The 68,269-nt window shown below is 57.5% G+C and overlaps 3 protein-coding genes across 5 annotated transcripts in view; 2 read left to right on the top strand and 1 right to left on the bottom strand.

Annotated features, from left to right (window-relative positions):
- SBF1 (SET binding factor 1) overlaps positions 1 to 9,561 on the top strand; it is a 71,148-nt gene extending 61,587 nt beyond the window's left edge. The window contains exons 27-42 of the mRNA XM_041405569.1: positions 297 to 493; positions 1,169 to 1,306; positions 2,228 to 2,323; positions 3,065 to 3,142; positions 3,684 to 3,868; positions 4,374 to 4,550; positions 5,027 to 5,128; positions 5,203 to 5,388; positions 5,691 to 5,817; positions 5,895 to 6,025; positions 6,513 to 6,746; positions 6,844 to 6,954; positions 7,135 to 7,346; positions 7,481 to 7,568; positions 7,685 to 7,816; positions 7,904 to 9,561. Of these exons, the coding sequence (XP_041261503.1) occupies positions 297 to 493; positions 1,169 to 1,306; positions 2,228 to 2,323; positions 3,065 to 3,142; positions 3,684 to 3,868; positions 4,374 to 4,550; positions 5,027 to 5,128; positions 5,203 to 5,388; positions 5,691 to 5,817; positions 5,895 to 6,025; positions 6,513 to 6,746; positions 6,844 to 6,954; positions 7,135 to 7,346; positions 7,481 to 7,568; positions 7,685 to 7,816; positions 7,904 to 8,002 (2,293 nt within the window). The 3' untranslated portion in view covers positions 8,003 to 9,561. The remainder of the gene's footprint in view (positions 1 to 296; positions 494 to 1,168; positions 1,307 to 2,227; positions 2,324 to 3,064; positions 3,143 to 3,683; positions 3,869 to 4,373; positions 4,551 to 5,026; positions 5,129 to 5,202; positions 5,389 to 5,690; positions 5,818 to 5,894; positions 6,026 to 6,512; positions 6,747 to 6,843; positions 6,955 to 7,134; positions 7,347 to 7,480; positions 7,569 to 7,684; positions 7,817 to 7,903) is intronic.
- Positions 8,384 to 9,561, top strand: LOC121336433 (formin-like protein 5). Its single transcript, XM_041405568.1, has 2 exons — positions 8,384 to 8,486; positions 8,521 to 9,561. The coding sequence occupies exons 1-2, from the start codon at positions 8,467 to 8,469 to the stop codon at positions 9,404 to 9,406; spliced, it is 906 nt and encodes a 301-aa protein (XP_041261502.1). The 5' UTR covers positions 8,384 to 8,466; the 3' UTR covers positions 9,407 to 9,561.
- Positions 9,562 to 17,303: 7,742 nt separating this feature from the next.
- On the bottom strand, positions 17,304 to 60,045 carry PPP6R2 (protein phosphatase 6 regulatory subunit 2). 3 transcript variants are annotated; one of them, XM_041405570.1, is made up of 23 exons: positions 59,913 to 60,045; positions 52,359 to 52,604; positions 49,347 to 49,533; positions 48,415 to 48,552; positions 46,851 to 46,916; positions 45,868 to 45,980; positions 42,890 to 43,003; positions 41,427 to 41,553; positions 40,702 to 40,854; positions 39,774 to 39,995; positions 37,870 to 37,934; positions 34,432 to 34,547; positions 33,545 to 33,630; positions 33,172 to 33,252; positions 32,720 to 32,817; positions 30,755 to 30,812; positions 29,769 to 29,896; positions 28,787 to 28,941; positions 26,109 to 26,262; positions 25,672 to 25,760; positions 25,044 to 25,224; positions 21,442 to 21,600; positions 17,304 to 21,061 (listed from the first exon to the last, which is right to left on the bottom strand). In XM_041405570.1, the coding sequence occupies exons 2-23, from the start codon at positions 52,583 to 52,585 to the stop codon at positions 21,010 to 21,012; spliced, it is 2,769 nt and encodes a 922-aa protein (XP_041261504.1). In that variant the 5' UTR covers positions 52,586 to 52,604; positions 59,913 to 60,045; the 3' UTR covers positions 17,304 to 21,009. The 3 variants fall into 3 exon arrangements, with proteins under 3 accessions (XP_041261504.1, XP_041261506.1, XP_041261505.1); XM_041405572.1 differs by having other exon boundaries at positions 52,359 to 52,600; XM_041405571.1 differs by lacking the exon at positions 59,913 to 60,045 and adding an exon at positions 53,165 to 53,284.
- Positions 60,046 to 68,269: the final 8,224 nt, after the last annotated feature.

Below are 68,269 nucleotides of genomic sequence, written 5' to 3'. Positions count from 1 at the left end.
TGGTCACTCCCTGGTGTCCTTGGATGGCCATGAGTCCTGGTCACTCCCTGGTGTCCTTGGAGAGCCATGAATTCCGGCTCCCAGGTGTCCAGCCTTTAACTCCCTCGGGCTTTGTTCACTGCTGCTTGTCAGGGCTGGTTTTACCCAACTTGGAGTTGTGATTTAATGATCCGAGGAGCAGTCAGGCGTGTGGAGCAGGGTGATCAGTGCTGGCTCCAAGTGTCGCCGCTCAGGATTGGTGAAAGCACCGACAAAGCCTCAGGAGAGCTGTGCCATGCCGGGCTTTGTGTCCGCAGCTACCCCGGGCTGCTGATCGTGCCGCAGAGCATCCAGGACAACACCATCCAGCGCATCTCGCGCTGCTACCGCCAGAGCCGCTTCCCCGTGGTGTGCTGGAGGAACTCGCGCACCAAGGCCGTGCTCCTGCGCTCCGGGGGCCTCCACGGCAAGGGCGTCGTCGGCCTCTTCAAGTCCCAGAACGCCCCGACCCCAGGTGACCATCCCAGCCTGGCTGGAACGCGGAGCTGGGGCCGTGGGATCGCCCCTGGCGCGGGGCGGTGACACTCAGGGGTCCCCTGGCTCAGGGTGGTGACACTCAGGGGTCCCCTGGCTCAGGGCGGTGACACTCAGGGGTCCCCTGGCTCAGGGTGGTGACACTCAGGGGTCCCCTGGCTCAGGGTGGTGATGCTCTGGGGTCCCCTGGCTCAGGGTGGTGACACTCAGGGGTCCCCTGGCTCTGGGGTGGTGATGCTCTGGGGTCCCCTGGCTCAGGGTGGTGATGCTCTGGGGTCTCTGGCACTGGGGTGACATTGACCTGTCCCCTGGCTCTGGGGTGGTGACACTCAGGGGTCTTCCTGGCTTGAGGCAGTGATATTACTTGGGGGTCTCCAGGATCCAGGCGGTGACACTTCGGGGTCTCCAGTTCTGTGTGGTGTGTTTGGGAGTCCCCTGGCTCTGGGAGGTGGCACTAAGGGGACTCCCCAGCTCTGGGAGGTGACACTCAGGTGTCACTCCCTGGCTTGGTGCAGTGACACCTGGGGGTCTCCCCAGCTCCAGGCGGTGGCACTCGGGGGTCTCTCAGCTGTGGGTGGTTACCTCAGAGGTCTCCTGGTTCTGGGTAGTGACAACCTGAGGGTGTCCAGGTGACACTCCGGGGTGTCCCCTGCAGGCCCCTCGCAGGCGGACTCCACGAGCCTGGAGCAGGAGAAGTACCTGCAGGCTGTCATCAATTCCATGCCCCACTACTCGGACGCCGGCGGGCGCAACACCCTCAGCGGCTTCACCTCGGCTCACATGAGCAGTGCAGGTGAGGGGGCACAGGGGCGGGGCACAGGTGGGCTCCTGCCAGCCCTGGCTCCTGCTCTGCATCCCGAGGGAGCTGCTCTCCGGGCTCCCATCCCAGGAGACAGCACAGCCTCTCCAGAGCTCCCAGCTCCAGCTGGGTCTCCCTGGCTGCGGGTGGGGATGGGCTTTGGGACATCTGGTGTCCCTGGAGCTGGGAGTGCTGGGAGCCAAAGCCTGTGCTGGGATCTGGGCACTTTCTGGGGGGACAGACCCTTCCCACCAGGATCTCAGCACGGCGTGTCCCCCATGCGTGGTGCCGGGGTCAGTGTGGGGACCCCTGGTAAGTCTGTGTCCAGCTGTCCCTTCCCAGACAGACCGTCCCAACTGTCCTGTCCCAACTGTCCCTTCCCAGCTGGCCCTCCCTGCAGGGCAGAGCTCCATCCCACCCATCCATGCTGTCCCAGTGCCATCTGTCCTGTCCGGTGCCATCCATCCTGTCCCAGTGCCATCCGTGCTGTCCCATCATCCCACCCATCATCACTGTGGGCACATCAGGGGCTGGGGGCTCTGGGGAGCCACGGGGGGCTCCCTGATCCTGAAGGCAGAGAACTTCCCAACAGCCCCTCCGAGGCCTTTCCCCGGTGTGAGGGGACGTGTCCGGAGCGCAGCCAGAGCAGGGGCCTCAGCCTGGCTCTGAGGGTGGCACAGGTGACCTGGCAGGGCTGGCACAGGGTGACCCCACCACGGGCTGGGGGCCGAGCCCCCTCCTCCAGGGCTGCCCAGGCACTGGTTTTCCATGGCTCCAGCTGGACGGTGCTTCCCGCGCTGGCTCCGCGTCCCCGGGGTTCCGCTTGCTGCCGCTTCCTCCCGGCCCCTGCCCTGGCTCCGGGAGGCCTCGGGAGCCCGGGAGGCCTCGGGAGCTGACCTTCTCTTGGTGCTGCAGATTTCTCCGACAAGAGGCAGCAGCCTAAGCTGGGATCGCTCATGAAGCAGGTGATGGGAGGGAAGGACGAAGGGCCTGGGACTTTGAGCCGCGGAGGTGAGGACGGGGCGGGGGCGCTGCCTGGGGGCCTCGCCGAGACCCCCAGCCCCGGGCAGCTCTCGTAGAGTAGATGCTTCTCTGGGGGGAGCAGGCGATCCCCTGGGGGGAGCAGGTGATTCCTTGGGAAGAGCAGGTGCTCCCATGGGAAGAGCAGGTGATTCCTTGGGAAGAGCAGGTGACCCTGCTGGGAAGAACAGGTAACCCTGCTGGGAAGAGCAGGTGATCCCTGGGAAGAGCAGCTGATCTCTGGGAAGAGCAGATGATCCCTGGGGAGAGCAGGTGATCCCCCTGGGAAGAGCAGATGATTCCTGGGGAGAGCAGGTGACCCCTTGGGAAGAGCAGGTGATCCCCTGGGAAGAGCAGATGACCCCCTGGGAAGAGCAGGTGATCCTGCTGGGAAGAGCAGAGCAGGTGACCCCTGGGAAGAGCAGGTGACCCCTTGGGAAGAGCAGGTGATCCCTGGGGAGAGCAGATGATCCCTGGGGAAAGCAGGTGACCCTGCTGGGAAGAGCAGGTGCTCCCTGGGAAGAGCAGGTGACCCCTGGGGAGAGCAGGTGACCCCTGGGAAGAGCAGGTTCTCCCCTGGGAAGAGCAGGTTCTCCCCTGAGCTGGAGCTGCAGCCGCAGCCTCAGGGAGGGAGGGAGGGCTCGGCCACAGCCCCGGTGCCATCGCCTCCATCCCATTCCCTGCCGTGGCTCCGTGTCCCTTGCTGAGGTCACTTTCGTCCTGTGCCCCCAGGGCTGGGTCACAGAGCCAGGGTCATCACCCTGTCCTCCCCCAAGTGCGCGTCGCCGAAGGGCCGCGAGACGCCCCGAGGTACGGAGCGCCCGAGCCGGCCGGGTGTGACTGAGCACTGACCCCCACTCACTCACTCACTCACTCCCTCCCTCCCTGCCCCTCACCACTAATGCCCAGTAACCCCAGTAACCCCCCGAGCCCCCCGCTGCTCCAGGTGTGCCACGGGCACGGTAAGTACCGGGCAGCCTCGCCAGGTTTGCTTTGGGCTCCTCGGCCTCTGCGGTGCCGGGTGGCGGTGCCGGGGCAGGGCAGAGCTGGTGGCAGGGCTGTGGCACAGCGGGCAGGGCTGTGGCGCAGGTGGCAGGTCCTGGTGACGCTGGAGTGGGGTGTGACAGTGCCAGTGACGAGACACGGAGCCAACGGGGTCGGAATCCAGCAGGCAGGAATTCCTGCATCACCCAGAGGGAGAAGGAGCCAAAGCAAACCCGGTGCCCAGCACCTCCCTGGCATGTGCCCCCCGGGCCGGGCTGCGGGGACAGCTCGGCCCCCCGGCTGGGGACGTGGGGCCAGCGCAGCCCCCGAGCCCCGGCCCCGCCCTGATCCGGCCCCGATCCCGCAGGGAAGTGGGGCAGCATCCGGGCCAGCGGCCGCATGAGCAGCTACGCCCTGAACGTGGAGATCGGGTCCCGCCTGGCGGGGAAGGACCTGCTGGGGGCGCAGCACAACGGGACCCCCGCCGAGCCCTCCTTCCTGCGGCAGCACCGCGCCTCGCTCTACATCATCGGGGACAAGTCCCAGCTGAAGGTGACACCACACGGCCAGCACCGCCACCTCTGGGGAGGGACGGGGCTGGGAAGGGAATGGAGCCCCAGGAGGGCTGAGGGAGCTGGGAAGGGGCTGAGCCTGGAGCAAAGGAGGCTCAGGGGGGCCCTTGTGGCTCTGCACAAGTCCCTGCCAGGAGGGGACAGCCGGGGGGGTCGGGCTGTGCTCCAGGGAACAGGGACAGGAGGAGAGGGAGCGGCCTCAGGCTGGGCCAGGGGAGCTCAGGGTGGAATCAGCAGGAATTTCCCCATGGAAAGGGGCTCAGGCCTTGGCAGGGGCTGCCCAGGGAGCTTTGCAGTGCCCATCCCTGGAGGGATTTCAAAGCTGTGTGGATGTGGCACTTGGGGACAGGGCTAGTGGTGGCCTCGGCAGTGCTGGGGAATGGTTGGACTCCACGGTCTCCAAGGGCTTTTCCAGTCCAAGGAATTCCCTGCTCCCGAGGGTGGCAGTGGCTCAGGGCAGCCCAGGCCATGCTGTCGCTCCGCAGGGCGTGAAGCCGGACCCGCTGCAGCACTGGGAGGTGGTGCCCATCGAGGTGTTCGACGTGCGCCAGGTCAAGGCCAGCTTCAAGAAGCTGATGAAGGCCTGCGTGCCCGGCTGCCCCTCCAGCGACCCCAGCGTGGCCTACCTGCGCTCCCTGGAGGAGTCGGAGTGGCTGTCCCAGGTCAGTCACCCTCAGCCAGGGCCTGGCCCTCCCCTCCCCTCCCCTGGGGGCTCTGAGCGAGGATGGGCTCCGGTGCCCTGTGCAGGGCAGCACTGGGACACCCTGGGGACGCGCAGGGGGGTGTGAGGGGCAGGGCTGGGACAACGCAGGGCTCAGCTCATGGTGCTGCACGGAGCTGCCAGCCAGGAATGCCGGGCAGGACCTGCGGGGTGCTCCAGAGGGGCTGGGACAGGGCAGTGCCAGGATGAGCCAGGGGCGGCGGGCCAGGGGGACTGGTCCAGTGTGGAGCTGTGGGAAGGGTCCCACTCTGGAGGGAGTGAGGGTCCCCTGTCCCTTCTGCTGCTGCTGTGTCCGAGCACAGGGTGATGGCCCCCGTGACCCCCGAGCGTGGCCTCGCTCCGGAGAAGGGGACACTGTCCCCTCACCCAGCCCAGGAACTCCCTGTGCCCTCCTCACTCCTGGCCTTGCCCTGGCAGATCCACAAGATCCTGCAGATCTCGGTGCTGGTGGTGGAGCTGCTGGACACGGGCTCGTCCGTGCTGGTCAGTCTGGAGGACGGCTGGGACATCACCACCCAGGTGAGAGCCCGGCGCTGGCCGGGGTGGCCCCGTGGCCGTCCCCCCACAGCCCCTTGAGCCCCCTGTCCCCGCAGGTGGTGTCCCTGGTGCAGCTCCTGTCCGACCCCTACTACCGGACGCTGGAGGGCTTCCGGCTGCTGGTGGAGAAGGAGTGGCTGTCCTTCGGCCACCGCTTCAGCCACCGCGGCGCCCAGACCCTGGCGGGGCAGAGCAGCGGCTTCGCCCCCATCTTCCTCCAGTTCCTGGACTGCGTGCACCAGGTGAGCCCTGGAACCTGGGCCAGGGTCCCCCCCAGGGACCAGGGGGGACCCCTGAGTGCCCCCCAAGCGCCCCCAGGTCCACGAGTGTCCGGTGGGAGCCCCAGCTCCCAGGGGGACTCCTCGGTGCCTGCTGGAACCCCCAAGTGTCCAGCGGGACCCCTGAGCACCCGGTGGGAGCCCCAGTGCCCAGTGGAGCCCCCGAGCCTGCAGCAGGACCCCTGAGCCCTGGGAGTGCCCCTGGGGCAGGCTGGAGGGCCCAGCCCGTGTGCCTGGATCCCAGCCATGCCGGGGCCCTCCTGCAGATCCACCTGCAGTTCCCCATGGAGTTCGAGTTCAGCCAGTACTACCTGAAGTTCCTCAGCTACCACTACATTTCCAACCGCTTCCGGACATTCCTGCTGGACTCGGACTACGAGCGCATCGAGCTGGGTGAGCGCGGCGTGCGGGGCCAGGGGTGGCACCTGCCCCTGCCCCTGTCACACCCGGTGTCCCCTGTGTCCCCCCAGGGCTCCTGTACGAGGAGAAGGGCGAGCGGAAGGGCCAGCAGGTCTCCAAATCCATCTGGGATTACATCGACCGCCTCAACAAGAAAGCTCCCATCTTCTTCAACTACCTGTACGCACCTGAGGACGGAGAGGTGAGAGCTGGGGGCACCTGGAGGGCTGGCATCCTCCCTGCAGGAGCAGCTGGAGCTGGGATTTGTCCACTGGGAAGGGACCCCAGAGCCCCTGCAGTGCCACCCTGCCATGGCAGGGACACTGCCACTGTGCCAGGCTGCTCCAGCCCCAGTGTCCAGCCTGGCACTGGGCACTGCCAGGGATGCAGGGGCAGCCCCAGCTGCTCTGGCAATTCCAGCCCAGCCAGGAATTCCTCATGGCCAAGATCCCATCCATGGCTGCCCTCTGGCACTGGGAGCCATTCCCTGTGTCCTGTCCATCCCTTGTCCCCAGTCCCTCTGCAGCTCTCCTGGAGCCCCTTCAGTCCCTGCCAGGGCTCTGAGCTCTCCCTGGAGCCTTTCCCTCTCCAGGTTGGACACTCCCAGTGCTCCATGTGGACACGCTGTCCCCAGGAATGTCCAGCCTGGCCCCGCTGCCCTTCCTGAGCTGCCCCCGCCTCTCCCGCAGGTGCTGAGGCCGTACAGCAACATCTCCAACCTGAAGGTGTGGGACTATTACACGGAGGAGACGCTGTCCGAGGGCCCCCCGTACGACTGGGAGCTGGCGCAGGGGCAGCCGGAGCTGGCGGAGGAGCCGGATCGCCAGGACACGGCGGCCCCGCAGAGCAAGCGCCGCATCATCTGGCCCTGCTACGACAACCGCAGCCGCGTGGAGCCCGACGCCATCTCCAAACTGCTCGAGGTGGGCCGGGGATGGCACCCCGCGGAGCCCCGGCACAGGGACAGCGGCCCCAGGGGGTTTGTCCCCTCCGGGGCTGATGCTGGAATCCCCCCCACAGGAGTTGCACAACCTGGAGATGGAGCTGGGGCAGGTCCCGGAGCGCTGGAAGGACACGTGGGACAAGGTGAAGGCGTCCCAGCGCACGGAGGGGCGGCAGGAGGGCAACAGGGTAGGTGACAGGGCTGTGACAGGGTGTGACAGGGTGTGGGCGTAGCTGTGGCAAGGGTGTGACAGAGGTGTGACAGGGTGTGGCAGGCTGCTGCTGCTGCTGGTTCTGGCGGTGGTTGTGGTGCTGGTTCTGCTGCTGGTGCCCAGCCCCAGCCCCCCTCATGCTGTCCCTGTCCCGCAGACCCCCAGCTCCCTGCTGATGTCATCGGGGCTGTCCCACCACCGGCGCTCGCTGGGCGTGTACCTGCAGGAGAGCGGGGTGGGCTCCACGCTCAACCTCAGCCTGGACAGCGACACCAGCAGCACCTCCACCCCCTCCAGCGGGAAGCCGGGCGGCCGCCGCAGCACCTCCACCCTCTACAGCCAGTTCCAGATGTCCGAGAGCGAGAACAGGCAGGCGGGGCTGGGAATGGGCTGGGAATGGCGGCAGCGGGAGGGGGATCCCTCCCAGGGTTGGGGGGCGGGATGTGGGTCCCGGGGGGTTTCCATCCCTGACCCTGCTGTTCCGGCCCCTTCCTGCCCCACAGATCCTACGAGGGGTCTCTGTACAAGAAAGGCGCCTTCATGAAACCCTGGAAGTCTCGGTGGTTTGTGCTGGATAAAACCAAACATCAGGTACCGGGTGGGCCCCGGGGTCTGTCCTGTCCCTCTGTCCCATCCCATCCCATCCTATCCTATCCCAACCCATCCCAACCCATCCCTGCCCTGCCCTGAGCACGGCTCTCCCGCAGCTGCGGTACTACGACAGCCGGATGGACACGGAGTGCAAGGGCGTCATCGACCTGGCCGAGGTGGAGTCCATCACCCCGGGGACCCCCACCATGGGGGCCCCCAAGACGGTGGACGAGAAAGCTTTCTTCGACGTGAGTGTCCCCAGGGGCTGGCGCTGGGCAGCTCGGGTCGCCGCGGCCCCGGGTGCAGCCCTCAGCCCCTCCTCTCTCTGCCCGCAGCTGAAGACGACGAAACGAGTTTACAATTTCTGCGCCCAGGACGTGCAGCTGGCCCAGCAGTGGATCGACCGCATCCAGAGCTGCCTGTCGGACGCGTGAGCCCGGCTCAGCGGAGCCGCAATTCCAGGCACGGCTCCCGCAGCGGGAGCAGAGGCAGCGCCAGGCTCGAGGCCGAGCCCGGGACTGAGGGAGAGGAGGAGCGGCCCTTCCTCCCACCCGCTGGGCAGGACGGGCGTGTCCGGGGTGGGGTGCCACAGGGAGGGATTCCTCGCGTTGAAGCGGGCGGGGGCCCGTCCCGCCCCCGGCCCCGTCTGAGCCGTGTCGTGACCCCGTGTCCTCCGTGTGCCCCAGCCCCGCGCCGTCTCCCTGGGCAGGGCTCCTGCGCCCCGCACCCCCACCCCACACTGCTGGGGGAGGCAGAGCTGCCCCCTTGTCCTGCCCCTCGTCCTGCCCCCCTGCATGTCTGCCAGAGCCCCCCGGAACCTGCCCTGCCCCTCCCGGCCTGGGAGCGAGTCCTGGGCTCCGCTCCCGTCCCGCTGGAGCCGGGACCTGCAGCTCAGGGGATGGCAGAGGGGACAGAGCCCTGCAGCTCAGGGGATGGCAGAGGGGACAGAGCCCTGCAGCTCAGGGGATGGCAGAGGGGACAGCGCCGAGCACCGGGACCATCCCGTGTCCCACCCTGGAGCCGCTCCCAGCTGTGCACAGGAACGGGAATGCTGGGATTGTTGGGATGCTGCAGGTGCTGGCTCCGTGTCCCTGGGGGGAACGTGGCCATGGCCACTCTGCTCCCGGCGGGCAGGAGGCTCCTCGGGCTGTGGCCAGGGGGTCCCTGTCCTGGAGGGGACAGTCTCTACCTCCAGGCTGGCTGTCCCGGGGGGGCACATTCCCTGCGGGAGGTGCCAAATGCTGCAGCCTCCTGGGTGCCCCTCTGTCCCCTCCGGGAGATGGGGACCAGACCAGCCCCGGGATGAGGGTCCCCTGTGGCTGAAACCACACGGGGCTGGGGCAGGCCTGGGACAGCGGCCCTGCAAGTGCCACCTGGTCTCTGCAGGGTCTCCTTTGCACAGGTCACACCCCACCTCCACCCCCTCAGGGCTCTCCTCCCTCCAACCCCCCCACCCCCGGGTGCCCCCTTTGTGCTCTGCCTGTGCCCAGCCCTGGGGGGCAGCTCCTGTCCCTGTCCCTGTCCCAGCCCCGCTGTCCCCTCGCTGCTGCTGCCCCTCAGTGCCGGGGGTGGCTCTCGGTACCGAACCGGCTCCTGCAGCCCCCCCGCCCCCGCACTGGTGTGAACTGGGGGTTCTGCGTGGGGGACCCCAGAGGGCACCGTGGGGTCACTGCGGCCCCACTGCCGCCCGGGACCCCCCAGCACCCCCAGGACTGACCCCCCCAGCTCCGCCAGCCCCTCCACCCGTCTTGTTTTTAAAGTCCAGCGTTTTATTTCAGTGCAGAGCTCTTTGTACAGTCGCCCCGTTCCTCTGTACCATCCTGGCTGTGCAGGTGTAACACGGAGGTTTTGTAACTTACCTGAGCAGTTGTAGATTATTGAAGTTTCTGTACATTGTGTCAAACATGCAGAGTCCTTGTATTGTATTTGTGCCTAGAGGAAAGGTTATTCTATAAAGAGAAACTAACGGAATTTAATAAAAAAATTAATATGAGAGATGTTCCTTTTGCCTTGCTGAGCACCGGGAACCAGGGCAGAGCCTCGGGCCAGCCCAGGACAGGCTCAGCTCGTGTCACAGGGCAGAGCTCCTGGGGATCCTGGCGCAGGAACCCTTGTACCGTGCTGGATCTGCTCTGTCCCACCCCTGCTGCTCAGGCTGCCACCCTTCCAACCCGACAGGAGCAGAGGGAACGGCCTCAGCCTGGGCCAGGGGAGCTCAGGGTGGAATCAGCAGGAATTTCCCCATGGAAAGGGGCTCAGGCCTTGGCAGGGGCTGCCCAGGGAGCTTTGCAGTGCCCATCCCTGGAGGTTCCAAGGAATTCCTGGAGGTGGCACTCAGGGCTCTGGGCTGGGGACAAGGTGCAGGTCGGGCACAGCTGGGGCTGGGAGGGCTTTTCCAGCCCCAGGGATTCCACAATTCCATCAGGAGCCCAGCCCCGCTCCTGGCCCCGACCATCCCAGAGCCCCCTCGGCGTGTCCTGCAGGATGGAGGAACCCAGCACTGGCACATGAATTTTGAGCTTTTATTGATAGTTGGAATTTACAGCCTAAAACTGACAACATAGAGAGATGCAGATTTTTTTAAAATTTTTTTTTTTTTTTTTTTTTTTTTTTTTTCTTTTTTGGTCACTTTTTTACAAAAAAAAAAAAAGAAAAAACCAAAAAAAAAACCCAAAAACCAAAATAACCAAAAAAGCCACCAGCATCAGATTTACAATATAAAAGTTTTGACAGTAGAGAGACTAAAGTACATCTGGAATTACTCAGAAAAATAAACAGGGAAAAGGCAGTAATTTCAAATTTGTCCCTCGTATTTACACATAATACACAGACATTGCTTACAAAGACCCGGATCCCAATTTAAGGGCAGTTGGCATGGTGAGAAGGCTCCCCCGGCATCGCCCTCGCGCCCGCCCGGGCCGGGAGCGGATCCCGGCGTCTCCCCGCGGCCCCTCCGTGGTTTTATTGCTTTGCGGGGCCGGTGGATGTGGAGAAAGGCATCGAGCCCCCCCCGCTGGCTGCTCCCGCCGGGACACCCCCATCCCTCGGGAACTCCCTGGGGAACCGGGCATGTCCCCGGTGCCAGCGCGGATTTTCAGGGAGACTCGGCTCGGGACACCACGGCAGGATTTGGGAAGAGCGGGAAGAGGAGGAGCAGAGCGACGCTGGAAATCCGGGCTGGGGCTGGGGACCCCCCTGCAGCCCTCCCGAAGCCATGAACCCCCGCCCGGCCTGTTGCATTTATGGGATCTCCTCTGCTCAGGGAAGGCTCCAGCTCCCATCCCACAGCCTGGAATTAGCTCTGCCTCAGCCGGGACGTGGAGATGGCACAGGTGCCATTCCCAAGGCCTTTTCCCAAAGTGAGCCAAGGCTGAGAGCCAGGCACGGCCGGGATGGGCACGGAGCCCCCGGGATGGGCACGGAGCCCCCGGGATGGACACGGAGCCCCCGGGATGGGCACGGAGCCCCCGGGATGGGCACAGAGCCCCTGGGATGGGCAGGGATCCCGGACGGAATCCGCTCCCTCAGGAGACACCTGGATGGCCCTGCCAGCCCCGGGCACCACTGTGCTCCCAGAGCCTCCTGCTCTCCTGGAGATCCGGAGTTATTCCCAACAAACAGCCTGCCTTGGGTCACTTCTAGGTCAGTGTGGGGTGCTGGGGCCGGAGGCGGCACCGGGGGAGGAATCCATGGTTTGTGCTAACAGTCACAGAGCCGGGTGTTCCCAGCGAGCCCCTGCACGGATGGAAAAGCCCTGGAACAGCGGCTCCAGAGGCTCCAACTCAGCAGCGAACGTGGAACGCTCCGAGCGCGGATGGACGGAGGAGCCGGGCGGGAAAGCGGAGCCAAGGAGGGATTTGCTGGAGCAAACTCACCAGGGAAAACCACCAGGAACCCCTGGGGACCGGGACGTGCCAGCTGGGATCAGCCCCCGGCCACGCGGACCCCGGGACTCAGGAGGGACAAAGGAAAGTCTGGAAAACGTCACATCAGGGAGAATGCCTGGAAAACTCCACGTTTCCACCCAAATTCCCCTCAACTGCCACTGCAGCCGGGTCAGACATGGAAGGCAAGGACAGAAACAAGGAAAAGGGAAAAACCACGACCTCTGAGAGCCAGGGACACCCCGGGACGGCTCCAGCCCGGAACAGCCGCTCCCGCCCGGAGGAAATGGAACAGGGATAAAAGTAAGGGAAGGAGTCGCTCCACTCTCAGCCCTGGGAGCCCTGGAATTCCCTGCCCAGCGCCTGGATTGGGATTGGGATTGGATTGATTTGAGCTGACGCCGGAGCCCATTGGGAAGGTGCAAATCTCCTGCTCCAGGAGATCCCAGCAAAGCCAAAAGCTCTGGGATAAAGGGACTGGGGTGAGTTTAGAAATCTCTGCAATAAATTTTTATAAATATTCCCTATTTACAGCCAACGCTGGGAATGGGAGCGTGGGGAGGGAAGGGGGAGCCAGGGACACGCTCAGAGCAGCTCCTGCCTGTCCCCAGTGTCCCCTCTGCCCTCATTCCACGGATACATCCCCTCTGGAGTGCTCTTGCCTGTCCCCAAGGCTGGGGGAGAAACCAACCACCTCCTTCCCTGAAATCCCAAGGATTTTCATGCCAAGGTCTCTCCTCATCAGTCTCATGGTCCAACCCTCGAGTCAACCTCAGCCAAACAAGAAACCCACAGGAAAGGTTCTGGCTCCCCTGGGAAGGGGGATCAGGTCCTGTTCTAAATCAGCCAGAAATCCAGAAATCCGGGACCCACAGCGCGTCCTTTGATCCCCCACAGGAAAAGGGGGATCCCAGCCAGGGAAACCCCACCCCAACCCAGGGAATTCCCAGTTCCAGCCCCTCCCTCGTGCCCAGGTCCAGGTTGAAGGCTGGATCCCAGCCCTGTCCCCTCCACTCCGGAGGCCGGAGCATTCCTGGGGTTTGCCAGGGGACAGGAGGACAATTTTAAGAGGGAAAAGCTCACCAGGGAATTCTCTGGGACTGTCTGGCAGAAAATCCCTTTCCATTCCACAAACCCCAGACCCAGCAGGGGAATGTTTATATTCCAAGGGGGGGGATATTTACAGGCCTGGGAAGTTTTCATTTAAATTCCATTAAATAATAAAATATTTAGGATTAAACACTAATTCCATTCCATCAGAAAACCAGGAATAATCCTTTCTTTCTGGTGCTTTTAGCCCAGTTTCTGTCCTACCTGGAGACAGCTGCAATGCCCAGGCTGGAGTCTGGGATCCCTCACAGGAAATGGACACAGAATTCCCGTTCCCTGCCCCACAGCCCCACTCCCACGGGATCTCCATTGTCCCCTGGGAAAGGATCAACTTCTCCCTGCGTGGCCCACAGGGAACCCCGGGGCTGAGCATTCCCAAAGGATGTTTTCCTTCTGTTCTGTGGAATTCTGACAGGGCCCCATTCCCAACAGGGAAGTGGCTCAGGGGGTTCCTGTGACCAAATCCCAGAGCTCGGCTCTGCCCGGAGCTCATGGGGACACTGGGATGGATGAACTGGGACACTGGGATGGGATAACTGGGATACAGGGATGGGCTAAGTGGGATACAGAGATGAACTGGGATACTGGGATGAACTGGGACACTGGGATGGGTGAACTGGGATACTGGGATAAACTGGGACACTGGGATGCACTAACTGGGACACAGGAATGCACTAAGTGGGATAAGATGCTCTGTGAGGAGCAGAGGGAAGAGCACAGGGAACAGAAATCCATTGTTGGAATCGGGATGGATTTAAGGCACTCGGAACAGTGGGAATTGGGAATGATTGTTATCCACGGGCTTGGGCACAGGACCTTCTCCTGTTTCCCGTGGTGTGGGGTGGAACAGGACTGGATCCAAGCTGGAATGGGAAGAGGTGGCTCCTTCCAGACTAAATCCAAGGCTTTGGATTGCTTTGGAACCACCCACCCGTGTGGTCAGCGCCGTGCCCTGGAACAGCTCCTGGATCCAAGGGGCCTCAGAGCTGGAAGTGTCTGAGGGAGAAAAACCTTCTTTGGGAAAGCTGCAGGTCTGGAGGGAGGGGGGAGCAGGGATGGGAATTGCAGGATGTGATGAACACACGGGAATTAACTGCAAATTAACAGGATCCAGGAGAGGGGAGGGGAGGGAAGGGAAGGGATTGGGATTGTGACTGGGATTTTCCCCACTTTTCCAGATTCTGGCCAATCAGACACAGATTGGAGTTTGAACATTCCTGGGACCACAGAGAGGAGCAGGGAAAGAGCTGAAGTGTCTGTGCAAAGTCACTGCCAGGAGTGGGAACAGGGAGCTGAGGAGCTGGGAATGGCTGCAGGGAGCTGGGAATGGCTGCAGAGAGCTGGGAATGGCTGCAGGGAGCAGGGAATGGCTGCAGGGAATGGCTGCAGGGAGCTGGGAATGGCTGCAGGGAGCTGGGAATGGCTGCAGGGAATGGCTGCAGGGAATGGCTGCAGGGAGCTGGGAATGGCTGCAGGGAGCTGGGAATGGCTGCAGGGAGCTGGGAATGGCTGCAGGGAATGGCTGCAGGGAGCTGGGAATGGCTGCAGGGAGCTGGGAATGGCTGCAGGGAGCAGGGAATGGCTGCAGGGAGCAGGGAATGGCTGCAGGGAGCAGGGAATGGCTGCAGGGAGCAGGGAATGGCTGCAGGGAGCAGGGAATGGCTGCAGGGAGCAGGGAATGGCTGCAGGGAGCAGGGAATGGCTGCAGGGAGCAGGGAATGGCTGCAGGGAGCAGGGAATGGCTGCAGGGAGCAGGGAATGGCTGCAGGGAGCAGGGAATGGCTGCAGGGAGCAGGGAATGGCTGCAGGGAGCAGGGAATGGCTGCAGGGAGCAGGGAATGGCTGCAGGGAGCAGGGAATGGCTGCAGGGAGCAGGGAATGGCTGCAGGGAGCAGGGAATGGCTGCAGGGAGCAGGGAATGGCTGCAGGGAGCAGGGAATGGCTGCAGGGAGCAGGGAATGGCTGCAGGGAGCAGGGAATGGCTGCAGGGAGCAGGGAATGGCTGCAGGGAGCAGGGAATGGCTGCAGGGAGCAGGGAATGGCTGCAGGGAATGGCTACAGGGAGCAGGGAATGGCTGCAGGGAGCTGGGAATGGCTGCAGGGAGCAGGGAATGGCTGCAGGGAGCAGGGATTAACTGCAAGGATCAGGGATTAACTGCAAGGATCAGGGAATGGCTGCAGGGAATGGCTGCAGGGAGCTGGGAATGGCTGCAGGGAGCAGGATTAACTGCAAGGATCAGGGAATGCATGAGGGCCAGGGAACAGCTGCAAGGACCATGGAACAGATGTGAGGAGCAGGGAACAGCAAGGACCAAGGGATGACTCCAAGGACCAGAGATGGACTCCAGGGAGCCAGGAATTCACAGGAGGACATGGAAGGCACACAAGGACCATGGAACAAGGGAACTCCAGCCCAGCTCTGGGCTCAGGAGTGGAGCAGCCAGAATTCCTGGTCGCAATCCCAGCACCCCAGGGGCACTCGAGGTTCTCCAGCAGCATTTTGGGAAAGAAGAGTGGGAGAAGCATTTCCATGGAGAGAAGAACATTTGCTGTGCCTGTGGATCCTCATGTGTGGATCCATGAGATCCAGCCAAGGGCATCCTCCAGCAGTGCCCTCACTGCCAAAAGCACCAAACCCATCCCTAGGGGGTTGGGGATTCCCTGTAAGGGAATCCCCACAGCATTCCCAGAGTTCCTACAAAGGGAACAGCAAGGACCAAGGGATGACTCCAAGGACCAGAGATGGACTCCAGGGAGCCAGGAATTCACAGGAGGACATGGAAGGCACACAAGGACCATGGAACAAGGGAACTCCAGCCCAGCTCTGGGCTCAGGAGTGGAGCAGCCAGAATTCCCGGTCGCAATCCCAGCACCCCAGGGGCACTCGAGGTTCTCCAGCAGCATTTTGGGAAAGAAGAGTGGGAGAAGCACTTCCATGGAGAGAAGAACATTTGCTGTGCCTGTGGATCCTCATGTGTGGATCCATGAGATCCAGCCAAGGGCATCCTCCAGCAGTGCCCTCACTGCCAAAAGCACCAAACCCACCCCCACAGGGGAATCCCCACAGCATTCCCACAATTCCTACAGAGCTCTGCAAAACTACCTCTGGGCATCAAAATTACAGGAGAAAGGATTTCTTCCTTGTTTCCATCTGTCCAAGGAATTTGAGGGAATCAAAAATAGAAGGGAAGGCTCTGCCTTCCAGAAAAGCCCCGAATTCAGGAAGAGAGGAAAATCCCTCTCTTCCCATCAGCATCAAATACAAAAATACAGTTTCCATGGGAATATCTCACTGCTGGGAGAGGTGAGGACCACCAGGGAATACTGGGAATTCTGTACAAATCCAGGTGGGGGCTGGGACACCACAAAGCCCTTCCTGGATGAGGTAAGAGAGGTTCAGGTGAGCAAAGCCACCGGGGAGGAGCCAAATTGTTCCTTTTCCATTTGTTTGTCCCAAAGTTCAGCCCGAAATACGCCTGAAAACTCCTGGGTTTGCTGGAGCTTCCCACCATGGAGGGAAAAACCAGGATCAAAAATCCCATTCTCAGCCCAAGCCCAGCAGCATTCCTGATAAAGTCAGAAATGTTATCCAGGACAAAACCAACGGGAATTGATCCAACCCACATTCCAAAGGATCTCAGACTTTCACTGACGGAATGTTGGTGCTTCAAGGGCACCATTCCTGCCACTGCCACACGTCATTAACTAACACAGGTAATTATTCACTAATTATTCATTAACACTGCTGAATTTTAGAGCCGATTCCGGAGCGGTAACACCAAAATCCCAAATCCAGTCTCAGCAGGGTGAAGGGAGAACAGTCACAAGGAAAGCCCTCCACCCCGGGTTTCCATGGATACCACAGCAGCACACCCCATTCCAGAGCAGGGCTGAGCCTCCAGCCCTTCCCTGAGGACACAGCCAGCATTCCAGGGAGCACATCCCTGTCCCCCAGAGGGGAGCACCGGGAAGCAGCACGGGACGGAGCCAGGAGACAATGGGAAATGTTCCACAACAGGAACAGCTTCCCAAAGGTGGGACGGGACCAGGAGAGTGGGAATGGGAAATGTCCCATGGCAGGAACAGCTTCCCAAAGGTGGGACAGGACCAGGAGAGCGGGAATGGGAAATGGCAGAGCTCCCAATCCCAACACGTGCAGCTGCTGCTGGCGAGGAGGGAGCAGGAATTCTCTCAGGGCAGCACCGAGCCCAGTGAGCCCCAGTTCAAACCAGTTCAGAGCCAGTCCATGAGAGACAGGACAGCAGGAAGACAGGAACAGCTTGGATACACCCTGGATACAGCCCAGACACACCCTGGACACACCTTGAGCTCTTCACTAAGCACCACGCTCCAGTTTTTCTGATAGATCAATTCTGTTTTTTCCAATAAATTCTGGGTTTTTTTCAATGGATCAATTCCCAGCCCACCCAGTGGGGCAGAAAGGTCCCCTCAGGATGAGAGGGATCCCCGAGGGGTTGGGATTTCAAGGCTGGCACAGGGATGTGCTCCAAGGATTGCCACTGATAAATCAGGATTTTAATGACAGTTCCCTGGCCAGTGTGGGAAAAGTAACTCTGGGATGCCACTGGAGAACAAGAAAGTAATTCCAATGATATTTCCTTCAGATATGTTCTCTGGGAATGTCCCTGCACCTCCACTCCAGACCTTTCACTGGGAGGTCTGGGAACTGGGATGCCCAAACCCTTTGGAACAGACACTGAGGGCAGCACAGGGCTTTTGGGGGATTTTTTTTCTTTTTTTTTTCCAATCTGTGCCCCTCAGGGTTTCCATTCCCTGCCCACCTTGATGAAACCTCGGGGTGAAACCTTGGGATTCCATCCCAGGGACAGCAAAGCCTTGGGACACTTGGGGAATTTCCCTTGGGCTTTGCTGAGGACACAGGACCCCAACAAAGACCCGGGATTTTGCCTGCCACAAGAAGAGAGGGAATTCTGTTTTATAGAAGTTTTTGGCTGTGGAATTGCTGAGGGAGTGATCAGAATACTCCCTGCTGGCTGCCCTTCCAGGGTGCAGGGTGCAGTGGGAAGAGGACTCCCTCTGGGACACGCAGGGAACTCTGGATGCCCCTGGACTGAGGGGGTACGGAAGCCCCCCAGCCCGAGCCCCAGGAATGCTCAATCCCAGCACCCTGCTCCCTCTGCCGTGGGATCACAGCTCCACACACGCTGGGGTTTGGGATTCCCAGCCCTCCAGCTCTGCACCCAGCTGCCCCCACAGGAGCCTGGGAAGGGGCACCCGATGTGACAGGGATGGGGACGCTCCCAACACCACGGGGCTTTCCCATCCCCACGGAGCCCGTTCTCCCCACATCCCCCCAGGGACAGGCGTGCCACCATCCAGGAATTACCTGGGACTGGCCAAAGGGATGAGTTTAGCTCTAACTGTGCCCAGGAGCCCACTCCCCTCCCCTCCCATCCCACTCTGGAGCAGTTGGCACAGCGGGATCACCGGATCCCTGGATCAACGCCCAGGCAGGCAGAGCCACTGCAAGGAACATTCCAGAACCATGCCCCAGGAACCTGGCCTTGCTGCTTTTGCTCTTGACCCTGGAGATAAAAAGCCAGCTCCTCATGCTCCCAGTGCCCCCCTCCCAGGGTTCTCAGGAGATCCAAGTGCGTGTGGATGAATGTCCCTGGAATGACACAGATCCGTGTCCAGCCCCACCCTGTGCAATGGGAGATTCCAGGCATGAGGGAAGCGTGGAGCAGGACTTGGGGGGAGCCCAGCAGGGCCAGGGGATCAGGGGACACAGAGAATTCCATCCTCAGAAGCCAAGAGATGCTGCTCCAGCCCTAGAAACCCTTCTCTGGAGCACAGGGAGAAGGAAAACCCAGGTGGGACACCCCAAGCCCTCCACACCCCTGTGTCTCCGGAGGGACGGGAAGCTCTGCCTCAGAAGGATTCCCATTCCTGGTTTCCCCACAAAAGCACCGGAGCCAGGTCTGGGTCAGCCCCTGGCTGGTGGGAAGAACGACCCCAGGGAGTGGAGAGGTGGAATGAGCTGAGAGCCCCAATCCCAGCCGTGGAGGGATCATCCACAGGCACCAAACCCATGGAATTTGTGCATCTCCACAGGCCTGACCAAGCCCCAGTGATGTGTCTCAGCACTAAGTAATAAATTAACCCACTAACGAGCCCCCAGTAACGAGCTGCGTTCAGATCTGGATATGCCCAAGGATATTATTATTATAATAATCATTATTATTAATATAATTATTATTAATAAAGCTCTCACTGACACTCAGGGACTCGAAGCCAAAGCTGAGGAACGCCAGGCTGGAATTGCAGCAGAAGGCACAGCCAGCCCCATCTCTGGGAGCCACCGTGGGGTCACTGCTGCCCCATCCCTGTCCAGGTGGAACCACTGCTCCCAAAGCTCAGCAGCTCGGGGGTGGAGGCCCTGTCCTGTCCCTGCTGTGACCCCACCCCACCCAAAGCACTGCTCCCACGGGAAGGGGTCCGAGCTGGAAGGATGATCCAGCTGTGGGACATTCCCACACGGATCTGGGCACAGCTGCCCCTGGGGCAGGCAGGGGAACAGGCTGGAAGGGCACCCTGCCATCCCTCAGGATCCAGCCAGGCTGTACCAGCACATGGATCCTTCAGCTTCCATGGAATCAGCTGTGGGGCCCCAGGAATGCCTGATGTACAGCAGAACTCTAGCACCAATCCTTGGAAAATTAAGACTTTAATGTGTCTCCAGTCAGGACCTCAAAGCCACTGATCTTGTCTGAGAGTCCTGGCTGGAGTGGGATTGATCCCCGAACACCAAGCAGGGGAAGCAAAGCACAAAGTGAGATTATTTTTCCCTCCCAGTGCAATTAACTTTAAATTATTAATTTAATAATTAATTCAGCGAGTGAAAACTTCCAGAACAAGAGCCCTGCACCACCTGATTCCCAAGGAATGGGGGCTGGGGGACAGCCCAGCCCTGCCAGCAGCACACGAGTGGCCCACAGCCCCAGTGCCCTCCGGGATGCCAGCCACCTCCAGCAGCCAGCTCCTGGGATCCAGCCCCTGCTCCCCTGGCACACAGGGACCCAGGGGGCAGCCCCAGTGGGAACGCCTGGCTCCCCTCACTGCCCTCCCAGCCCAGGGGAGGACATCCCACGAGCAGACACCACAGCACAAGGAAGGGATTTTGGGCAGCCAGGCTGCCCTGCTGGGGATGTGAGGTGCTTCCCACCCTCGGGAATGCATCCCAAAGCAGCGGTCTGGCTCCCTGTGTGCCAAGCTCCAGGCTTTGCTCCAAAGGGAGGATTTCTCAGGATTCCACATCCCGGGGGTTCCAGCTCAGCTGCCCCAGGTGGCCCAACCCCACCCCCCCCAGTGCCCCTCATGTGCCCCCCAGGCTGGGCTGGCAGTGAGCTCAGAGCCTGGCACCGGCATGGCATTCCCGGGAGCGGGGCTCCAGCCTGGGCACATTCCACATCCCACATCCCACACCCCACATCCCACATCCCAGCTCCAGGCGCTCCCCTCCCCTGGCCCTGCTCTCCCATCCCCCCTGAGGGATCCGGATGTCCCCACGGCTCTCCCATGCCCCCCCCCCCCCAACGCTGTCATCACCAGGTACAAAGTGCAAAAGTGTTGCTGTTCCTGCATCCATTAAAAACTTTAAAAACAGAACAAAACAAACAGAAAAAGGATTTCCATCATCATTTGCAAATACATTAATTCAGTCTCCAAAGAGCCAGCAAAACCCTGGTCACCTCCCCGTGGGCAGGGTCCCCTGGGGGCCAGCACGGACATCGGCAGGAGATGCCACCTCCGAGCCGGCCCAGCCCCTGCCCTGATCCACCACGTGTCCATGGAGAGCCCGGAGCAGTGCTGGAATGCAGGGACATCCCCGGCCTCGGCCCTGCCAACCCAATCCAAGCCCTCCCTGCTCCCCCCACGGAAGTGTTGGCATTCCTCCTCTCCTGTGAAATGTTTCTGGTAAGGCTTTATTGCTCTACAAAGCGGTGCAAAGGCTGCCCGAGGACAGCTCCATCAGGAACTTTGGTCACACGGCTGCGGGATTTGTGCGCTGGCCCCGGCCGCCGCTGGACCTGCTACCTTCCCAAGAGAAGCTGAATACTGTGTGCAATAACACTGGGAAAACAGCACTGAACCCCAAATCCAAAACAAAAACCAGGGGCACGGGGAAGGGGACAACTCAGATCAGGCAGAAGGCTTGGGAAGAGCCCGTCATTCCCGTGAGGACTGAACTCAATGCTACATTTCGACAATGCCGAGTGTCTTTCCGAACGGATCGGTGCTGTTGGATCTGCGTGTCTGGTCCTGAACGCCAGCTCGCTCTCATCAATGCAGCATTTATTAAAAAATAAAATTAAAATGAAAAAAAAAATAATAAAGAATTGACAAATTGCATCACCAGGGAGCAGCCTGGCCTGGCTCACACACGTCCCAGGGCGGCGGCGGCATCAAGCGGGGCCGTTCAACGTGGCTTCGGCACAGGGCAAGGGCTCGTCGCTCCTGCAGGGACACCAGGGAGCAGCCTTAGGGACACGGCACACACCACGAGAGCTCCCCCAGCTTCCCTCATCCCTCCTGGGAACGCCTTTCTGCTGGGAGCCCTGCCCTCTGGCTGTGTTCTGTGTGCCCAGGGAAGTGGAACTCCCCCAGTGCCTCGTGGAATGTTTACAGGGAAAATCAACATGGAATCAGGGAATGGCCTGGGTGGGAAGGGACCTAAAAGCTGTCTAGTTCCAACCCCTTCCAAGGTGATCAGAGGGATGGGGCATCTCTAACATGAAGGCAGGCTGAGAGTTAGGAATGTTCAGTGGGGGAGAGCTCAGAGCCCCTGGCAGGGCCAGGTCCCTTCCCACCCAGCCACGCCAGGATTGTGCCCTCACCTGTCTCTCGTGGCCGTTTCTGTGGCAGTTGTGACAGCAGTGGCCACTCTCTGGTGCCCGTCCGTGTGCGTGGCCGCGCTGTTCCGGGCTCCTCGGGGGGCAGCGGCCGTCGCGGCGTCGGCCGCGGGAAGCGTCTCCAGAGCCTTTCCGTCAGAGCCGCTGCGGGACAGGGCAGGGACACGTCAGAGGAGCTCATGGGAAAGGCAGACCCACGCTGGAATGGGGCTCCAATTCCAGTGGGGGAAACGAAATTCCTCCTGCTCTCCTCACACAGGCCTGAAGATCCCATCGGGAATGGGAACTGGCAGTAAGCTGGGATCCAAATGAGCGCGCACATCCTGGAGGCTCCGCGTCCCAAACCCCACGGGACACACCAGAACAGCTCCTCGAGGGAGGCATGCCCAACTCCTGCTGCAAATCCAGTCTGAGAGCTCCCAAAGCACCACTGCCACTGCCATTGCTGGGGTGGCACAGCCTGCTCTGCTCCACAGCCTCTGCCCAAGGGACTCCTCAGGCTTCTGGGACACCCAGAAAATCCTGCGTTTAGGGGCAGATCCTAAAACCCCATGGAGGAAAGCCCCCAGGGATTGGATGTCCAGAATCCAAACATGCTGAATGAAGGTGCTCCAGGGACCACGGAGGTGCCACCTGAGGGACAACATCCCCAGTGAGGCACCAACAACCAAAACTCAAATCCTGGGAAAGGAGAACTGCAGAACAAACCCTCCCAATCTCTTGTTTGGAATAAACCCACCCAGGAGGAGGGATTTCTGTGCACATCCCATTTTTTGGCTTCCAAGGCAGAGGATGAGCTGCCCCAGGAATGACTTTCTTCCCAGTTTCCATCCAGAACAATTCTTTCTCCCTCTCTCCCAGAGCAAACCTCCACAAAAGGGAGGAAAGCTGGAGATGGCTGAGCTGGAATCCTGTCACAGGCTCCGGGGGCGTTTATGGAATAAAATAATCCCAGCTGGATAATTGGACATGTGATGGAGATTGGAGACTGAGGTTCTATTTCTGGAGCACTTCTCTTGAAAAAAACCATGAAAATGAGGAATAATGAGATCCAAACACTCCCTTTCCTCCAGGGCTCACAAGTTCCTCAGAAGTACCAAAATACACCTTGGAGAGACACAGGGATGGAGCCGCGTTCCCAGGAACGTCGCTGGAAAAAACCACTTCCCACACAAAAAAACTGGAGCTTGACATTTCCATGGTTCTAAGAGAAACTTCTGAAGCCCAATCCCTGGAGTTTCCAGGGCAGGAGGATTCCAGAGGTACCTCAGCACCCACGGGGGCTTGGGAATTTCTCTGCCTTCCCTGGACTCCTGGAAAATTCCAGCTGGACACACAGGGCTAGGTGACACAACCCAAACAAGGACTTTGTGTGGGATGTGCTGTTGTCCCCTGGACACTCCAGGGCTGGGACCCCAAACCTCCCCGGGCAGTGGGATCCAAACTGGGAAACTGAGAGCAATTCCTGAGCTGCATCTCCCTAAGGATGCCATGGGCAGCTGGGATGGGGCTCACAGAGGGTGGAACATCTGGAGGATTTACTGGGCTGCAACATCTGGTTTTCCACAGAATCCACAGAGGCCTTGGGCAGCTTCAAGGATAAAAGACCTCCAACTGGATTCCAGGGACAAGGGGAAGGAAAACCCTGAGTCTCTGAGAGCTCCAAGGAGAATCAGAGATCCCTGTGTGGATTCCAGTTATTCCAGGGGCACAAGGGGATGGAAAAACTGTTCCCATGCAACAGGAATGGGGTTTGGTGCAGGTTTTGGGGAAGTGCTTGGAGAGAGTCACAACCCACCCAGTGACTCCAAAATGTTCCTGATTTCCCTGGAATCGCTAAGGAAGGTGGTAACAAATGGATATCCCCACTGCAGGCTGAGGGGTCTGGGAGAGCTGAGGCCACTGGGAAGGCTCTGGGTGGTGATTCCCACTGGGAGCCCAGGCCTGGAGCAGCTCCAGTCCCGGCTGTGGCACCGCCCCTGTCCCCCCACAGCTTCCCCTGGGATCTCTGGCCAAGGACACAGCTGTGGAGAGCCACAGACACCTGCCAGGGGAGGCCATGGGTGCCACAATGGAATCAGCTCTGGAGAAGGGCAGGCAGGCAAAGGCAGGCAGGTTCAGGAAGCTCTATCCCTCTGGAATGTGGTACAGACACTTGTCTGGAGAGGAAAACATTCCCAATGTGCCAAACCAGGAACAAACACTTCCCTCCTGCCAGGAAAGCAGGGAAGAGGTGAGAACATCTCCAAGAGGATGGACACAGGAACAGCTGGAGCTGGGCTGGGGAGGGTTAGGTGGGGATCAGGAAAGGCTCTTCCTCCAGAGGGTGATGGCACTGGAACAGCTCCCCAGGGAATGGGAATGGCTCCAGAGCCCCAGGAATGCCTGGACAGCTCTGGGATTGTTGGGCTTTCCTGGGCAGTTGGACCAACGACCCAGTGAGTCCTGCTCAGCACATTCCCTGATCCTCCTGGGAAGCCAGCCAGCCCCAGGCAAGGTCCTGCTGTGCCCACACCACGGTCCAGGGGAGGAAAAGCACCTGGAGCACAGCTTGGATCAGATCCAATGGATCCAACTGCACACAACCCAGGAGAAGGAGAGGCTGCTTTCAGCACAGATGGAACTGCTGTGCCTTCCCTCACCCTCTGCTTCCCACCAAGCCACAGCCAGGCCACTCCCAAGCACAGAGAGTGCATTTATCAGAACGAATGCATTTATCAAACTGAAATATGTCAAAATTAACTGTGTTTACCAAAATGAATGCATTTATCCAAATTAACTGCATTTATCAGAATTAATGCACTTATCAAAATCAAATGTACTTATCAGAATTAATGCAATTATCAGAATTAATGCATTTCTCAGAATGAGCTGCTCTCGACCTAACAGACCCTGGGATAACTCCTGCCCTAATTCCAGGGAATTCTGCAATCCCAGTGGTTTCCCAGCCCCCCGGGCCCCCAGGAGCTGCTGCTGGCTGAGCACACCCAGGGATGACCCCAAACTGTCACCAAGCATCGTTGAAGGAAACTCCTGATCCTGAGTCAGGTGCACAAACCCAGGGACTCAGGTAAAAAACACAAGGAAATCCATGGCAGAGTATGAGGAAAAACCTCAGAATCTTAGAACTGGGTAAAATCTCTGTGGATGCAGCAGATGCTGACTGGGCTGGGCAGCAGCTCATGCCCCATGACTGGAGCAGGCTGGATTGAGGATCCAATTCCTACAGACCTGCCCAATCCCTGCATCTCCTCCAGCCTTTCCTGGTGCTTTTATCATTGAACGCCTTTGGGGAAAACGAGACCCTGAGTGGGTTAAACCTTTCCCCCATGGCTGCAGGAGCCTTTACTCTGATTTTCTGAGCGATCCCACCTGGGTCCAATCCCAGATCATGGACAGAGATGCTCCTGTGACACTGGAGTGGCCCAAAGGAGCCCCAACCCTTCCCTGGAATAACCCTGTGCTAAATGTCCCTCAGCTCCCCCCGTGCCACGCCAGGGGCAGGACCTGCTCCCAGGGGACACGGAGCCCACAGGGAGGGGACACTGGAACCACGCGGGGCCATCCCAGGGGCCATCCCTTCCCACCTGGAGGGAGCTGCCCTGTCCTTGCTGGGCTCCTGCGCCGTGGATCCCGTGCCAGCCTTGGCCTTGTCGTCGTCGTCGTCGTCGCTCTCGGAGCTGCCCGAGGAGCTGCTGTCCAAGGCCACCAGCGGCGCCTTCCGCGTCCCACACGCGTTCCACACACAGGGAGAGGCAGCAGTGCTGGCTGGGGGAGGAACAGCCCACACTGGAACCTCAGGAAAGCTCCCTGGAACAGCCTGAGGGGTCAAACAGGGCCTGCAGCCACTGCAGATGGTCTGGGAATCGTGGGATGGGTTGGGTGGGAAGGATCTCAAAGCCCACCCAGTGCCACCGTGGGCAGGGACACCTGCCACTGTCCCAGAGTGCTCCCAGCCCCGTCCAGCCCGGCCTGGGACACTTCCAGGGATAAATGAAGTGTCCCTGTGGTATCAGCTCCAACCCACTGCAGCTCCATCCCTTCCCTGCTGACACTGTCCCAGCAAAGCCTCGGGATCTCTGCCTTCCTTCCGCTCACTGATCCCGCAGGGAATGCTGAGGGCTGGGGCCCTGCAGGGAGGTTTCTCCCGCCCCAGGTGCTCCATGCAGAGTTCCCAGGGGCTGAGGGCACCCCGAGTGGCCCCGTGTCACTCACAGTTCTTGTCCTGGCCCTGCGCCGGGGTCCCGTCGGTGCCGCTGCTCTCGGTGCCCACGGGGGAGCTGCAGCGAGGGTTGGACTCGGAGCTGGGGAGGGAAGAGCCCTGAGCACGGAGCCAGGATCATCCCAGAGCTTCCCAGCAGCCCCAGCAGCAGTCACCAGCCCTGCTCTTCCTTCCCATCACTGCTCTGAATCTATCTAAACCTCATTTCCTGGTTTTCTGTGTCCCACCCCAGTCAGGAGCACTGGGAAGCAGCAGGAAGCACAAAGGAGCCCTGACCCAGGATCATCAGACAGTATCAAACAACAAAAGGGAAGACACGGGAAGGGAAGGGGAAGAAGAAAGGATTACAGCCAGGCACTCTTATCAAAACATATCCCAAATATTCCCCGGTTCCCAAGCCCCAGGGGAGCTGGAATTCCGTGGCTCTTACCAGCAGAAAGGCTGGAAGTCTGTGAACTTGGCCCAGCCCTTCTCCTCCGGGGCGCTGCTCTGCGGGGCGGCCGAGTCCCACACGCTGGAGCCCACGTCCATGGCCACGGGCGGCGTGGGGCCCGCGGGCTCGAACACGGCCGTCCAGCCAGCCCCTGGGGACACCACAGCCTGGGTGCCAGCCCAGAGCCAGCCGGCCAGGAGCACGCCAGGGACAGACCAGGGACACCCCAGGGATCCCATGGACACAGCAACCCGGCCCAGGGACACCCCCGGGACATGCCAGGGATCCCATTGACACAGCACCCCGGCCCAGGGACACCCCTGGGACATCCCATGGACACCGCAACCCGGCCCAGGGACACCCCAGAGACACCCCAGGGACATGCCAGGGATCCCATGGACACAGCACCCCGGCCCAGGGACACCCCAGGGACACCCCAGGGATCCATGGAGACAACAACCCGGCCCAGGGACATCCCAGGGACATTCCAGGGATACCATGGACACAGCAACCCGGCCCAGGGACACGCCAGGGACAGACCAGGGACACAGCAACCCGGCCCAGGGACACGCCAGGGACAGACCAGGGACACAGCAACCTGGCCCAGGGACACCCCAGAGACACCCCAGGGATCCCATGGATACAGCAACCCGGCCCATGGACACCCCAGGGACACAGCAACCCGGCCCAGGGACACCTCAGGGATATTCCAGGGATCCCACGGACACAGCAACCTGGCCCAGGGACCCCAGGGATCCCATGGACACAGCAACCCGGCCCAGGGACACCCCAGGGACACCCCAGGGATCCCACGGCGGCCCAGGGACACCCCTGGGACACCCCAGGGATCCCATGGACACAGCAACCCGGCCCAGGGACACCCCTGGGACACCCCAGGGATCCCATGGACACAGCAACCCGGCCCAGGGACACCCCAGGGATCCCATGGACACAGCAACCCAGACCAGGGACATCCCAGGAACACCCCTGGGACCCCATGGACACAGCAACCCGGCCCAGGGACACCCCTGGGATCCCAGGGACATGCCAGGGACATGCCAGGATGTCCCAGGGACCCCAGACACACAGCCACACACCCCAGGGCCCCCTTCCACACCCACCCGTGTCCCACAGAAATCCCCCTGGAGATGTTTATCCCCAGGAGAGGCATCCACGGGGACAAATGACACCGTGGGTGGCTTCCTGCCCCAAGCCAGTGATTCCCAGCTCCATGTCCCTCAGTTCCCTGCCAAAAGCTCCCATCTCCATCTCCAGTGGTTGGGTTTCAGGTAAAGAGCTGATCAATGGATTCCAGTATTTAAGATCCTAAAAATCACCCACTGGTTTTTTCACAGTCCTGGACAATTCGTCCTCCAGAATTTACTTCCATTTCTAGTCCCATTTCCTACTTCCAGTCCTACAAATCCCACTTTTGGAACAGCATTTTTCCTTAGCTTTTCCCAGGGAAGAGGGAGGATTGCAGAGCTCTGCAGGAACAGAACGAGGCAAAAGAGCCCCCTCAGGGCTTCATCCCCAAAACTGATCCCAAATTCCAGCTTAGTCTCCAGAGGGTGACTGGGCTGCCTCACAGAGCCCACTGGAACTGGGAGGTTCTTCCCAATGGACTGGAATTATCTGACACTTCCCAAGGGGTGCAGAGAGCAGGATCCTGGGATAACCCTGCCTGGTGCTCACAGTGACAACACAAAGGCAGCACCCAGAGGAAAAAAAATGGTATAAAACTCAAAAAGCGTCGAAAAATAGAAGGTTGGAAACATTTTTTGTCCCTTGGAACTGTTCTGCTGACAGCACCATGTGTGTCCAGCGTTCCCATGGTGTCATTTACACAGAGAGTTGGGAAAATCCCTGAAGGGAGCAGACAAGATGGAAAAAGACAACTTACAGGGGCCTGGAGGGACAAGATGCAGGGAATGGCTTCCATCCCCAGGTTTAGCTGGGATCTTGGGAAGGAATTCCTGGCTGGGAGGGTGAGCAGGGGCTGGGCTGGAATTGCCAGAGCAGCTGGGGCTGCCCCTGCATCCCTGGCAGTGGCCAAGGCCAGGCTGGACACTGGGGCTGGAGCAGCCTGGCACAGTGGCAGTGTCCCTGCCATGGCAGGGTGACACTGAGGGGCTCTGAGGTCCCTTCCCACCCAAACCCATTCCTGGGATTCCAGGAAAAGCCTGTCCCTCTGCACTCCTGCTCCAGTCAGTGTAGGGATGGGCTTGCCACAGGCAGAACACAGCTGGAAAAGCAGAACAGGCAGGGATGAGGGTGTGGAGACAGCTGGCAAAGGTGGGCACACAACTCCTGTCCTGGGACGGGAGGAGTTCAGGTCACATCCCTGCACTGCTGCTTTGATTGAATTTGCACTGAAGGAGCTGGGATTCAGGGAGCCACCATGGAAAGGCTGGGGTGTGAGGGGACCTTACAGCTCCTCTCATTCCAAGCCCTGCCATGGGCAGGGACCCTTTCTCTGGGATTCTCCCTGTGGGGCTGCCTGGCACAAGGGCTGTTTTGGGCAGGGCTGCAGCTCCAGAGGCTCCAGAGGCACAAAGCGAGCCCTGGCATCCCCGTTTCCCCTGGCCAGGAGGAACTGGGGCCTCTCCAGGGGAGCTGGCAGTGTGTATTGAGTGCTGCTGTGACCCCTGCAGACGCAGGGAGGCGCTCCCAACCTTGGCAGGAGTCCGAGTCCTTCTGCTCCGGGGTGCTGCCCTTGCGCGGGGAGGGTGGCGGCCGCTCCTCCTCCTCCTCCGAGTCCACGCTGCCGTCGTGGTCCCCGTTCTCCAGGTCACTCTTGGAGCTCTCTGACGTCTGTGATGCTCCAAACCTGAACGGGAACTGGGAATGAGCCACACCTGGATCCCTCAGCTCCTCCTCCCCGTCCCTGGGGAAACAGCCCAGAGCCTTTGCCAGGGTTGTTTCCCCCCAAAATATTTCCCCCAGCTGCTCAGGGAAATTGTGGGTGCTCAGGGTGATTCCCCCAGATTCTCGAGGGCTTTGGTGGCGGCATTCCCTGGAGCTGCAGGACAGAGCCAGGGCTGGGGACACCACACAAACCAGTGCTCAGAGAGGGGACCACCCTGTGCCCAGGCAGGACCTGGGGCTTTTGATGCTTGGCAAGGACACAGTGAAGTCTTGGATGTTTTCCCTGTTTCCTTTGATCACACTGCAGATTGGGAATTATGGAAATAACTTTATTTTAATGAGTGGCTCTGTCAAAGGGATGAAAAATTATTTCAAAGCCTGAGATGCCCCTGGGAGGCCTCTTGTTCTCACTTTTCTGATTTGAATGTTCTGAGAAAGAATGTTCTGCCCACTCCCCTCAGTCTCACCTCCTCCTCCTCCTCCTCCTCCTCTCCAGGATGAGAAGGAGCAAATTCCAACTGTTTCACACTAAGGGTGAGGGTTTTTAATGTGTTTGATGAGAGACTCATTAATTAGGTTTAAATCCCATTGTTAATTCCCTTGAACTGGATCTGTCTCCAGTTCAGGAGAACCCCCAGCACAAGAGGCAGGGAAAGTGCTCGGGGTTGTGTCAGATAAAACCTCACAGCTCCAAAATGACACAAACCCCAAGGAATTCCTCCTGGGCTGGATGGAAACGTGCAGATTCCCAGCAGCAGGGGGAAAATCGGGGTTCTGCTTCCACCTTACCGTGTCCTGGACTTGACCTGGGTTGCGTAGGAGATGTCCTTCTCCTCCCAGATATCCTCCTCCTCCTCGTTGTCGTCGAACTGCTGGATGCGCTCGTTGCAGCAGGCCTCGAACAGGGAGGCGTTGGGCTGCAGGACCACAGGGAAATCACACTCCAGAGGTGCTCTGGAGACACTGCTTTAAGCCCAAGTCTCAGGGCTGACCAAACCCAGCTTTGCTCAGGAGCTGGGATCACCTGGGACCACCTGGGATCACCACAGTCCAGCTGCTGCTTTGCTTTGGGGCAATAAGCCAGGAAAGGCCAGGAACAGCCTGGCAATGTTTGGATCCATGAGAAACCCATCTCTGCCTATGCTTCCCTAATCTGTGTCTGGAAAGATGATCTAAAGCTGTGAGAGCTGGGGGTGCTCACCTGGACAGGAGAGGAATACAGGGGCATCTCAGAGCCCCTGGCAGGGCCTGGAGGGGCTCCAGGAGAGCTGCAGAGGGACTGGGGACAAGGGATGGACAGGACACAGGGAATGGCTCCCAGTGCCAGAGGGCAGCCATGGATGGCATCTTGGCCATGAGGAATTCCTGGCTGGGCTGGAATTGCCAGAGCAGCTGGGGCTGCCCCTGCATCCCTGGCAGTGCCCAAGGCCAGGCTGGACACTGGGGCTGGAGCAGCCTGGCACAGTGGCAGTGTCCCTGCCATGGCAGGGGGGCACTGCAGGGGCTCTGGGGTCCCTTCCCACCCAAACCATCCCAGGATTCCCTGATTCTAAGAACAGACTGGCACTGCAGGGAGGGAGGAAGATTCCCTCGGTGCCGGGGGTGCTGCCTCAGAGGGAACATTTCCTGGGAGGAGCCCCTGAGGGGCCGAGCAGTGCCCTGGCTCTCAGCCCCTCTGCACTGCCCAAACCCCCCAAAGCTCTGCTCTCTCAGAATGCAAGCAGCACCTTTGCAGAGCCACAGTCACTCCAGCCCCAGCCCGGACCCCCACTCACGCTGTCGTCGTCGGCGTCGATGTTGAAGTTGATCTCGGCGATGCGGTCGAAGGGAGCGCTGGGAGGGAGGAGGGAGGGAAGAGCCTCAGGGGTGGCCCCAGCTTCCTGAGGGACAGCAGCAGAGCCAGAGCCACCCCTGGGCTGGGAACCCTGCACAGCCACTCCTGCCCACAGTGTGCCCTCACCGAGGGAAGGGTTATTCCAGCCTAGAACATTCCCAGCCTGTGGCAGGGGGGCTCTGGAGGGGCTTCCTGGAGGATAGCTGGGGGGTCGGGCTGTGCTCCAGGGAACAGGGACAGGAGCAGAGGGAACGGCCTCAGCCTGGGCCAGGGCAGCTCAGGGTGGAATCAGCAGGAATTTCCCCATGGAAAGGGGCTCAGGCCTTGGCAGGGGCTGCCCAGGGAGCTTTGCAGTGCCCATCCCTGGAGGTGTCCAAGGAAGTCCTGGAGGTGGCACTCAGGGCTCTGGGCTGGGGACAAGGTGGGCATTGGGCACAGCTGGGACTGGATGGGCTGGGAGGGCTTCTCCAACCTCAGGGATTCTGGGATTCTGTGGATCTCAGTGCAGGAGTGGCTCAAAGCCCGAGGTGTGGCTGCTCTGTGAATATCCCAGGATATGAATATCCCAGGATGACCCAATTCCCAGTCCAAGCCAGGGGAGCCCCTGGTGGGAACAGCAGAGGGTGCTGCAGGCCCAGAAATTCCCAATTCCCAGAGCCTGGATCCAGGAAGAGCTCACTCTCCCTACTCATGGAGCTGCAGCTTTTCCAGTGTCATTTTCTTTGAAAGGCTCTCCTGTTCAACACTCCTGCAATCCCAGGGACACTGACACCTGACTGACACTCCTTAAATATTCTAAATCACTTCCAGCCCCGTGTCCAACAGCTGGAAACAGCTGGCAGGGAGCACCACTCCCAGAATATTCCAGGTTTTGCAGGACATTCTCCTTTTCCAATCACAAACAAGAGCCATAGCATCCCAAGCACAGACTTTTTCCAGCTTTGTGTTCGTTTTACAGGGGCACAAGGCCCCCGGGGCAGCTCCTCAGGGATTTAACTCCTCCCTGCCCCTCACTCACATGGGGCTGTATTTGCCAGCAGTGAGAAGCCTATTTTTTTTATTTTATTTTATAAAAATCTTTATGTGTATAACTGAATAATTTCTGTTCAATTCAACTCTGATTCTATTCTGGAACTTTTTGGCCTTACCGAGTTTCTGACATCTCTAAGGCTCAGGAAAAACCCTGGATGGGAAGGGCAGGGGTGCTGCCTTAGATCCCAAGGAATTTCTGGGATGGAGACAAACCCAGGAGCACTGGGATCCCCTTGAGCACTGCTCTGTCCATAACTGGTCCCAGTTTCAGGACTGTTATGGCCACTGGGATAATCCCAGTGCCAGGTACATTTCTAAGGAGAGAGGATGAGCTGCAGCTTTAATGGGATTCAAGGAATTCTGTAAAAGCAGCCAATTCTGAGCTCTGGATTCAGCAAGCTGTGTAACACTGAATCCCCTTCCCTGTCTCCCTGAACTGCCACTGCTCCTGATTATCCCTGCTCCCTTCCTCAGGAGAGGGAAAATGGCTGCATTTTCCATGGATTCCATCAGAGCTGTCCCTTCACTGCCCCTTCCCATAAGGATTTAATTCCTTGGAAAAGATCTGTTTAACTGCCCAGAGTTTGCTCTCATGCTTTGCCTTTAAACTCATTCCAGACCAGGGCTGGACAACAGTTGCCTGCTTTATTTCAAATATCCCTCTTTGAAATGAAGGAATACTTTTCCTTGCTTCTCCACCTGGTTCTGGAGATCGGGCTGGGCTCCTGGAAAACAAGGAGCTGTTTACAACCTGAGGAGGGATAACAAGGCTCATTTGTAAACCTGAAGCAGAGGGAGGATGGGATGCAAAGAGGCTGAAATGCAATCACCCCCAGACTCACTCGGTGCCATCACCAAACACCCCCAGACTCACTTGATGTTGTCATCCTGGTCTGCGAACTCCTCGTCGTTGAAGCCAAACTGATCCACGAAATTGGCCGTCATCTGCTGGATCTGGTACTCGGAGAAGGCCTGGCAAGGGATCCCAAAAAAATCCATCAGTAGGGTGTGCAGAGACATGCCAGAAACAGTGGAGCTGCATGGAAGCAGCTCCTCCAGAAAAGCACTAAAATCCCAGGGAAGAGTGTGAAATTCTCACTCCGACCCTTTCCCAGAGCAGGGTCACACAGAGCTCTGGGATTCCCATCCTGATGCATCCTGCCCTGCTCCCAGGTGGATCCCAGGCCATGCAACTGCTCTGGGAAAGCCCAGAGGAGCTGAACACAGACTGGGAGCAGAGTTCAGGAAGCTGCTCCACAGCAGGATGCACCAAAGGCAACCAGAGCAGCGAGTTTCCCGGGAATAGTGAAGATGTTCCCAACTCACCTGCTGGAGAGTGAGCTCGTTGGGAAAAGCGCTTTCAATGTCCTCATCCTCGCTGGAGGAGTGCAGGTGGTGGGTGCTCACCTGGGAAAGCACAAACCAGTCAGGGAACCAGGGAAAGCTGGAAAAGCTCCGATGTTTCAGCTCCACCAAGCCCAAGCTCCTGCCCAGGCAAGAGCTGCCCCAAGGAATCCCAGGGACCAGCTCAGCACCACGGATCAGCTCTGCTGAAGGACTGTTACGAAACATGTTCATGGAAATGCTTTCTACTCTGCCTTGAAGCGTTCTTCAGCAAAAGAAGGAAAATGAGAAAAACCAGGAATATCCCTTTCTTCCGTTAGGGGAAGCCCAGCAGGCACTGGAGTGACCCACTCACCAAATCCACCGTGTTTCTCCGGTTCGTCTCCGTCAGCGTCTCCTCCACAAAACTCTCCCACCTGCCCCTGCAGTCCTCAGGCAGCTCTGGAACGAGAGGGACACAGGAACCATGGGAGCTGTGAGCCAGCTGAACTCCCTGGGACTCACAGCTTCTCTCACCCTGCTGGGAACAACCCCGAGCAGGGCTCCAGCTGTGCCTGGGCCTTCCCTTTTCTCCTGGGGACTGGGGGGGCCCTTCCCTCTCATCCCTCCCATCCCAGCACGTTTGGGAGCCCAAAGGTGAGCAGAACCTGAGGGCTGAGGCAGGGAAATGGAGAAATAATAAAAGCAGACACAGCAGAATATTGTGCCCCCAGATTGTCCCTGCCCAGCTGTGCTCCCTCCCAGCCTGGCAGGGGCTAAGCAGTAGGAACAGAAAATGTGGAAAACGGAAAATCTTCCTTCCTCCCACCTATACCCATGGGACAAAACCAGTTCTCCAAGTGGATCCAGGGAGGGCAGGATGGACACAGCCTGGCAATGGGAATATCCCTGATGAGCACATCTGGGGCCTCTGGGGACACTTAACCTCGTGTCTCTTTCTTCCAGAGTCATGGAATCAGGGAATGAGTTGGGTGGGATGGGATCTCAAAGCCCATCCAGTGCCACCCTACCATGGCAGGGACACCTTCCACTGTCCAATCTTAACCTCCCTGTGTGAAAACCAAGAGCAGCCTAACGAGGTCTCACCATACTTTAAATGATGGGATACTGTGGGATTTCCCTGGGAACCCTTTCCAACGGGAAAGGACCTTGAGCAAATACCTGCAGTGAGTCCTCCCAGGAGCTCCCAAGGGTTATAATTCCCTGGAGAGCAGTGAGGGGGAGCTGGAGAAGGAGGAGTACCTTTGATGAAGTCACTGATCTGGGCCTGCATGGGGCCCTTCTCCATGTTGTGCACCACGGCGTTGGCGATGCGGGTCAGGTGCCCCATGTTCCCTCTCCTCCTGCCGCCCTCTGCCCTGGAACAGAGAGCAGCCGCTACCCACGGAGCCGGGACACCCACGGAGCCGGGACACCCACGGATCCGGGATACCCAGGGAACCAGGATACCCAGGGATCCAGGATACCCAGGGAACCAGGATAACCACAGAGCCGAGATACCCAGGGAACCAGGACACCCACAGAGCCAGGATACCCACAGAGCCGGGACACCCACGGAGCTGGGACACCCAGGGAACCAGGATACCCAGGGAACCAGGATAACCACAGAGCTGGGATACCCAGGGATCCAGGATACCCATGGAGCCAGGATAACCACAGAGCTGGGATACCCATGGAACCAGGATACCCAGGGAACCAGTATACCCACGGAGCCAGGATAACCACAGAGCTGGGATACCCAGGGATCCAGGATACCCAGGGATCCAGGATACCCAGGGAACCAGGATACCCAGGGAACCAGGATACCCACAGAGCCGGGATACCCAGGGATCCAGGATAACCACAGAGCTGGGATACCCAGGGAACCAGGATACCCAGGGAACCAGGATACCCAGGGAACCAGGATACCCACAGAGCTGGGATGGGATACCCATGGAGCCAGAACACCCACAGACTTGGGACGGGATGCCCACGGAGACAGGATAACCATGGAGCCAGGACAGAGCCCTGGGAAAGGCCCCAGCATTCCTGCCCCACTGACCACAGAATTCCAGCCCCAATGGCCACAGCATTCCTGCCCCAATGGCCACAGAATTCCAACCCCAATGGCCGCAGCATTCCTGCCCCACTGACCACAGCATTCCAGCCCCAATGGCCACAGAATTCCAGCCCCAATGGCAACAGCATTCCAGCCGCAATGGCCACAGAATTCCAGCCCCAATGGCAACAGCATTCCAGCCGCAATGGCCACAGAATTCCAGCCCCAATGGCAACAGCATTCCAGCCGCAATGGCCACAGAATTCCAGCCCCAATGGCAACAGCATTCCAGCCGCAATGGCCACAGAATTCCAGCCCCAATGGCAACAGCATTCCAGCCGCAATGGCCACAGAATTCCAGCCCCAATGGCAACAGCATTCCAGCCGCAATGGCCACAGAATTCCAGCCCCAATGGCAACAGCATTCCAGCCGCAATGGCCACAGAATTCCAGCCCCAATGGCAACAGCATTCCAGCCGCAATGGCCACAGAATTCCAGCCCCAATGGCAACAGCATTCCAGCCGCAATGGCCACAGAATTCCAGCCCCAATGGCAACAGCATTCCAGCCGCAATGGCCACAGAATTCCAGCCCCAATGGCAACAGCATTCCAGCCGCAATGGCCACAGAATTCCAGCCCCAATGGCAACAGCATTCCAGCCGCAATGGCCACAGAATTCCAGCCCCAATGGCAACAGCATTCCAGCCGCAATGGCCACAGAATTCCAGCCCCAATGGCAACAGCATTCCAGCCGCAATGGCCACAGAATTCCAGCCCCAATGGCAACAGCATTCCAGCCGCAATGGCCACAGAATTCCAGCCCCAATGGCAACAGCATTCCAGCCGCAATGGCCACAGAATTCCAGCCCCAATGGCAACAGCATTCCAGCCGCAATGGCCACAGAATTCCAGCCCCAATGGCAACAGCATTCCAGCCGCAATGGCCACAGAATTCCAGCCCCAATGGCAACAGCATTCCAGCCGCAATGGCCACAGAATTCCAGCCCCAATGGCAACAGCATTCCAGCCGCAATGGCCACAGAATTCCAGCCCCAATGGCAACAGCATTCCAGCCGCAATGGCCACAGAATTCCAGCCCCAATGGCAACAGCATTCCAGCCGCAATGGCCACAGAATTCCAGCCCCAATGGCAACAGCATTCCAGCCGCAATGGCCACAGAATTCCAGCCCCACACAGGGATCAGCCCTGCTCTGGCTAGATGGGTTGAGCTCACCCCCAGCACAGGGACCTTCCCTCATTTTGCCCTGTTCCCTCCTGATCCCTCCTCCTGCTCAGGTAACATGGGAGGGGCTCCAAACAAGGAGCTAAGCATGGAAAAGATGCAGGAATAGATCTGACTGTAATTCCCAGGGATGAAAACTCTCCAAGTCAAGATCTACAGCACAGCCACTGGCAGAGCTCCAGGGTGGGACTGGGATTCAGAGTGACTCCCCCAGAACAGAAGACATTCCCATCCAACCATGGGATTCCCCCTGGGATAAAACCAGTTCCCAGCCCCGAGTCCCTGCTCTGGCTCCCCACTGCTTCCCCTCCTGCAGAGTGAAGCCGTGCTCCAAACCAGCTCAGGGACTGGTTTGGGTGGGAAGGGACCCCAGAGCCCCTCAGTGCCACCCTGCCATGGCAGGGACACTGCCACTGTCCCAGGCTGCTCCAGCCCCAGTGTCCAGCCTGGCCTTGGGCACTGCCAGGGATCCAGGGGCAGCCCCTGCTGGCCTCCATCTCCCACTGGGAGTGGCCAAGGACCTTCCTGGAAACTCCACCTTCCCAAAGCCCCAGCTGAGACTCCCCTGCTTAAATCTCTATTTTTTTTCCTTCCATTCAGATTCTTTCCAGTGTGGTGGTGACTGGAACTCTGGCAGGAAACAGGGATGAGCTCTGGCTCCTTTCTGGTTTAATCAGGAAAAACTCCCAAGCAGCACCCAGGGATATTTTTGGTCCTACAGAACTGGGCAAGGAAATGCCCAGCAAAATTCCTCATGTGGACAAGGGGCTGTAAAAAGAACCAAAAACCCAAAAACCCAAACCACACCAACAAAAAAAAAAAATGTAATCCAGATCTCTATCCACCAATTATGACCTAAACAATTCCAGTGAGACTCCAAAGCCCTTGGAAGCCACCAGGAGCTCAAAATAGAGAGGGAGGACCAAACACTGAGCTGGACACGGAAACTGAAGCCTCTGGAATATTTCCACTTTAATGTTTTAGTTCTTTTAGAATATTTAGTTCTTATCAGCCCAATCAGCACAAAATCCAAGGGGTTTATAAAGCTAAAATAGGAAATCCAGGCCACAAATGCTTGGCCACCCTGACTTCCAGCAGTTTTGTACTCTGGGAAGAATAAAACTGTACATTTAAAACAAACAAAAAAAAAATGTAAAAAGTGAGTATTCCATGGAATTCCCTGAGACAGCAGGAAAGCAGTGAGTGCTTGGGATGGAGTTGGAAACACCTATAAAACCCATCATGCCTGTCTGCTTGGCAATGTGGCTTGTCAGCATGCAAACCACCCCAGTTCCAAATCCCAACCCAAACCCAAGTGTGTTTGGACACCATTAAAATAGAAATTCTCCAGGAATATTCCAAAGTCAACGTGCAGCCCCTGGCCAGCAGCTCCTTACTGGATTTTGTCATTGGCTTCCCAGGCGTCCAATATCCTCTGCACCAGGCAGCACTTCTGGAACAGCTGTGGGGAGAAAGGGAGGATATTCAGGATTTCCCAGAGGAGAACTGTGGGTCCCCCTGCTCCTCAGGAGCTCAGAGCTCAGCCCTCCCCCTGCCCAAGAGCCCAGCCCCTTCCTGGTTATCCCCCAGAGGATCCCAGCAGAACACCTGGAGCATCCCCAGGCTGCTCCTGAGCCTCCCAGCAGCAGGAATTAAAGCACTGCTGGCATTTTCCAACCACCACACTGAGGCCTGGCCACTAACAGCTGGAATGGGCTTGCTTAGTTGTTTGTCCAAAATTTGTAGTAATTTTTACTTTAAAAAACGGAATTTTAGTAATAAACGGGGATAATTTTAATAATAAATAAGGATAATTTTAATAAATACCAAGGGATTCATAGGGTCATTAAATGAGGGGACTTTTAATGGGATGCTGCAAATAAAGGCACAAAAGCAACCACAGCTCCATGAGAACCACTACAAATGATAATGAATAATAACACAGCCCACTAAAAATAGATAATAATAAAGCCCACTAAAATTTGATAATAAATAATAAAAACAATTTTCTAAGGCAGTAAATTATAACAAAACCCACTAAAAATTACATATAAAAATAAATAATAAGTCTACATTGAGACAAATGCCTGCCTTGGAACAGCCCACCCCAGAGATCTCCTGGTGACCCCAGTCCATCCCAGGGACCCTGGTGACCCCAGTCCCACCCCAGTGACCCCAGACCCAGCCCAGTGACCCTGGTGACCCCAGTCCATCCCAGGGACCCTGGTGACCCCAGTCCATCCCAGGGACCCTGGTGACCCCAGTCCATCCCAGGGACCCTGGTGACCCCAGTCCATCCCAGGGACCCTGGTGACCCCAGTCCATCCCAGGGACCCTGGTGACCCCAGTCCATCCCAGGGACCCTGGTGACCCCAGTCCATCCCAGGGACCCTGGTGACCCCAGTCCATCCCAGGGACCCTGGTGACCCCAGTCCATCCCAGGGACCCTGGTGACCCCAGTCCATCCCAGGGACCCTGGTGACCCCAGTCCATCCCAGGGACCCTGGTGACCCCAGTCCATCCCAGGGACCCTGGTGACCCCAGTCCATCCCAGGGACCCTGGTGACCCCAGTCCATCCCAGGGACCCTGGTGACCCCAGTCCATCCCAGGGACCCTGGTGACCCCAGTCCATCCCAGGGACCCTGGTGACCCCAGTCCATCCCAGGGACCCTGGTGACCCCAGTCCATCCCAGGGACCCTGGTGACCCCAGTCCATCCCAGGGACCCTGGTGACCCCAGTCCATCCCAGGGACCCTGGTGACCCCAGTCCATCCCAGGGACCCTGGTGACCCCAGTCCATCCCAGGGACCCTGGTGACCCCAGTCCATCCCAGGGACCCTGGTGACCCCAGTCCATCCCAGGGACCCTGGTGACCCCAGTCCATCCCAGGGACCCTGGTGACCCCAGTCCATCCCAGGGACCCTGGTGACCCCAGTCCATCCCAGGGACCCTGGTGACCCCAGTCCATCCCAGGGACCCTGGTGACCCCAGTCCATCCCAGGGACCCTGGTGACCCCAGTCCATCCCAGGGACCCTGGTGACCCCAGTCCATCCCAGGGACCCTGGTGACCCCAGTCCATCCCAGGGACCCTGGTGACCCCAGTCCATCCCAGGGACCCTGGTGACCCCAGTCCATCCCAGGGACCCTGGTGACCCCAGTCCATCCCAGGGACCCTGGTGACCCCAGTCCATCCCAGGGACCCTGGTGACCCCAGCCCAGTGACCCTGTGACCCCAGAACCCTGGTGGCCCCGGCCCCACCCCAGTGACCCTGTGGCCCTGGCCCCAGCCCGGCTCTCACGTGGGTGACCATGACGTTCTCGGTGGCTCCGGCCGGGGGCTCCGCGGGCTCCGCGGGCTCCGCGGGCTCCGGGGCCGCGCTCCCGCTCGGAGCCTCCTCTTTGCTGCCCGGCTCCCCCGGGCTGGGCTTCCCCTCGTGCACCGAGTGGGACAGGATGGCCGCTATGGACAGCTCCACTTGGAAATGCAAAAAGTTATTCCACGTGTATTTAAAAAATAAATCCTGGAGGAGAAATGAGAGATGGAAGTGTTTACTCGGGATAAATTTTCCTGGTGTTAAAGATATCAAGGATCTTTAAGGATCTTCCCAATTCAACCCATCCCAGGATTCTGGGACTCTGGGATATTAAATTGTTGCCCAAGCTGTTGTTTGATCAAGCAATTCCACTCAAACAGTTTTCCTGCTACATGCCAGCACTCAGTGCAGGCTGGGCTCTGCATTCCCAGGGTGCTCAGTCTGCTGGGAAATCAGTGAATATTCCCAATAAATGGAGCACTAAGGAATCCTCTCACAGATAGCACTCACAGCACAGGCACACTGAATTAAACAACCTAACTCTGCTGGGGCTTAATGAAGCCTAGGAAAAACAGGAACTAAATCACTGCTAAGGGTGGAATTAATTCTCTAAAGGCTCCACTGGTTCTGAGAGGCTTCTTCCAGCCTCAGGGATCCTGGGAGAAAATTCATCTCTCATCGTTCCAGGAGCTCACACACACAGCACAGACCATTTCACACCTTCTCCACTGAGCTGACACGGAATTGGAGGCTCAGTCCAAAACCCCAAGCAGTTGGATTCGGATCACAAAAGCTCCTCCAGGGATTTGCCCCTCGCTGGAGCAGGCAAGGCAGGTATGAGCCTCTGGCCCCCTGGCACAAGCCCTGCGCAGAAGGGATCCCAGGCCCCGCTCCCGGTGCCCCGGACACTCACGAGTAACAAGTCCATGGTGCCGAGCCTGCAGAGCTCCTGGTTGATGCTGGGGGTGTTGGCGTGCAGCAGCGCCGCGATCAGCCGCGAGCCGTGCAGCCGCGCGTTCCCCAGCGGCTCCTCCAGCACCCCCAGCGTGGTCAGGATCGCCGGTTTCTGGGGAGCAGGGAGGGCAGTCAGGGGAGCGCAACATTCCCACGGCGCACCTGCACCACGGTTCTACAGGGCCTTGGCCCTAAATCCAACCACGGGAAGAACTTTCCATGGAGGGGGCACAGCCCCGGAGCCCTGCACAGGGAGGGCCTGATTCCCCCGCTCTGCAGACATCCCAATCCCAGCTGGACGTGTCCTTGTGTCACCTGCTCCAGTGGAGTAGCACTGGATGATCCCTAACAACCCCAGCTGGAATTCTCAGATTTAACAGAACCCACCCATTTCAGGAATGTTCTCAGCAGGGAAACCCAGACCGCCTTCCCAAGAGGACGGTTCTGGGGTCACTGGGAGATTTAACTTCCGAATCAGAAGACTAAAATCCAACTATCCACTCCAAGTTTCTTCCTCTCCATCCCTTCCCATCTCCACTCAATCCCCCAGCCCCAAAGATTTCCCTGAACACGACCCTCAGACTCGTGCTGCAGATTGCTGCGTGCCAGAGTTGCAGAATTCGGTGTGGATTTCCCCTCCCTGGCCAGGTGTCCGTGCTGGAGCAGTCTGGAGGCCGGCGCTACCTTGGGCGGGCGCAGCAGCAGCTGGTGGAAGTCCTTGAGCCGGGGCTCGATGCCGTGCAGGATGCTGCTGTTGACAGTGTAAGACCTCTCGAATCCCTGAGTGTACGAGTCCATCAGGCCTTCCACCCTGAGGGAACACCGGGATTCACTCGGCGTCACTCATCATCCCTCTTCCCATTCTGAACAACCAAGTGACACCAGGGCCCTCGAGGTCCCTCCCAACCCAGTCCATCCTGGGACTCTGGGACTTTATGGTATTAAACCAGCCCAACTTGGTGTTTAATCAGCAATTCCACTAAAACCATTCTCCTCCTACACTTCCCGCACTCCAGCTTCCTTCTCCTGGGGCCCAGAACTGCCCCCAGTATCCAGAGGTGGAGATTTTGTTCAAGAGCCTCCAGTCACACTGGCCATGTCACTGGTTTCTCTTCAAAAATAAGGAAGAAAAATAGTAATGTTCAGCTCCTGTACACATTCCCATACCTGCACGCTATTGATTCCATTATATTATTTATATTATTTATTATACTGTATTAGTTAATATTGGTATCATTTCCCAGGTGCTGCTCACACAACCAAACCTGTGCTGAGCTCAGGAGGAGCTGACCAGAAATAACCTCCCAGCAGAGCTGGCAAACCACATTCCCAAAGTGCTTCCTGGGGTTCCAAACTCTCAAACACTTCCAAAGAAAACAGCTCAGCAAGTTACCAAACAAATGTTTGTTCCTCCCACTGTGCCAGGCTGCTCCAGCCCCAGTGTCCAGCCTGGCCTTGGGCACTGCCAGGGATGCAGGGGCAGCCCCAGCTGCTCTGGGCACCCTGTGCCAGGGCCTGCCCGCCCTCCCAGGCAGGAATTCCCTCCCAGTATCCCATCTAAGACTCTCCTCTTCCAGCCTGAAGCCATGCCCTGTGTCTGGGCAGTCCCTTTCCCTTTGTGCCCCCAGCCCAGCCTGCAGCCCCCGGGCAGTCCCGAGGCATGGTCCCGGTGATCCCAGTGATCCCAGTGCTCCCGGCAATCCCAGTGATCCCAGTATCCTGCTAATCCTAGTGATCCCAGCAATCCCAGTATCCTGGTAATCCTAGTGATCCCAGTGATCCCAGGGCTCCCGGCAATCCCAGTGATCCCAGTGCTCCCAGCAATCCCGTGATCCCAGCAATCCCAGTATCCTGGTAATCCTAGTGATCCCAGTGATCCCAGTGATCCTGGCAATCCCAGTGATCCAGGCCATCCCAGTGATCCCAGTGATCCCGGCAATCCCAGTGATCCCAGTGATCCCAGTGATCCTGGCAATCCCAGTGATCCAGGCCATCCCAGTGATCCCAGTGATCCCAGTGATCCAGGCCATCCCAGTGATCCCAGTGATCCTGGCAATCCCATTAATCCCAGCGACCCAGCAATCCCAGTGATCCCAGCGATCCCAGCGATCCCAGCGATCCCGGCAGCCCCGGCAGTCCCGGCTCACCCGGAGCGCCGCGTTTCCAGCAGCGTCAGGAGCACCTGGGTTCCGTTCACGATGCAGGTCTCGCTCTGCTCCCCGTCGAACATGTTCCTGAGGAGCTGCTCCACGCACTCCTGCCTGGGGACACAGGCTCACTCACACGGGGCAGCTCAGGGCACAGGGAACTTCCCGCTCTTCCCGCTGCTCTGTGCCAGGCCAGGGAATGACGGCTGGGAGCAGCAGGAGGCTGAGGCCAGCCCTGGTCCCCAGCTCACACAATCCCTGGCTTGGGAGAGACCTTCAGCCCACAGAGCCCAGCCCAGCCCAAGCCCTCAGGCAGAGCCTGGCACCCAGTGCCACATCCAGGCTTGTTCAACACCCCCAGGGATGGTGACTGCAGCACCTCCCCGGGCAGCCATGGCAGAGCTTTATCCCCTTGCTGGAAAAGCTTTTTCCTGACACCCAACCTGAATTTCCCTCGGCACAGCTCGGGACTGTGTCCTCTGGTTCTGTCAGTTGTTGCTCCAGTTCCTGCAGTTCATGTTCCCCACCACATCCCAGCTCTGTCCCTTAAGGACAGCTCTCCAAAATCCAGACCTCAGGAAGTTCCTTCCCCTTCCCTGCCTTCCCCAGTTCTACATCCAACCAAACCCAGCAGCCCAGGAGCTCACAGGCCAATCCTGACTATTTTATAACGTTCCAAAAAGTCTCCTTTCCATGGGTATACATAAAATATGAGACAAAAATGTAAAAACAGCTGAATAATTCATGAGGGAGGATTACTTGAATAAGGAGCATCTAAATACCCTCTGTCAGCAGAGCAGGGGAGGCAGAGGCAGGAAAAGGAGGCAATTTTCTGTAATGAACCAAATTCCCTTTATTGCACTCAGGCAGCAGCTCCTGAACCTGGATTTAGGGCTCATTCCCTGATCCCACCTCCTTCATGCTGATCTTTCACTCCTGACTCAGGGATGATAAAAGTTATCCAAGACCCAAAAGGTCACCGTAATGCTGGGAAAATTGGCCAGGAAGGGTAATGAGCTTTGTGACCTTCAGCAGAAAGGGAAGGGGAGCAAGAGATCCCCTTTGCCCAAAATGCTCCTTTATTTTGAGCAGGAATTCTGGAGATGGTTCCTGGAAGTGCAGGGTCCCACAGCCCTCTCCAAAACTACAAAGAAAGCTTAAAATTACCAAAAAAGTCTGTAAGTCTTCCATGGCCATCACCCCTCCCACTGCAGGGAATCACAGCCCTCACTGAAGGTGTTGGGATTCCCAGGGGGAATGACCGAGCTGCAATCCCATCTGCAGAGTTCTGAGGGCTCAGAACTGACACAGAGGAGAGGCCACAGGCTCCAGTCAGGGATGTGACCTCCAGTGCCTCCAGCTCCAGAGCCCAACAGCAGCAGCACCTGGAGCTGCTGGAGAGCCCAGAGGAGCCCCCGGAGCTGCTCCAGGGCTGGAGCCCCTCAGCTCCCAGGGATCCAGGCTGGAAGAGCTGGGGGTGCTCACCTGGAGGGGAGAAGGATCCAGGGAGAGCTCAGAGCCCTGCCAGGGCCTGAAGGGGCTCCAGGAGAGCTGCAGAGGGACTGGGGACAAGGGATGGACAGGACACAGGGAATGGCTCCCAGTGCCAGAGGGCAGCCATGGATGGTATCTTGGCCATGAGGAATTCCTGGCTGGGCTGGAATTGCCAGAGCAGCTGGGGCTGCCCCTGCATCCCTGGAATGCCCAAGGCCAGGCTGGACACTGGGGCTGGAGCAGCCTGGGACATGGCAGGGGTGGCACTGGAGGGGCTCTGAGGTCCCTTCCCACCCAACCCCTTCCAGGGTTCCATGAAAAGTCAAGACTTCCCCAGCACAGGAACCTGCCAGGCCATGGCACAAAGGCTGGATCCACCTCATTCCTGCAAGAGCAGTGAGGGAAATGAAAAATTTATAGAAGAGTAGTCCTGGTAAGGACAGAGCTCCATGGCAAGCCCAGGATGGTCCCAGTGGCTTCCCAGTGCTGGGATGAGCCACATGCCATTCCCACCTGCACACACCAGGTCCTGTCCCAGGAATTATCCCACACTCATGGAGGAACTGACAGCCCTGAATCAGGAGAAAAGATCCCCAATGCCACCTAAATTCAGAGCTTTGGGGAATTGGGAGCCCCAGTCCCTTCCATGGCTCCTTCCAGCCCTTTCCTGACAAAATGTTGCCTCCAGACCTAAAAGAGCCTTTTTTAGTTCAGTCCCCTGGAGAATCTCCTGGGGTTTTTAGGTTTGAACCAAGGATAAGAAGCAGAAAACACAGGACATAAATAATTGAATGCTCATTGCAAAGAGCAAAGGAACAACAGCAGGAATGGAGCAAAAGTGGCAAAATCAACACTTCTGGTACATACTGCATGTTATCTGGGAAATCAGGGAATCCTGGAATGGTTTGGGTGGGAAGGGACCTCAGAGACCCTGCAATGCCACACTGCCATGGAAGAGACACCTCCCACTGTGCCAGGCTGCTCCAGCCCCAGTGTCCAGCCTGGCCCTGGGCACTGCCAGGGATGCAGGGGCAGCCCCAGCTGCTCTGGCAATTCCAGCCCCTGCTCACCCTCCCAGCCAGGAATTCCTTCCCAATATCCCATCCATCCCTGCCCTCTGTTAGCTTCATGTCACTCCCCCTGTCCTGGCACTCCAGTTCTGGATGAACAATCCCCCTCTGGCTTCCTCTGAGATCCCTTCAGACCCTGAAGGTGCTGTGAGGTTCCTACACAACCCTCCCTTCCCCAGGCTGGAATTCCTTGGGTTTTTGCCTCATCCTGGATCAGGCTGGGACCTTTGGGCTCCCTGAACCCCTCTCCTGCCTCTGGACAGAGCCCCAACCCCCAGATCACTGAAGAGGCCATTCAGAGCTGCTCCAGCTCCAAAGGAACACCCCTGCTCTGTCTGCTCCCTGCAAAGCGATCCAGGAGCCACTCCCAGTGCTCCCAGTGCCCCCAGCATGCCCAGTGCCCCCAGTACTCACGATTCCAGTGCTGTGAGAAGTGGATCTGGCTCCGGGACATCCTGAAGCTGAGTGCTCTGGTCTCTGCTCAGCCTGATGATGTCACACAGGGTCTGGGAAGCATTGGATTGCCTCTGGAAACAGGGACAGGAGCAGCGTCAGCGCCGGGGCTAAGCCCAGCTAGGCTGGGAATGCTCTGGCTGGGATCAATCCCATTCCTGCTTCCCCTGGAGTTGCTCAGGGCTGTACACTTCTGGAGCAGCAGCATCAACAGGCTTTGCACTCAAAGGACATTGGCCCAAGCGTGACCATCAAGAGCAGTTCAGGAGCTCAGGGGTGAGGATTCCTTTTTCTCTCCTCAATCCTGCTGATCTGCACATTCACAACAGAAACATCCCATCCTTCCTCCCACTGCTCAGCTCTCCTGCTTGAGAAAACCCTTCACCATTTAACTTCTGGGATTTAAAAGGCTTTCCAGAGATGTTTGAGGAATTCATCCTCCAGTTCTGGCCATCAGGCAAAGCCTCTCTCGAGCTGCTGTACGTCAGCATCTGCTCCAACACAAATCCATGGGGATGTTCCCAGTTTTCCCCTCGCAGAGGGAAGTTTGCCTGGGATGAGCTGAGGGAATTGGGCTCAGAGAACTGCATTTTCTGGATTTTACAGCTGAATTCCTACTTAGGGCTAGAAAGATTTGAAAATGCATCAAGTGGCTGATTTTAAGGGGTCTTCCAGGAACAGCAGGTTCCCTAATCCCAAGGGAAATCCCCACTGTCTGTAGGATTGAGATGAACTGAGGCAGCAGAACCAAGAAACTGGGGGTAAAATAAGTCAAAAGCAGATGAAATCACTCCAAACCCCCTCATCTGGTGCTGAGCAGAGGATGGGACACCCCAAGGCCATCCCTGGTGGCTCCTCCACAGGTCACCAAGACAAAGCAAACAGAAATGTCCTGGACCCTGCAGGACCCAGCCCCACAAACCCCCAGCCCTGGTGCCACTCACATCCTCATCCTGGCTCGAATGGATCAGCTCCACGAGTCTCTGGATAATCCTGGCTTCATTCAGCCACTGCAGGGAAAAGAGCAGCAGAGAAAATCCTGCATGGATGTCCGAGAACTCAGAACAAGAGGGGCTCTGGGAAGCTCTGCAGGAAGGGGAAGCCCTTCCTTCCCTCTCCAATCCCATCCCCGAGGCAGGGACAGGGATGGATTCAGATTTGCATCAGCACGGATGGGGATGGATTTGGATTTGCATCCTGCCATGGAACTAGCATGCAGGCCCCTCTGGAAAACATGGAATGCTCCAGGGACAAACAGCCTCATGTGAGCAGCAGTGGAAGAAGTTCCACCATGTTCTCCCAGCAGCTCCTGCTCTTCCTGCTGCTCACACCCAGCAACTCCTGCCAGATGTTGGAACAGCTGTCACTGCACCTTCACCTTGCTCCACAACTTCCTGTTCTCCATGCAAACCATTCCCTATCCCCCTTTCTGGCCCAGGCAAACAGGAATGTCCCCTCCAAAGGCTCCCTGCCACTCCTCCCTCCCAGCCCCACGTGCAGGCTCAGCCCCTCATCTCCACCCGGTTCTCCATGCAAACCATTCCCTATCCCCCTTTCTGGCCCAGGCAAACAGGAATGTCCCCTCCAAAGGCTCCCTCCCAGCCCCACGTACAGGCTCAGCCCCTCATCTCCACCCATTTCCATTCACATCCCACTCCTGTTCCAGGAAAACAGCTGGATGTGTGACATCCCCCAAACTCATCCCAACAATGCCCAAACTCAGCTGCCTGGGAAATGCGCAAATTTCCATTACAAGGAAAAACATTTCCAGGGATGGGTCTGGAGCCTCTCTGCTCCCCAGCCTGGCAAAGCTGGGGGTGCTCACATGGAGAAGAGAAGGATCCAGTGAGAGCTCAGAGCCCTGGCAGGGCCTGAAGGGGCTCCAGGAGAGCTGCAGAGGGACTGGGGACAAGGGATGGACAGGACACAGGGAATGGCTCCCACTGCCAGAGGGCAGCCATGGATGGGATCTTGGCCATGAGGAATTCCTGGCTGGGCTGGAATTGCCAGAGCAGCTGGGGCTGCCCCTGCATCCCTGGCAGTGCCCAAGGCCAGGCTGGACACTGGGGCTGGAGCAGCCTGGCACAGTGGCAGTGTCCCTGCCATGGCAGGGTGGCACTGAGGGGGCTCTGAGGCCCTCTCTAACCCAAACCATTGCAGGATTCCTTGATGCTATGATTCCTTGAACATGGTAAGGAATTACACTAATTACTGTCCCAATCAATGTCTAGATTTCTGAACACTGGGAAAAACAATTTCCCTTTCCCCAAGCTCTCCAGCTGGACTAAAGAGAGGTGCTCCATGGAAAAATGAGTGGGAACCCCTCTGCTGCCAGGAGTGACCCAGGCTGCTGCCCTGGAGCCACAACGGGGCTGAGGGACCCCACGGAGCGACCCCATGGGAACAGGGGCTGCCAGAGGGGTGGATCTGCTCCTGGGATGAAGCACCCACAGACCCCATCTGTCCCGAGGGAGGCAGGGACAGGGGCTGGGAGGGGAAGGCCCTCACGTTGAGCACGTCCTGGCGCAGCGCCGTGGGCTCCACGCAGCTGATGAGGCGCAGCAGCAGGTCCATCATGGCAGAGGTGTCGATGTGCTTTAGCACCAGGCTTAGGAACTTGTCCTTTTTCCTCAAAAATGAGATCACCTGTGGAAACAGGAGCCCGCATCAGCTGCCAGCGGGACACACGACTCCCTCACAGCTCCCTCGCAGCTCCCCCACAAATCCACCACAACTCCCCCAAAAATCCACCACAACTCTGTCACAGCTCCCTCACAAATTGCCCACAACTCTCTCACAACTCCCCCACAGCCCCCTCACAAACCCCCCCACAACTCCCCCAAAACTCCCGGAGCTTCTCCTTCGTGTCTCAACCACTGACCTTGGGCTGGGAACTCTCCAGGGAACAAGGGAATAATTCTTATTCCAAGGCAACACCAAATGTGATCTTTTCAGCCAACTTTTCTCCTCTCTGTGCCACAGAGAACCCCATGCCATGGAAATAAGTGAAGCTGGAGAATTTCCCTTTCCTCTCAAGCTCCCTACCAGGCAGCATTTACAACCCCAGTATTTACTGGGATGTGAGCAATCCTGAATCCCTGTTCAGCCCATGCCTCAGCACCCCTTCCATTAGGATGAGCCTGAGGCCTTTTTTATGGATTGGGATGACTCTGATGACCCTCAAAATGCCTTGGTATGAAAAGTGAAGCTTTAGCTGTGCCATGGGGATACCCTGGCTGTGGCAGACCCCAACCCAGAACTCTGGGAAGAGTCAGTCCACACCAGCACGTCCCTGCACTGAGGAATTCCGAGAACTTTCCAGAGACTCCATTTCACCTCCAGCCTCAAACCCAGCTCCAGGAACACCACGAGCTCACAGCAAGGACACAACACGGGCAGCGCAGGGGAATTCCCTGGAGTGGGACAGAGCCCATCCCCACCTGTTCTGTTTTCCGTGCAATGAGGTTCCCGATGGTCTTGCTGAAGAAGCTGGCGAGGAGGGGGTTCAGGGGGGGCTCGTGGTCCAGGAAGTCGTAGAGGATGTTGAGCAGGGTCTCGTCCCCGCCCAGTTTGTCGTTGATCTGCGGCACGTCCGAGGTCAGCAGCTCGCAGGCCGTGTTGGGATACCTGCAGGGACACACAGGTGAGATGGGAGCTGCAGATCTGCCCTCCGCAAAGGCCTCGGGAAGGGAAGGAATTCCTGCCTGGGAGGGTGGGCAGGGCCTGGCACAGGGTGCCCAGAGCAGCTGGGGCTGCCCCTGCATCCCTGGCAGTGCCCAAGGCCAGGCTGGACACTGGGGCTGGAGCACTTGGGACAGTGGGAGTGTCCCTGCCATGGCAGGGGGGCACTGCAGGGGCTCTGGGGTCCCTTCCCACCCAACCCATCCCATAACTGATTCCCTCTGATGAAGACACTTTTCCCACAATGGATTTTTAGTGATTTGTGACCACACCAGGTTTCTACACCAGGATCTTTCCCAATCTCTGCATTCCCTACAAGCCACAAGAACACTTCCAGGCCAGCTGGGAGCTTTGACCCTTTCCCTGCACCATTCCCTTCCCCAGCAGCCTCCTGCTGTTCCTGCAGATCCAGCCCTGGAGTTTCCAAAAGCCCCTCAAGCCCTGCTGCTGCTGCTCCAGGCTTGGTGCTGCCCAGGGGGCTGAGGCTGAGGATGTCACTGTCACCACTGCAGAGGGACCTTCCAGCCCTTCCATCCCTTACAGCCCTGAGGGGACACCAGGACTCTTTTTTCTCCTTTTCCTGACTCATTCCATGCACAAAACATCTACAATTCCTAAAGATCTGTGTGTGGAACCTCCCTGGGATACACATCCTGTGGACAGGGGAGAAATGGGAGCTCTCCCTGTCCCAGCAGGTTCTGCTCCTGCAGCTCTCACAGCCCCAGGTCTGATCCAACCCCTCACCATTCTGGTTCTGGCACCACATCCCAGCCCTGGAGGTTTGCAGGCTGCAGGGACCTCACCTCACCCCACCTCCCCCTCCGACCCCTGGAAGCTGAGCCTCCCTCACCCCTGGGCTCAGCAGCTCATTGGCTGATCCAAGGTTCACACTCCTTTCCTGCTCCAGCCTCCTTTCAGGTGTCTAATTCCACAAGTTCTGCTTGGATGGGGATTTGCCAGGGTCTTTTCCTCTTTGCAATTCCCCTCTGAACTTTATGAACCTCCTTCTCCCACTGTTCCAGGGATAAAGCCCTTGGATGATCCCCTCTCCACATATCCCGAGCCCCAGATCCTTCCAAAGCTATTGAGTTTCTCCCTGTTCCACTTCACCAACTTCACCTTTCCAGAAGAGGCAAAAGGGATTCCATCTGGATTTACACAGAGTCCATTATTCCTGCTCAGCTTTTATTTATCCCAAAAGCTTCCCTGATTTCTAATGAGCTCACACCCTCCTTCCTCTCTCCAGACTTTGGAGACGCTTCTGGGCCTGCTCTGCCTCGGAGTCCCAAGTGCTGCCAAGAAAATGCTCCATGAACATCAGCCCTCGGTGTCCCAGCAGGAATTTCCAACTTGAAACCTCTGTTCTTGTCCCCCCCTTCCCTCATTCTTCACCTGTTTGGTAACAATCAGGGAATCCTGGAATGGTTTGGGTGGGAAGGGACCTCAGAGCCCCTGCAGTGCCACCCTGCCATGGCAGGGACACTGCCACTGTGCCAGGCTGCTCCAGCCCCAGTGTCCAGCCTGGCCTTGGGCACTCCAGGGATGCAGGGGCAGCCCCAGCTGCTCTGGCAATTCCAGCCCAGCCAGGAATTCCTCATGGCCAAGATCCCATCCATGGCTGCCCTCTGGCACTGGGAGCCATTCCCTGTGTCCTGTCCCTTGTCCCCAGTCCCTCTGCAGCTCTCCTGGAGCCCCTGCAGGCCCTGCCAGGGGCTCTGAGCTCCCCTTGGATCCTTCCCTTCTCCAGGGGAGCATTCCCAGCTCACCCAGCCTCTCCAGAGTAGAGGGGCTCCAGGCCTGGGAGCAGCTCTGGGCTTGCTCCAGGTCCTTCTGCTGCTGTGCCCAGGGCTGGGGCAGCTCTGCAGGTGTGTCCCAGATTTACCCTTCAGAGCAGGATCCTTGCACAGCAGCCACAGGATACTCCAAGTTATTACCCCACGTACTCCTGGGCATTCACTCACCTGGGAACAGCCACCTCACACCATTATCAGCTCTTACCAAAACCACACCTGAGCATGGCATTTCTGTGGCTTTCCACCAACCCCAGCCCCTGGTCCATTCCCACCAGGAAAAACCTGCCCAGTTTCATTTACTTATAGTCAGAGAGGTCTTTTATTTTTATATAAACTTCACAAAAGCAAACAAACTCCCCAAACCCAAGTGTCAATATTTTTGAGTATGCAGTGGGTTAAAAATGCATAAACACAACTTTGGTGAGAAGCAAACCCCTGTGAGGAGCTCAGTGTGGTCTGAGCAGAGGCAGGGCCTGCCCAGAGCTGTGCTCCCTGAAATCAGCAGGATCTGGAAGTGCAGCACACTGCAAATATCCCAGATTTTATTCATTTTCCAGCTCACTTTGTTCCGTGGGACTGGAAATCCATTGAGTTCAGAGGTTTCCACCTCTTGTGCTTCCCTTTCCTATAAAAACCTATTTGGGGTCTTTGGGTTTTGAGGCAACAGCAGGATAAAATTTTTTGCAGACTTAATTTGAGATAGGATTTTTTTTGGGACTTTATTTGAAATCCGATTATTTGAGATATTACTTGAGCTACGGTTTTTTGGAGACATTACTTGAAATAGGATTTTTCTTTGAGACAGACTCAACGTTAAACCATCAAACCCCAAAAGCCGGAACACCCCGAGCGCTCAAAGCCTCCCTCCCCGCAGGAGGTGCCACCCCTGGCACTGGGACTGGACCCAGTGCCATCTCTGTTTTCAGCCCCGGGATCCCTGGCTGGCACGTCCCAGGGGAGCAGGGATCCAATACCTACTTGAATCGGACCTTCTCGTCCATGTCCACGGGGGGCTCGTGGGTGATGAGGGTGACCAGCTGCTCCATGCAGTGCTGCTGGCACAGGAAGTCCAGCAGCCGCCGGTTCTGGGCCTTGCATTCCTGCAGGACGTCATCCTCGTCCATCAGCTCCTCCAGGGTCACATCCTCCTTGTCCAGCAGCTTGTCCACGTGTGACGTTGTGTTCAAATCAAACTTCCAGAACATGGTGATGGGACACGACTGGCTGGGGGCAGGAAAGCACCGGTTACTGCTCCACACCTACTGTGCAGGATCTGAGTCCCACCACCAGCCCCATCCACTGCCACCCTGTGCCCTCACGTGCCACATCCACACATTTTTTGAACACTTCCAGGGATGGGGACTCCATGCCTGTGCTTTCCAACCCTCCCGGGGAAGGAATTTCCCCAAATTCCCCCCTGAGCTCCCCTGTCCCAGGCTGAGGCCGTTCCCTCTGCTCCTGTCCCTGTTCCCTGGAGCACAGCCCGACCCCCCCGGCTGTCCCCTCCTGGCAGGGACTTGTGCAGAGCCACAAGGTCCCCCCTGAGCCTCCTTTGCTCCAGGCTCAGCCCCTTCCCAGCTCCCCCAGCCCTCCTGGGGCTCCATTCCCTCCCCAGCTCCATTCCCTGGACACTCCAGCTCCTCAGGGTCGTTCTTGGGGCACTGCACTTTGAATCCCCCATTCCCATCCATTCCTACCCCAACCCTAGTTTGCCCTTTTGTTATTCCGATTTTTCTCTGTGTGAGTTCTATTGATAATGTTTTTCCACTTTGCTTTCCTAATACCTGAAATTTTGGAAAAGCTGTGAGGTACACCAAACCAAAGCACTGTTCAGACCACTCCTAGGAGACTCTTCCAGGGCTCTTCCTCTTGCTTAACACTTCCAATTCTGCCCTTCACCATCTCACCTCAGCTCCCCAGCAACCCTTCACAGTCCTGTTCTGGCCACAGCACCAGGTACAGAATTCAGGGAATTCTGGAATGGTTTGGGTGGGAAGTGACCTCAAATCCCCTGCAGTGCCACCCTGCCATGGCAGGGACACTGCCACTGTGCCAGGCTGCTCCAGCCCCAGTGTCCAGCCTGGCCTTGGCCACTGCCAGGGATGCAGGGGCAGCCCCAGCTGCTCTGGCAATTCCAGCCCAGCCAGGAATTCCTCATGGCCAAGATCCCATCCATGGCTGCCCTCTGGCACTGGGAGCCATTCCCTGTGTCCTGTCCATCCCTTGTCCCCAGTCCCTGTGCAGCCATTAACCAGCAGGCAGTGGCTGTCATTCCCCAGGGACACAGGGGACATGGCTCCCTCTGGACACATCCTGGGCAGTGCCAGCCCTGGCTCCCACACTGTGCACACTCACCCTGGGCTGAGCTGTGTCCCTGTGCCACATTCCCAGATGATCCAGCAGCACCATGTGATTCCACACCCAGGATCACAAGGCTGTTTTTAACCTAACCCACATCCCCATTTCTGCACACAGAACTCCCTCCATCCATTCCTTTGGCTTTCCCAGCATCCAGAAATGTCCCTGAGCCTGATCCTCTGCTGGTCACGTTCTGCATAACCTCAGCTACAGGACAGCCTGGAAACTGTCCTCCTAAAAACCCATTTTCCCCCCAGGAATGACACTGAGGGGGCTCTGCCTCCCAGTCACCAGAGCAAGGCCTTGAACAAGGTTGAAGACCCCAATTTTCCCATCAGATTTTAAATCTCCCAGTCCTTCATGTTGTTACTTCCACAGTGAAGCTTCAAGTGAAGCATTCACAGAACCAGGACATGGAACAGGGGGAAAAGTGAGTTTCTTTTACACATCAGGATTTTCCCCAGAATCCTGGGGACAGCTCTGGAAAGCCCTGGAGGGGCTGGAGTGTCCAGGGAATGGAGCCCCAGGAGGGCTGGGGGAGCTGGGAAGGGGCTGTGCCTGGAGCAAAGGAGGCTCAGGGGGGCCCTTGTGGCTCTGCACAAGTCCCTGCCAGGAGGGGACAGCCGGGGGGGTCGGGCTGTGCTCCAGGGAACAGGGACAGGAGCAGAGGGAACGGCCTCAGCCTGGGCCAGGGCAGCTCAGGGTGGAATCAGCAGGACTTTCCCCATGGAAAGGGGCTCAGGCCTTGGCAGGGGCTGCCCAGGGAGCTTTGCAGTGCCCATCCCTGGAAGTGTCCAAGGATTCCTGGAGTGGCCCTCAGGGCTCGGGGCTGGGGATAGGTGGGGGTCAGGCACAGCTGGGACTGGGAGGGCTGGGAGGGCTTTTCCAGCCCCAGGGATTTTGGGATTCTGGGATTTCAGCACTGAATTTCGGAGCTGGGAGCAGCCATCTGAATGTTCAACCTACGTGACACTGCAGTGACAGCACTGCTGGGCTCGGTGTGTTCCTCACAAACTGTTCTTTGGGTATTTTTAACCATCTCTGCTTGGTTATAAATTCACCGAGGGAAAATCTGGCACCAAAGGCCTTCAGTGAAGGAGGTTTGGGGGCTCAGTCAACCCAAATGCAGAAATATTCCTTCCATTGGTGTGGAACCCAGACAGAATTCTCACCTTCCAAACTGACACCCATTGTCATCCTGGCAATTCCACAGCTTTACTGAACTTTTTATACATCTCCAGGAAAAGCTGCCTGCCCTTCCCTGAGAGAGAGGAGAGGGGCTGGGCTGGAATTGCCAGAGCAGCTGGGGCTGCCCCTGCATCCCTGCAGTGCCCAAGGCCAGGCTGGACACTGGGGCTGGAGCAGCCTGGCACAGTGGCAGTGTCCCTGCCATGGCAGGGTGGCACTGCAGGGGCTCTGGGGCTCCTTTCATCCAATCCATTCCAGAACTCTCTGATTCCATGGGATCTGCCATTTCCCCGGTCTCAGTGCTTAAATTTAGGTCACTTCTCCACCAGTAAAGCAGAGACATTTTCCCTTTTTCAGGTGGACACTCACAGCCCTTCCTGGCTGCTGATTTTATTTCTGGAATATCCAACGAGAACAACACCCAGGAGGGCTCCAGGAGAGCAGCTCTGTGTCAGTTCTGCTGCGGGGCTGGAGCTGAGATGCATTCAGGGGAGCAGATCCCAGCCCCACGCAGGGAAATTCCAGTGTCACACCAAGCCCCCAAGGCTCTGCAGGAGCTGCAGGGCTGGGAAGGAGAGAGGCTGCAGCCAAGAAGAGCCCCACAGCATCCCCTGCAGGCTCTGGAACAGCTCATTAACAACAGCAATTAAAGATCCTCTGCGTGGGCACCAATGGCTCAGGGAATTCTGGAACCATGTGGGTGGGAAGGGACCTCAGAGCCCCTGCAGTGCCACCCTGCCATGGCAGGGACACTGCCACTGTGCCAGGCTGCTCCAGCCCCAGTGTCCAGCCTGGCCTTGGCCACTGCCAGGGATGCAGGGGCAGCCCCAGCTGCTCTGGGCACCCTGTGCCAGGGCCTGCCCACCCTGCCAGGCAGGAATTCCCTCCCAGGATCCCATCCATCCCTGCCCTCCCTCAGCCTGAGGCACCAGGGAAGGTGATTTCTGTGGGTGTCTTTGGGCCCCAGCTGGATTAAAGCAGCACCAGCTTCCAGCCCATAAATGAATTCCTATTTATGATAAAAACCAGTGTTGGGGTGTTTGAATTCTGGGACAATGCAGGAGATATTTAATCTTCCCCTTCCAACACAGAATTCCAAGACTAACAAACCCTGCCTCCTCAGGGTTGGGAATATTTAATTCCTTGCTAACAAAATTCCAGCTGAGTTCATAGAAAGTTCCAACAAGTAATGCACTTGCTGTTACAAACCCCAAACAAAGGACTCCTTTTGCCACCTCTGCTCTGTTCAGTTCTTTTGCTCCTTCTCCATCTGCTCAGGAGCTAGGGTGAGGACACATATTTTATTTTATTTTGATTGTATGTTGTTTTGTGTTATTTTATTTATTTCATTTTATTTCATTTTCCACCCTCCCCAGAGCCATCTCCTGGACAGAACCTACCCCAGAGCTGCTCATTTGCATAAAGGACAAAATCAATATTTTACAAAGAATGTTCTGAGCCCGGGGAGCTCCTGGCTGGGAATTCCAATGGGGAATTGGTGCTTTAATTATTTATTTTTCATGGATGATCACCCAGCCTCCTCCTGCCAGCAGCTCCAGGAAACCAGGGCTCCCTTTGGGGACTGCAGTGGGAACAGCAGGGAAGTGACCCGGGGTGTGGTGCTGGGGACAGGGACAGTCCCAGGTGATCCAAAGGGACCCAGGGTGTGGTGCTGGGGACAGGGTCAGTGTCAGGTGATCCAAAGGGACCCGGGGTGTGGTGCTGGGGACAGGGTCACTCCCAGGTGATCCAAAGGGACCCGGGGTGTGGTGCTGGGGACAGGGTCAGTCCCAGGTGATCCAAAGGGACCCGGGGTGTGGTGCCAGTGCCAGGGTCACCCTCAGGTGATCCAAAGGGCCCCCGGGGTGTGGTGCCAGTGCCAGGGTCACTCCCAGGTGATCCAAAGGGTCCCGGAGCCTTTCCCAGCCCCCCTGATCCCACAGCTCCAGGAGTACCCAGGCCCTGGGTTGCTGTGATTCTCCCAGGGTTATTCTCAGCCAGTTCAGGGCTCCCCTGAGCCTCAGCAAACACAGGCACAGACAAAACATCTACACCGTTTCCCAATGTTTCCAAAATGCTCTGTGCACTCCAGTGCCAGGAAAAGCAAACAGTGAGGGGCAGGAACCCCCCAGGCAACTCCTCCTGGAAATCAGGACAAAATTCCCAAGATTTACTGATTTTTTAGGCCCATTTAAGACCATTCCTGCTAAAATAAAACTCTGAATGTTTTCACTAGGTGGGAGCACATAGAAGTGCTGAGGGAAGGACATTCCCAAAAGGAGTTTTGGGATCCTCCCACCATCCTGGTAACATCCAGTACAAAAGCCCAAAGCCAACCTCAACTCCAGCACCTCTGGCCCAGCTGAACAGGTCCAGCTCCATCCAGGGTGGATTTTAGCCAGGACAGACACAGATTCCTGATGGGAATTTCAAGCTTATCCTTTTTTTTTGCCAAGTTTTAATACAAGATCTCCTCTATTTCCTCCATAAGAATAAATAATTTTAAGCTTTGTTACACAAAGCAACAGAAAATAGCCCAAAACGTAGGGAATTCCCTCCAATTCCAGTATGGCAAGAAGTTTGGAGAACACCAGGACCACACATCCATCCAAGAACTCTCCACCTTTAGTTCCAGTTACCCAGTAACAGTTATTCCAGCCCCAGGGAATAAAATCTCACTTTACTGCACCTGCTGAACGTGAAGCCCCAAATCAGCTTTTTCAGCAAACTGTTCTACCACTGGAAAATCCACCTGGAAAACACAGATGGAGAAGGCCAGACTGATCAGTGGCTCAGCTGAATTCCCACAGAAGGGCTGGGCATGGAATTCCCAAACAGCTTTAGAGCAAAACTCCCTCCCTTTGGTGACTCAGCAGAGGGATGAAAGGGAATAAATGAATCAGCACAAATTAGAGAGAGGAAAAGGCACAGGCAGATCCCAGACCAGGGGCAGTGGATATGGGAGTGATCCCAGAAGGATCACTGTTCCCAGGAGGAACAGCAGGGAATCAACATCTGCCTGGGACACAAAAATAATTAGGCTGAGCCTACCAAAGCTCTCACAAGGACCAAGGAGCTCCAAGCCCCATCCAGCCTGGCCCTGGACATTCCAGGATCCAGCTTCTCTGGGAATTCCATCCCAGCCCTCATCACCCTACCAGCAGGAATTCCTTCCCAGTATCCCACCTAACCATTCTAATCTGTGCACCTTTAACTCATCACCTATTTCCACGGGAGAACTTGTTTTACACAAAATCTCTCCCTTTGGAGCATTAGGTGAGCTTTTCCCAACGGAATTCCCAACAGGAAAATGGCTGAGTGAGCAACTCCACTGCTGGCACTGGGAAGGATCCCGCTGCTCCCACGCCTCCAGGGAATGCCAGGGCAGCAAATGCACAATGGAACTGCTGCTGCAGGAGAGGGCAGCTCCTCCTGTGTGCCTTGAGCTGCTCTGCTGGATGGTTCCCTCTTCCTGCCCCACGATGAGCCCACAGCAGGGCACCTCCACAGGGAATTTCCTGCAACAGCCACAGCAGTGCCCAGGAGAGCAGGGAAAGAGGAGTTCCATGCTCTTCCCAGCAATTGTGGACCTGAGATCAGCTTCTGAGAGGCATTTTTTCCCTCAGTTGAACCTGATTTTAGGGAGGATCCTGGCCAGCACACTGAGAATCCCAAAATCCCTGAGGTTGGAAAAGCCCTCCCAGCACATCCAGTCCCAGCTGTGCCTGACTCCCACCTGTCCCCAGCCCAGTGCCACCTCCAGGACTTCCTTGGACACTTCCAGGGATGGGCACTGCAAAGCTCCCTGGGCAGCCCCTGCCAAGGCCTGAGCCCCTTTCCATGAGGAAAAAGCCAGCCCAGGCTCAAGGATGGCACAGGGACACAGGGACTGGGCCCCTCAGCCCAGATTCCATCCCCAGGAATATCCCTGGGACACCACAGTTCCCTCTCAGATGACTCAGGGTATCAAATACCAGGATCAATCCCAGGAGCAGCCACCAGAACTGAGCACCCAGCATCACAGAGTTCATCCCCATTACTGGGAATTAACTGGCCCTTTAAAAAGGAACCTCACAGGCCCTGGCCAGAATTCCCCCAGTGCTGGGCTGAGCCCACAGGGGAGGGGGGATTCTACCCCTTTGCTCAGGTGGGACCCCACCTGCCAAGCAGCACCCCTGGGGCTTCTCCCTGGGCAGCCCCTGCCAAGGCCTGAGCCCCTTTCCATGAGGAAAAAGCCAGCCCAGGCTCAAGGATGGCACAGGGACACAGGGACTGGGCCCCTCAGCCCGGATTCCATCCCCAGGAATATCCCTGGGACACCACAGTTCCCTCTCAGATGACTCAGGGTATCAAATACCAGGATCAATCCCAGGAGCAGCCACCAGAACTGAGCACCCAGCATCACAGAGTTCATCCCCATTACTGGGAATTAGCTGGCCCTTTAAAAAGGAACCTCACAGGCCCTGGCCAGAATTCCCCCAGTGCTGGGCTGAGCCCACAGGGGAGGGGGGATTCTACTCCTTTGCTCAGGTGGGACCCCACCTGCAAAGCAGCACCCCTAGGGCTGCTCCAGGGCTGGAGCCCCTCAGCTCCCAGGGATCCAGGCTGGGAGAGCTGGGGGTGCTCACCTGGAGAGGAGAAGGGTCCAGGGAGAGCTCAGAGCCCCGGCAGGGCCCAAAGGGGCTCCAGGAGAGCTGCAGAGGGACTGGGGACAAGGGATGGACAGGACACAGGGAATGGCTCCCAGTGCCAGAGGGCAGCCATGGATGGGATCTTGGCCATGAGGAATTCCTGGCTGGGCTGGAATTGCCAGAGCAGCTGGGGCTGCCCCTGCATCCCTGCAGTGCCCAAGGCCAGGCTGGACACTGGGGCTGGAGCAGCCTGGCACAGTGGCAGTGTCCCTGCCATGGCAGGGTGGCACTGCAGGGGCTGAGGTCCCTTCCCACCCAGCCATTCCAAGACAAAAGGACAGGGAGATGTTCCTACCTTCAGTAGAAGTTTCTTCAAATGTGAAATCTCCTCCACGGACAGAGAAACATTTGGGTTACAGTTCCTGGAACAGACCCAGCTTCAGGAAATGATTTTCATCCAGTGTGAATTCCTTTGCAAGCTTCCAATCCTGGAAAAGATTTTTGAAAGTTTCTAATAAGCAAAGGTACCTGAGGGCAAAAGGCTTTTTTTTTTCCCCTAAATGAACTTTCACAGAACCTTTCAGCTCAAAGGAAGATCACAGGCACTGACAGCCCCTGCCAAGGAGTCATCAATCAGGTCACTCAGGATCCTCCCAGTTATCCCAGCTCCCCCTGTCCTGCAGCACTGGGCAATGTGAACTGCTCAGCCCTGGAAGTGCCCAAGGCCAGGCTGGATGGGGATCAGAACAATTGGGGACAGTGGAAGGGGATCACAGAGGAAGAACTAAGCTTGGCTCAGCCCAGGAGCTCCCCCACAACCCCAGAGCTGGGATTTAACCAATGTCCTGAACTCCAGGAATTCCTGGTGTGCTGTGGGATACATCCAAACAGAGACCAACCAGCAGCATGTCCCCACAATAAATGGAAATTAAGTGTAATGTGAATATAAATGTATTTCCTCATCTTCAAATCAATGGTTACTTAACTGCAGGTACAACATTCACCCAAAACAAGAGCATTGATCTGAACAAAAACTGTTCAGGATTTTATTTCTAAACTTTGATGCCTTTTTCCCTGGAATCTGTGCCCAAAAGTCTTTGACAGAGTCCCAGATTCGGGAAGGTTGGAAAAGCCCTCCCAGCCCATCTAGTCCCAGGCTGTGCCCAATGCCCACCTTGTCCCCAGCCCAGAGCCCTGAATGCCACCTTCAGGAATTCCTTGGACACCTCCAGGGATGGGCACTGCAAAGCTCCCTGGGCAGCCCCTGCCAAGGCCTGAGCCCCTTTCCATGGGGAAATTCCTGCTGATTCCACCCTGAGCTCCCCTGGCCCAGCCTGAGGCTGTTCCCTCTGCTCCTGTCCCTGTTCCCTGGAGCACAGCCCGACCCCATGAGCAGGGGCACCTCCAACAAAAACCTCCTCAGCAATTCTCTGCTGGGCCACAAATGCCAAGGGTTCCATAAAATCCTGCACAACTCTGGCTTAAAAGGATACTGATGCTTTGGAGAGCTCAAGGCTGGAAGAGCCACGGAAGAACACACGGAATTCTCACAATGCACAGAAGAGGCTGGGACAGGGAGCAATGGGGGGGGTTGGAAGGGAGAACTTGTCTCAGTCTCAGTTTGCTTTGCATTCCACAGCCAGGGAATCCTGGAATTATTTGGGTGGGAAGGGACCTCAGAGCCCCTGCAGTGCCACCCTGCCATGGCAGGGACACTGCCACTGTGCCAGGTGCTCCAGCCCCAGTGTCCAGCCTGGCCTTGGCCACTGCCAGGGATGCAGGGGCAGCCCCAGCTGCTCTGGGCACCTGTGCCAGGGCCTGCCCACCCTGCCAGGCAGGAATTTGTTCCCAAGATCCAACCTGAACCTCTCTCCATCAGTTCTCACAGGCACTGCACATCCCTGCGGAGCCAGGACACCGAGGGATCCTGGCTGACCCCAGCAAGCGCCGAGCTCCGGCACATCCTCATGGGAACGGCTCTGGAGAGCCTCCAGGGACACCCCGGACACAGCCAGCACTCCTGCCACCGTGTCACTGCCGTGTCACCACAGCCAGCACTCCTGCCACCATGTCACTGCCATGTCACCTCACCCAGCACTCCTTGCCACCACGCCCTGCCACCACAGCCAGCACTCCTGCCACCCCATGTCACTGCCGTGTCACCTCAGCCAGCACTCCTGCCACCCCGTGTCACTGCCGTGTCACCACAGCCAGCACACCTGCCACCACCCCATGTCACTGCCATGTCACCTCAGCCAGCACACCTGCCACCACCCCATGTCACTGCCGTGTCACCAGCACACATCTGCTGGCCAAGGGACACGCCTGGTGACACTGCTCAGGGGCAAGCAGCTGACACAGCTCCTGATGATCACAATTCCCTCACATCCAGCCCCATTCCCACGGCAGAGCCTGCCGAGCTGTCAGGACAGGGCAGCAGAAGTGGAGCCGTGTCCCCCTCGGGAGGGAGCGCTGGCCAAACACCCAAAGTACTCAGCTGAAGTCTAGTGAAAGCAAAACCCAAAGGAGCTCAAGAGGCAGCTCCTTCCATGAGCAGCTGGTCCCAAATATCCCAAATACACACAAAGAGCTGTGGCTCTCATTGGAAAGGCATGGCCCAAATAATACGAACAAACTAAAAATATCAATCGAGAGTGAAAGTCCATTTTGTATAAATCAGGGAATCGTGGAATGACCTTAAAGCTCACCCAGTGCCAGCCCCACCATGGCAGGGACACCTTGCACTGTCCCAGGGTGCACAAGCCAGCCTGGGACACCACCAGGGATGGGGCCATAGGTTTCAGGGACACGGTTCAGCTCCAAGCACATGAATGAATCAAAGTGTTGCACCTTTTCCACACATCTCTGTGCCAATGCCCCGTGAACTGAGCCCACCTTCCCCACCTTGGCCACACCCTCCATGCCTTAGGACAGATGGTCTCAAGATATTTTTCCATGGAATCCACTCAGGCAAGTAAGGAAAGCTCATTACTGAGCAGACTAAAACCCACTAAAAACCTCTCCAGTGCCTTTGGAAAAGCATTTACACATTAGCAAGTCATGAACAACTGTTCAGTATATCCCAGCTCCCGTCCCAAGCTCTCCTCAGGGAACTTCCACCTGGAGCAGCCCTGCTGGAGGATCTGCAGAGCCCAGGAAGAGCAGACCCGCCGTTCCTGTGGCTGTTCCTGTGAGAACCTGTGCCAGGTGCTGTGTGTGTAACACATCCTGCTGGACACGGGGGTCAGAGCCTGCACCGGGACCCCCGAGTCCAACCAGCAGGGACAGAGCCTGGATCCTTCCCTGTGCCCCTCTGCTTAAGGGAGCTGGGAATTCAACACCCAGCACATGATGGAAGCAGAGAGCAGTCCTTGGACTCGTGGAATATCCTGAGCTGGAGGGGATCCACAGGGATCACCTGCACAGACCCCCCCAAATCCCACCCCTGGGAGCGCTGTCCAAACACTCCTGGAGCTCTGGCAGCCTCAGGACCGGGACCAGGCCCTGCTCAGGGCCCAGCACCCTCTGGGGAAGAACCTGTTCCTGAGATCCCACCTATTCCTGAGATCCCACCTGTTCCTGAGATCCCACCTATTCCTGAGATCCCACCTGTTCCTGAGATCCCACCTGACCCTCCCTGCCAGGGGCTCCTCCCGCTCTGTGTCTGCTGTTCCAGGGAAGCTGGGAGGAGGGATGCAGAGGCTGCAGTGCCCCTTCCCCACGGAGCAGGGATGCACAGAGGCTGAGGTGCCCCTTCCCCACGGAGCAGGGATGCACAGAGGCTGGAATGACCCTTCCCCAGGGATGCACAGAGGCTGCAGTGCCCCTTCCCCAGGGAGCAGGGATGCACAGAGGCTGCAGTGCCCCTTCCCCAGGGAGCAGGGATGCACAGAGGCTGCAGTGCCCCTTCCCCAGGGAGCAGGGATGCACAGAGGCTGCAGTGCCCCTTCCCCAGGGAGCAGGGATGCACAGAGGCTGCAGTGCCCCTTCCCCAGGGAGCAGGGATGCACAGAGGCTGCAGTGCCCCTTCCCTGAGGCAAATCCATACCCACTATTGCTCTGAGCCAACTGCAAGGGTTCTTTGGCTGCAAAAGGAACTGGAAAGGGATGAGGAGAATCAGGAATTCCTCAATAAAAACAACCAAAAGGTCCACTTAAACATGAGCCTCACGAGAGGAACAGAATTCCTGCCTTTCCCATACATCCCATGGCACATCCCAGGAGGCAGCAGTGGGATGGGAGCATTTGGAAAAGGACAGGCACATACAAAACCCAGCTATTTTTAACAAAATTTAAAGTCTTCCCACTGCCTCAGTTACTTTATCATGGTTGATCAGAACTATCAGCCCAGATGAGCTAAATTCAACCTTTTATATAAGTTAGAACTTCCCTCAAGATTTCACTGATGAAGGAAGAGTTTGAGAGGTTGGAATTAAGGAAAAGCATTTCCCAGGGTACCTGCACTGCTGACAGAATGGAAATACCACAAATTATTCCCTAACCAATGTCCACTCACACGAATTTTGGGATTTATTCAGCCTCTTCCCACCTGCTTTAAGCAACTGCCCAACAAAAACCCAGCATCCCTGAGGCTGGAAAAGCCCTCCCAGCCCATCCAGTCCCAGCTGTGCCCATGCCCACCTTGTCCCCAGCCCAGAGCACTGAGTGCCACCTCCAGGAATTCCCTGGACACCTCCAGGGATGGGGACTGCAAAGCTCCCTGGGCAGCCCCTTCCATGGCTAAATACACTCAAAGGAAAAAAAATAATCCCAGACTAAAACAGTTGGACTGTCCAGCTTCTTCTCTCCAGCAGGAGTGAGTGATGCAAAGACTGGGAAAAATGGTCCAGAGGTTTTCCCTTGTTGGGGGTTTTATACCAACAACACCTACACTGACTTTCTGAAGTTGGGATTTTATGACACCTTCAGCTCTTCCCTAAACCTCCTTGTCTCTGCCAGGAATTCAGGGGCTGAAGGGTGGAAAAGCTGTAAAACCATCCAGGCACCGCCCCAGTGCTCAGCCAGAAGGGCCAAGTGACCACAAACACCAACTGACCAAGATGGTCACTCCAGATTGTCCTGGTTATTCTAACCCACAAACTCCTGCAGCCCATTCCTGACTCCACACAGCCCAGGGGTCACTGGGATGGGCTCTGGCCTCTGCTGCTTCCTCATTTCCAGTAAATACATAAATAAATACATACATACACAGAGATCCTTCCACCAACTCTTCTGAACCTCAGCTGTAATACAGGAATTGAAATATTCCCAGAGCCACTGGTTCTAACAGCAAATAAACAACAGCTGAGACAAACTGCTGGACAGAGTGCAGAGACCCCAGAGCTGCTCCAGGGCTGGAGCCAGGCTGGAGAGCTGGGGGGGCTCACCTGGACAAGAGAAGGCTTCAGGGAGAGCTCAGAGCCCCTTCCACAGCACAAAGGGGCTCCAGGAGAGGGGCAGAGGGACTGGGGACAAGGCCTGCAGGGACAGGACAAGGGGGTGCCCATGGCAGGGACACTGCCACTGTGCCAGGCTGCTCCAGCCCCAGTGTCCAGCCTGGCCTTGGACATTCCAGGGATTCAGGGGCAGCCCCAGCTGCTCTGGCAATTCCAGCCCAGCCAGGAATTCCTGCCCAATATCCCACCCTACTTGAGCCCCTGGCAGTTCTCTGGAGCTCCTGCTCCATGCCCGTGGAGGAGCAGCCAGCCCACCCCTCTCTGCCCGAACGCTGCCAGTGCCCCGAGCCCTGGCTCATCCCTAAATCCACTCCTCCTGGCAAACATCATTTCAACTCTTCCTCCAGACACTCAGGGTCAGACCAACAACAAATTTCTTTTCCTCTGCATGTGGACATTTGGAAAACGATATGCAAATCATGAGATCCCTGGAATGATCCTGGTAACTGGAGAAGCCAACAAGACCAGTTACTATTTTAAACTCTTGGCCGAGCTCTGGGAATCTTCCACAGGAGCTGATCCAGCACAGGACCAGCACCTTGTGCTGCCAGAGCGTGCTCCAAATCTTTTCAAATCTCCATGGAGCTGTGCCAGGGCAGGGATAGGATGGACATCAGGAAAGGCTCTTTCCCAAGGGTGCTGGGCACTGCCCAGGCTCCCCAGGGAATGGGCACGGCCCCAGAGCTCCAGGAGCGTTTTGACAGCACTGCCAGGGATGACCAGGCTGGGATTGCTGGGTGTCTGTGCAGGGCCAGGAGCTGGATCCGTGATCCCTGTGGGTCCCCTCTTGCTCAGGAGACTCCCTGATTCTGTGATTCCAGGTACACCACAGGATGGACGTGCAGCTGCTGTGGTTTTCCAGTCAGACACTTGAAGCACAGCAGGTCCCTCCCCAAGGTCAGGCAGCCCTGGATGAGGAAACAGCCCAGGACTTCCCAGGGCAGTTACTGATGGCAATGAACTGCCCACACCTGCAAGCAGAGGGGCTGTTGTTGCTGTTATTGTTATTATTATTGTTATGGTTATCCCAGCCCAGTGCTGCCTGGGAAGAAGCTGGAGCCTGCAGTGCATCACCTGCAGGGATATGGAGGGTGACCAGGTGTCCCACTGCTGCCTGGTGACTCCAGGGCAGGGACAGGGTCACTCCCAGCCCCTTCCCACTTCCTGGCACACAGCTCTCCCTCCCTGCCCAGCTGGAAGGCAGCCCTGAGCCATCCCCAGACCTGTCAAGGAAAGCAGGCGAGGAGCGGTGCCAGGTTCATACATAACACCCCACTGCCACCTCACAACAATTTACACTCGCCAGTATTTTTATCCCCAAGCTCTTCCCAAGAAATCGGATCATTTGGGTTATGAACATTTCCCAACCGCACAGTTTCACTTGCCTAAAAAACACCCAACTCTCCTTGAGAGAGAAGCAAACACCATTCAGAATTCAGAGCAGCCTGTAAATGTCTGGGGTCAGCCCTGATGGGGGCTGCAGGTGCATCTCAGAGTCCTCCTCCTGGGAGTGCTGGACAAGGGAGACAGAAAGTCATCATCCTGCAGGAATTCAGCAGGAATTTCCCCATGGGAAGGGGCTCAGGCCTTGGCAGGGGCTGCCCAGGGAGCTTTGGAGTGCCCATCCCTGGAGGTGTCCAGGGAATTCCTGGAGGTGGCACTCAGAGCTCTGGGCTGGGGACTAGGTGGGCATCGGGCACAGCTTGGACCCAGTGACCCCAGAGGGCTTTTCCAGCCTCAGTATTTCTGGGATTCTGGGATTCAGTCTGCCAGGGGAAGAGACTCATGAGCTACTCAGTTATTTGAGAGCTCTCTCAACCTCCTTAGGCTCTCACCTCAGACTCCTGAGGAACACACTCTGTGCTTCCAAGATGGAATAATTCCCATATTCAACTTTAACACAGCAAAGACTGAATCCAAGACATTGTGGATTTCTCTTCAGAGGAATGGTGGAGGCACCAAGGATGGTGAGAAACTCCAAAGGAGGAAAGGAAATGCTTCCTACATAAATCCTGCAGCCCAAGGTGTCAGGCTGGACACTGGGGCTGGAGCAGCCTGGGACAGCAGAATGTGTCCCTGCCATGGCAGACGTGGCACTGGAGGGGCTTTGAGGTCCTTTCCCACCCACAGCAGTCTGGGATTCCACAATTCCATTAACCCAGCCCCTCTGTTCTCAAATTACGCCATGCCAGGAGGCCATGCCATGCCAGCCATGAGCAACAGCCAAGGGACAGGACCTGTGGAAGGTTCTCCACGAAGGGGCAGCTCTGGGTCACCCTCCCAATTGTGTGGCAGCACAAAATCAGAAGAGCTCCTTTGACATCAGGACTGCCATAACTCCACTCTCACTCAGCACCATTCCCTTTGCTCCCTGCCTCTCTCATTTGCTCAGTTCGGAATCCCTGATAAGGCAAAGCAGGACACACCAGAGGTCTCGAGGCAGTGATCCCAACTCACTGGGGTTCATCATTGCTACACACCCCAAGAGGCATTCCAGCTCCCCGAGACATTCCCTGGCCCAAGCTGCTTATTGAAAACCCCTTGGATACACTTAAAATCCACAGACAAAATTTCAACCAAAATATTTCACCACTTTGCCAAGAATCTCCTTTTGTTTTCCCCTTGTGAGCTATGAAGACGAATTTCTTCATTATTCCTTAACATCTAACAAATTAAAGAGATCTCTGCATTTGCATTACAAAATCCAGGCACCATAAAGGTTGGAAAAGCCCTCCAAAGCCATCCAGTCTGACCTGGCCTGGCTGTCCCTCACCCTGCTGGCCCCAGCCACGGCTCCAGCCTGCCCCCATCCCTCTGCAAGCTCCCACATTCCACCCGGCTCAGCGCCACCCGACGTTCCCTGGCCACCAGCAGGAAACCACAGGCAGGCACAGTGGGATGCTGCTCTGCATGGAAAGGGGCTGTGCTGGGCTTTTCCTTTAACAAAACCCTTGAAAGCCTCTGCGTTGGACAAATACGCACCCGAAATGAAGAGCTCCTTCTAATCCTTCCCGGCCTCTGAAGCTCCCGAAGAAAGAGATGATATCAGTAGTACTTTGTTTTGATCATCAACCTTATCCTCATCCAGTATCTCGTTAAGCAGCCTCCTAATTGCTGCCCTACCCCATGCTAAAGACAGAATTTGCACAGCTTCTTGATTTAAATGTTACTTTTTTAATTAACTGCTCCACACCCAGACATGAAGAAACCGAAACCACAGCACTTCAAAAGCTGCAGGAAAAAGCTGCAGAAAAGG

The sequence above is a fragment of the Onychostruthus taczanowskii genome, unplaced genomic scaffold (genome assembly GCF_017590055.1).
Source record: "Onychostruthus taczanowskii isolate IOZ18803 unplaced genomic scaffold, ASM1759005v1 scaffold235, whole genome shotgun sequence".
Lineage (NCBI taxonomy): Eukaryota > Metazoa > Chordata > Aves > Passeriformes > Passeridae > Onychostruthus > Onychostruthus taczanowskii.
The sequence above is the reverse complement of the archived record's forward strand: the minus strand, read 5'-3'. Positions and strand labels throughout refer to the sequence as shown.

What these genes read in the sequence shown, in the direction of transcription:
- LOC121336433 (XM_041405568.1), top strand. Translation starts at nt 8,467, where the DNA reads ATGGCAGAGGGGACAGAGCC. An exon ending in ATGGCAGAGGGGACAGAGCC is followed by an intron (nt 8,487 to 8,520) that starts CTGCAGCTCAGG and finishes GGGGACAGAGCC; the next exon opens with CTGCAGCTCAGGGGATGGCA.
- PPP6R2 (XM_041405570.1), bottom strand. Translation starts at nt 52,585, where the DNA reads ATGTTCTGGAAGTTTGATTTGAACACAACGTCACACGTGGACAAGCTG. An exon ending in ATTCGAGCCAGGATGAGGAT is followed by an intron (nt 45,981 to 46,850) that starts GTGAGTGGCACC and finishes CCCTGTTTCCAG; the next exon opens with AGGCAATCCAATGCTTCCCA. An exon ending in GCACCATGGACTTGTTACTC is followed by an intron (nt 39,996 to 40,701) that starts GTGAGTGTCCGG and finishes TTTCTCCTCCAG; the next exon opens with GATTTATTTTTTAAATACAC.